The sequence below is a fragment of the Glycine soja genome, chromosome 6, assembly GCF_004193775.1.
Source record: "Glycine soja cultivar W05 chromosome 6, ASM419377v2, whole genome shotgun sequence".
Taxonomy (NCBI): Eukaryota; Viridiplantae; Streptophyta; class Magnoliopsida; order Fabales; family Fabaceae; genus Glycine; species Glycine soja.
The window spans coordinates 32240676-32312764 of record NC_041007.1 but is presented as its reverse complement, the minus strand read 5'-3'; the positions used below and the strand labels follow the sequence as shown (position 1 = coordinate 32312764).

The 72089-nt window shown below is 37.3% G+C and overlaps 1 protein-coding gene across 6 annotated transcripts; it reads left to right on the top strand.

Moving 5' to 3' along the window:
* Positions 1-16087: 16087 nt before the first annotated feature.
* LOC114416790 lies at positions 16088-40286 on the top strand. 6 transcript variants are annotated; one of them, XM_028381800.1, is made up of 4 exons: positions 16088-16389; positions 17922-18579; positions 19146-19231; positions 40080-40286. In XM_028381800.1, the coding sequence occupies exons 2-4, from the start codon at positions 18079-18081 to the stop codon at positions 40144-40146; spliced, it is 654 nt and encodes a 217-aa protein (XP_028237601.1). In that variant the 5' UTR covers positions 16088-16389; positions 17922-18078; the 3' UTR covers positions 40147-40286. The 6 variants fall into 6 exon arrangements, 3 of the variants coding, with proteins under 3 accessions (XP_028237601.1, XP_028237602.1, XP_028237603.1); XM_028381801.1 differs by lacking the exon at positions 40080-40286 and adding an exon at positions 32939-33085; XM_028381802.1 differs by lacking the exon at positions 40080-40286 and adding an exon at positions 31627-32254.
* The last annotated feature ends 31803 nt before the right edge of the window (positions 40287-72089 follow it).

The window sequence follows — 72089 nt, the reverse complement described above, 5'->3', positions numbered from 1 at the left end:
CCTCACAGAGAATTCAAGGGACTAACCGCCTAAGAATTCTTTGTCCTAACACATTGGAGGGTACATCCTTTGTGGTACAAGTAGAGGGTACATCTACTTGGGTTGTTATACTGAGAACAAGAGAGGGTACATATCTTGTGAATCAGTTCAAGTGGAGGGTACATCCACTTGGTTGTTCAAAGAGAACAAGGGAGGGTACATCCCTTGTGGATCTTTGGCTTGTAAAGGATTTTACAAGGTTGAAAGAAATCTCAAGAACCGTTGGTTGCTTGGGGACTGGATGTAGACATGGGTTGTTGCTGAACCAGTATAAATCTTGTGTTTGTCTTCTTCTTCCCTACACTCTTCACATTTTCGCTGTGTACTTTTAATTGCCGCTTTTACTTTTGGTTAAGTTATTGTTTCTGTTCTTTACTTTCTTAACTTAATAGTAAAAGCCTAGTTGAATCTAGTAACATTAAGAAGGATAAATTTTTTTAATTAGTCAAGACACATTAATAATTAATTCAACCCCTCCTTCTTAATTATTCTGAGGCCATTTGATCCAACAACTGGGAAGGTAGTAATACCTCACAAAAAATATATATGTATTTGTTTAGGTAGCAAAAATGCTTTGAATATGTATGTATATGTTTACGTAGCAAAGATGCCTCACACAAAATATGTATATGTTTAGGTAGCAAAAATACTTTGAATATGAATGGTAGCAAAATGCCTCACAAAAATATGCACATGTTTAGGTAGCAGAATGCCTCATGGAAAAAAATAAACAAAATAAAAAATAAAATTGGTTAGCTAAAAAGGCCAACACGCTTTCAAAAAGAAATAGACTCCAGCTTTTCTTTGGAAAGAGTCACCAATCAAAACACAAGGATTTTTGAGAAAAAAAATATGTCTACAACCTGAAGGGTGAATGCTGTGGAATTTTCTGAACACCCAAAATGGACTCGGACGAATGCATAAATTGATAACAGAGCACGTTTTGGAAACACTGGGTTAACTTAAATAGAAAAAGGAATCTTGAGCCCTAGTGTCACATGACCATAAAAACTTGATGCTTGAGTGTCCACATGGGTGCATGCATGACCAGTTTTGCATAAAATTTCCAAATCATCATTGTTGCATGTGTGTCATGGAAATAATATGGGACATCCCCCTGAGATGAGAATTTCAATCCCTGTCCTCGGAAGAAGGAACAATGGGGCCTCCCAAGAAAAAAGAGTCATTCACCATTGAGCTGCTAACATGCTTCCAAAATAAAACGAAGTTCCCGATCAAAGATCGGAAGAAAACAAAAGAAAAAAAAAGAAGTTCCCGATCAAAGATAAGAAGAAAACAAAAGAAAAAAAACAAAATTCCCTATCAAAGATCGGAAGAAAACAAAAGAAAATATATAGAAAGGTCTTTGGACCAGACAGTATGTGAACAAACATACAGAATTGTCACAAGCAAATAAGAAAAGAAAGGAAACCACGACTTGAAGTGGTCCTCTCCCTTTGATTACCAACAAAAATATTGTGCGCTGGTGACTTTCTCGCCCCGCACTCAACAAAAAAAGAAAAGGAAAAGGCCAACACTCAGAGCCAAATTTCCCACCAAAAACACTATTCCCAAAAAGTCCTATTGATCCATGATCACGCATGTAATCTTTGATTTGATAGGAAATGATTTGCAAAATCAAATCATGGCATATCTATGGTTCCGAATTAGGATGAAACACTTGCCTGTGTGAGGTTTATACACTCTGAGTGATTTTCTTCTCTTTTTAGTTGGACCTAGTGTTTCTTCTAAATGGTCGTTTAGAAACGAAACACAAACATCCAAAATCTCGTTTGTGGTTACGAGAAAATTTTATCAGCATACTCTCCTTCCCCAGTAGACACATTGTTTTTCTCCAAAAATTTATAAATTGCTTTGATCGGTTGGAGGTTTTGTTTCTTTACTAAAGCATGTTCGCATTTTAGTGAAAGAACACCGAGACTATTTTAGTCTCACAAAAAGCCAAGAACTATGTAGGCCTGAGTTCCTCGTCACAAATTGAGGATACGTATGAGCAAAAGTCCCACTTTTGTCGACCACCCCACCTTTTGTTATCGTGACCCATGAAGTCAGGTGGCAGGCAGAAATACCCAAGTGGTTATCCATACAAAGACAACATCTGCTAAAATTGACCCGTGAAGTCAGGTGGTAGGTGGAAATACCCAAGTGGTTATCCGGTCAAAGACAACATCTGCTCAAACTGACCCGTGAAGTCACGTGGTAGACGGAAATACCCAAGTGGTCATCCGTACAAAGACAACATCAGCTAAAACTGACCCGTGAAGTCAGGTGGCAGGCGAAAATACCCAAGTGGTTATTCGTACAAAGACAACATATGCTAAAACTGACCCGTGAAGTCAGGTGGCAGGCGAAAATACCCAAGTGGTAATCCGTACAAAGACAACATCTGCTCAAACTGACCCATGAAGTCAGGTGGCAGGCGGAAATACCCAAGTGGTTATCCGTACAAAGACAACATCTGCTAAAACTGACCCGTGAAGTCAGGTGGCAAGCAAAAATACCCAAGTGGTCATCCGTACAAAGACAACATTTGCTAAAACTGACCCGCGAAGTCAGGTGGCAGGCGGAAATACGCAAGTGGTTATCCGTACAAAGACAACATCTGCTCAAACTGACCCGTGAAGTCAAGTGGCAGGTGGAAATACCCAAGTGGTTATCCGTACAAAGACAACATCTGCTAAAACTAACCCGTGAAGTCAAGTGGCAGGCGAAAATACCCAAGTGGTCATTCGTACAAAGATAGCATCTGCTAAAACTAACCCGTGAAGTCAGGTGGCTCGCGGAAATACCCAAGTGGTTATCCATATACACACACAATTCTACTACCCAAACCTGTGAGAAGTCAGGTAGCATGCGGAGATACCCAAGTGGTTATCCATGTAAACATAATTCTGCTACCCCGACCTGTGAGAAGTCTGGTAGTTGTGGAGATACCCAGCGGTTATTCGTATACACCCACAATTCTGCTACCCAGACCTGTGAGAAGTTAGGTAGCATGCAGAGATACCCAGTTGTTATACGTACACACATTCATACTATCCTGACCTATGAGAAGTTCGATAGCATGCAGAGATACCTTTTGGTTATCCGCACACTTGCTTTCATTTTTCCGAAGCTATCAAAGTCCTTTTTATCATCTCAAGACAAGCCAGTTCGGCGATATCTCGGACGATGGTAGTCGTCTATTTCTAATCGTTTTTTGAGATTTTTTCTACAGATATCGTTGACGATCAAGTAAATTATGCATAAAAAGCCTATTCTAGCGTCCATGAACAATCAAGCCCAATAGCGTGCGAAACATCAAGGTCGCTGTTGGAACTATTTGGTTGGTCGGGTGAGGTTTGGCTCGAACCAAATTAATGTCTTATCTTTACTTCCCTTTTATCTCCAATAAAAGATAAGTAAAGAGGGGCAACTGTCATACCCTAATTTCATCCAGAGACATTGTTTGTCGGCATGAGACCTTTGTTTGACCACTTAAAAATGTTTAACACTCATCGCCGTGGAATCTGTAAAGTTCTGGGATGTTTATGAAAGAAACCGGCCAAAAATCCGAAAATGGGGGTGTATTTAGCAAAGTGGGGGACGTAAATAGATTGTAATTTCATCTGGGGACCATTGTTGATCACTCCAGAAAACTTAACACCCATCACCGTGGAACCCGTAGAGTTTCAGTAGGTTTCGAAAAGAAATCGGCAGAAAAACACAAAAGGGGGTGTATTTAGTAAAATTGGGGGTGTAAATAGAAATTTTCAAATCTGGGCCATTCCAAAACATTTTGGAAGTTGGGTTGCTTGATGTGGAAGCAACCTAGCTCACCTTGGCGAGTTGGGAAGCAACCACCTCCCCGATTTTGTTGAAAACTGACTTCTAGGGCTTTCGTAATGCTTCTATAAAATTTCTGAAAACCTTGGGTAAACATATTTCACTTAATATTGGTGATAAGGAAGAGAAAAAAAAGAGGAAAATCAAGTCCAAAATGCTTCCATAAGGCTTTTGTAACTTTTCCGTAAAGTACGAAAAATGGGGGTGAACTTAGTAATTTGGGGTGCATCAGGAAACTTCCTGAGTAAGCCAGGGCTCGCCTAGGCAAGCCAGAGCTCGCCGAGGCGAGCTAGGTGACAACCTCCTCCTCATTTTGGCTATAAATAAGGGAAGGAGGTTGTGTAAATTGATCCCGGACCCCTTGGCTATGCATTTCAGCTGTTTTGGGTGAAAAAATGTATTTCCGTGAAGTAAATCCAAGCTGAGGGGCTTCCGTAACGCTTTCAAGTCGTTTTCGTGAGGAATTTCATGAAGATTTTCCACCGTTCTTCGTTCTTTCTTCGATCTTCAACCGATAAGTGTTCGAATCCGACGCTTTCAATTCATTTCTTGTTTTGCTTGCTTTCATCTTCATCTTGTCACTTTCGGTTTTCTTTTCTTCTGCTTTTAACGAGCTTTTAACCGTATTTAAGCCGTTTTTTCACCTAATAAATGATCAAATGAATTATAACCGATCATTTATGTTGAAATCTCGTTTAATCACTGTCAAAGCAAAATCTAACTGATTGTTCACACTAAAAAGCAAAATAATAATAAAATAATCAAAATATCTTGAAAAAATAAAAAAAAATAATCAAAAAATTCAATTGGACGTTTTTCTTTGGAAGTTTCCTTGAATGAATTGACTAATAACCAAAGTGAAATTAAGGGTAAAATCAACTCACAAATCAAGCTTTGTCCGCAAAACTCAAAATGGTTTTAAGGTCCAACGCCTTAAACGGTCATCTTTGCTTTTATCGGTTAACATGGACTGTTCAAAATCATAAAATCAACACATAAATTTACCGCTTTTGCAAGAACTACGTAGGTCTAAGTTCCTCATCACAAATCGAGGATACGTAGGAGCAAAAGCCCCGCTTTTGTCGACCATCCCTTTTCAAAAACAACGAGATCGTTAAAGGTCCAACACCTTAACGTTTCTCTTCTTTTCAAAAAAATCAAAAGATTGTTTAAAGGTCCAATGCCTTAAATGACTTTTGCTCGGTTAAAATATATCTTGCGAAAAAAGATAAAAACAACTTAACCAACGTTTAGTTCTCAAAGAATTATGTAGCTATGATTTCCTCATCGCAATTGAGGGATACGTAGGAGCAAGGGAAGCACCCTTGTCGACCACAAAAAGATAAAAAAATACAAAAGGCCCATAAAAAGCTAAAAAACATAAAAAGGGAAAATAAAATAAATTGAAGACATGATATAGCACACTTGATTGAAGGTTGTCATCCCTTGTGACGGGCGCGTGGGGTGCTAATACCTTTTGTCTGCGTAAAAACAACTCCTGAACCTTTCACACTTAAAGTTTGTAGACCACATGTTCCGGTTTTTCCGACTTTTTTCTTGAATAAACGTTGGTGGTGTTGGATCGAGTGGCCTCGGAATAATTAAGAAGGGGGGGTTGAATTAATTATTCCTAAATCTTTACTAATTAAAAAATTACTCTTCTAAGGCTTTCACTTATGTTGTTAAGAGAATATGGATTAGAAGAGAAACTTAACAGAAAGTAAAAGCGAAAATTAAATGCACGGGGGAAAGTAAAAGAGTAGGGAAGAAGGAAACAAACACACAAGAGTTTTTATACTGGTTCGGTAACAACCCGTGCCTACCTCCAGTCCCCAAGCGACCTGCGGTCCTTGAGATTTCTTTCAACCTTGTAAAAATCCTTTTACAAGCAAAGATCCACAAGGGATGTACCTTCCCTTGTTCTCTTTGAAACCCTAGTGGATGTACCCTCCACTAGAACTGATCCACAAGAGATGTACCCTCTCTTGTTCTCAGTCAAACCCAAGTAGATGTACCCTCTACTTGTACCACAAAGGATGTACCTTCCAATGTGTTAAGACAAAGATCTCAGGCTGTTAAACCTTTAATACTTTGTGAATGGGGATACAAAAGAATTCTCAGGCGGTTAAACCTTTGAACGCTTTTGTATTAGGGAATGGGAAGAATCAAAAGAATTCTCAGACTGTGTCGTTTTGAATTCTTTGACAAGGGAGAAGGGAGACACAAAAGAATTCAGGCGGTTAGTCCTTTGTTCTTTTGGAAAAGGGAGAAGAGAGACACAAAAAGAATTCAGGCGGTTAGTCCTTGGCGAATTCTTTTTGGCAAAGGAAGAAGAGAATGGAAAGGATGAATAGCATAAGTTTTCAAGGTTTGGAAAACCAGAAAACTTCAGAAAGCTTTTGGTAGAAAGAAGAAGAAGAAGAAGTTCAAAGAGATTTCAAGGCTTGTAAAGGATTGATTGGAAAAGCAAAAGTATTCAAGATCTTTGTTAGAAAGATTGATTGAAAATGCAAAACAAAGCCTTGCTTTTATAGACTCTTCATGTCTGGTCAAGAAGGCCATTCAGAAGAGTTATAACTTTTAGAAAAACTTAAAACCCATTTGAAAAAGTCAAAACCTTTTTGAAGAGTTACATCTTTAGATTTTTCAGAAACAAACACTGGTAATCGATTACCAAATAAGTGTAATCGATTACACAAAGCTTTTGAGTGAAACAATGTGACTCTTCACATTTAAATTTGAATTTCAACGTTCAAGGACACTGGTAATCGATTACCAAAACATTGTAATCGATTACAGCCTTTTGAAAATATTTGGAACATTGTAAATTCAGTTTGAAAACTTTTTCAAACTCATTTTGCTACTGGTAATCGATTACAACAATATGGTAATCGATTACCAGAGAGTAAAAACTCTTTGGTAAAGGTTTTGTCAAAAACTCATGTGCTATTCAAAGTTTTGAAAAAAACTTTTTAATACTTATCTCGATTGAGTCTTTTCTTCATTCTTGAATCTTGAGTCTTGAATCTTGATCTTGATTCTTGAGATCTTGAATCTTGAATCTTGATTCTTGATTGTAGACTTTCTTCTTGAGTCTTGAATTCTTCTTGATTCTTGAACTCTTGACTTGTTCTTGATTCACTTGAGATGTTCTTTGATTCACTTGAGTTGTTCTTTGATTCACTTGAGTTGTTCTTTGATCTTTTGAGCTTTTTGTTCATCACCTTTGTCATCATCTTTTGTTGTCATCATTGTTATCATCAAAACACCTTTGAATCATTTTTGATTCATCATGAAGCTTTGCTTCCACAGGTGGCGACTTCGCGTGCCTTCCTCCCTTGGAAGACGCACCCATGAGCCTTCACATCGCCCTCCCGTCGAAGGGTAGATTGTGATAGCCATAAATGGACATCCCAAAATTAAGAGAATATCTACATCTTCCTCTATGTCCATTACAAAGAAGTCAACAGGAAAGATAAGAGGCTTGACTCGAACCAGAACATCCTCAATCACTTCATAGGATCTGGTGATGGAGTGATCTGCTAACTGTAAATTCATCCTAGTAGGGATTATCTCCAACTCTCCAAGTCTTTAGCACATGGAAAGCGACATCAAATTAATACTGGCTCCTAAATCAATAAGAGCCTTGCCAACAGAAACTTCACCTGTAGAACAAGGTATTGTGACGTTGCTTGGGTCTTTATGTTTTGGTGGAAGGATATGTAGAATCACGGAACTGCAGTTCCTTTCCGCAACTATGGTGTCACTATGGATGTACTTGTTCTTCCGAGTTAGCATATCTTTCAGAAATTTAGCATAGAGCGGAATCTGCTGTAGAGCTTCACCAAAGGGCATGGTAATTTCTAGCTTCTTGAAAATATCCAGAAATGTAGCTAGATGTCTTTCTTTGTCTTTCCTAAAAGGTACCAAAGGATATGGTACTTCTTTCCCTTCAGCTGGAGATGCTTCTCTCTTTTTTTTCTCTAGCACACTCACTCTTGCTTTTTCTCTTCTCTTCTTTTCTCTCTTTTTCTTTTTCAATTTTTTCATTTTCTTTTTCTTTTTCTTTTTCTTTTTCCTTTTCCTTTTCTTTTTCTTTTTCTTTATTTTTCTTCTCGCTTATTTCTTTCTCACCTACAATTATTGTTCTCTCCCTCTTCTTCCTCAAGCTCACAAACTTCATCCTCTGGTTCAAGTGCCAATTTAGTCACCAATTGTTGTTTTTCTTCCACCACTCTCTTTCAAACCTTCCTTTCATCCACCATGGTTGCCATTTTGCTTCTAGTCATAACATCCTTGCACTCCTCCTTAGGATTCTTCTCTGTGTTGGCTCCAAAGCTGCTTGACGGTCGGTCTGCCAGTTGTTTTGCCAATTGTCCCACCTAGACTTCTAGATTCTTGACGGTTGACTCGGTGCTCTTGTGATTAGACATGGATACTTGCATGAACTGAGCAAGAGTCTCTTCCAGCTTAGTCGTTCTGTCATAGAGACTTGGCCCTTGTTGTTGCGGCCTGTTAGATGGTCCACCCTGGTCTTTATTGAACTGATTACCAGGGTGATTTCTCCACTGTCCCTGCTGCGGATTATATTGCTGGCCATATTGAAATCTAGAATGCCCACCTGCATTAAAGTTTGGTCTTGGATGGTTCCCCATATAGTTCACTTCATGTGTTGTTTCTTCATTGGGAATGCAGCATCCAGATTCATGTGCTCCACCACATATAACACAACCTGCAACCTGCAAAACAGAAGAGGGTGAAGGTTGTCCAGAATGTAATTAGGTTGGCAAGTTACACAAAGTTTCTGTTAATGCTTCAAGTTGCTTGGACAACAGCTTATTTTGTGCCAACAATGTGTTCTATGATGTGAGCTCCAGCAAGCTTCTTTTGGTTGGGATGTGTGCTCTATCACGCAAAATTGCATGGTCACTAGTAGCCATATTCTCTATCAATTCCATGGCTTATTAAGGGGTTTTCAATTTTATTTTTCCCCCTGCTGAAGCATCTAAAAGCTGTTTGAATTGTGGCTGTAACAGCCATAATTGTTAATAAATAAATAATACAGTAATAAGTTAATGAATAAATAAATAAATAAATAAAATATAATTAGGTCATAAATCTCCACTATATAAACCAAATGTTAACCTAGAGCAACTTTTACAAAACACTTCTGTCCCTTTTTCTTTTCTGACGCACAAGAACCCTAACAAAGCAATTAGAGAAGGAGCTCTAGAGAGCACCAGAGACGCCACCATTGCTAACAGAGAACATTTAAGCGACTACCTCGAGGTAAGGGATGAGTTACTCACGCTTGGGGATTAGAATGAACATGTGTAGGGATCCCTAGAGGATCAATTTTTGGGTTATTTTGGGGTGTTTATGAATTTAATTATGTTTTCATGTTTAATCGCGGATTGAGTGTGTTTGATGAACCAATTGGTGTTCTGTTGCGAGTTTGTTGTAGAATTTATGTGTTCTGTTGCGAGTTTGTTGTAGGATTGATGTGTTCCTGTGTTAGGTGTGTACCTTAGGAATTAGAATTCTTTATAATTAGCATAAAAATTGTGTGGTGGTGATTTTGTTTATACCAGATATGTTGGCCTTTCAATCTTGTTCCTGTGCTAATGTATATTGTGTCTAGATAATTATTTTTTTACACCGCAGTGTATACGTGTACATATATATTGATACTATTTTTTTTACAAACTTTATATTTTATTTCACGTGGGTGATTTCTTGTCATGAAATTCATAGGTGTAGGGATTGTTGGATAATTGAATTGGCTAAAATCATTTAAAGAAATTAACTAAAGTTGTATTCACATTGTAATTAGGCATTTTCTTGATGTTGACAACTTAGTTGAAATATATTTAAAATATAGGTATACATGTTGTTCATAGAAATCAATATGAGTATATATTTTTATTGTTATATATAATTTGTATTTACTTAATAATATATTTGATATTATTGTGATTATTTTATATTAATATATATTTAATAATTTTTATATGTTATATATAATATGTACGTTTACGTTTACGTTAATATATATTTTGTTATATATTTTGAATATAATATACTTATATATATATTTTACGTGTATTTTATAGTTACTTGTTTGTAAGCCTTGAAGTTAAATATTGTGTTATTATTATTATGATACATTGTTATCTAATTGTTGAGTATATTTTGTAATTAGTTAGAGTGTGAAATGTTAAACTGTAGGCATGAAACATGGTTGTGAATGAGTGTGTGATTGATATTTGTAGTGATATTACTTGTCATGTGAGTTATGAGTTATACAGTAACCCGACCAGTGTGTACCTTGAGAGAACTTTTATGCGCAGTGTTAAAGAAAATTGTAGGATTCCTAATTAGGATCCTGAAGGGTTAAACTATAGCGCAATTTGTTAAATATGTTTGAAATATAAGAGTAAGGTCGTAGGTATTATATAACTCATAAACAGTGTCTGCGTGCAAATAAAAAAAAATATTTTAGGGGTTGGACCTGAATCAGGAAGGTGAGGCCCAAACGGATTCTTCGGAGTCTAGGCCTTGGGGGTAAAGATACTCGGTTTGAGTGCTCCTTTAAGCTCATATTGATCCCATGTGGTTGGGGCATTCTCGCAAAACAGAGTAACCCTGACTGGTCACCTTATGATGTTACTTAGTGAGAGTGACCGAGTATACCCATTGTGTGGTGTGCTTTGTCATGTACTCCTAAGCGCCCCAGTGTTGTTTTTCACTGACATGGTACCACATTGCATATAGGCTTGAGTCTTAGTATAATTGTTGCATAACGCTTGTGTTTGAATTTCATTGAGTTAACAATTGTGGTTGATGTTATTTTATGGAGTGTGTAAACTTGAATGGGTGTGAATAATGTGTGCGATTTTGTGCAGTAATTTTATTTATATAAATTCAGCTTTAAGTATTATATGTTTCACATGCTCTAATATTTTATTATATACGAATGTGATAACTCACTCCCGGTGTATGTTTGTGTTTGGGCTGATTGCCACTTTGTTTCAGGTGAGCCTTCATATGATGAGTCACATGCTAGAGATGGAGAGACTTAATCTGTGATAGGGATTATGATTTACTGAATGATATAATTGTGTTATACTTTTCTACTTTAGTTTCTTTTTATTATTTATTTAGAGTGGACGGCCTTGTTTTGAGCCGGGATAATCTTATCTTTTATTAAAAAAAATATTCTATTATGTTTTCACTAAGTGGATGTGAACCTTTACCCTTTTGAATTGATTTAAATTAAATGTGTTAAAAAAGAAAAATTATTAATTAATTTTGCATTTTTTTCTTCTTTTATTATTATGTGTTTATAATTTTTTAAATAAATTTTGTATGATTTATTTAATTAGTTAGTTATAATTGTAAGGGTAGAGGGTGTCACAGTGGCATCAACCCGTCAATGAAAATGTTGAGCTGAATTGGTTCTAAGAATCCATGAGTAGGCATCTTTCTTAGTAACCCACAAAATCTTTCCAAAGCCTCACTCAAGGACTCGTCTGGAAATTGATGGAAGCACGAGATGGCAACTTTTCCTTCAACAGTCTTAGACTTTGGGAAGTATTTCTTCAAAAAAAAATTCAACCACTTCATCCCAGGTCTTCAAGCTGTTGCCTTTAAATGAGTGGAGCCATCTTTTTGCTTCTCCAGACAAAGAAAATGAAAACAAGCTCAAAATTTTTCTAGACACTGATTTTTCTGCCAACTTGTATAATTTTTCTTATTTTTTCCTTTAATCCAAATCACTTGTTTCTTTTTAATTCCAAGTGTCTAGAAAATTCAGTAAAAGTTTCAGCTCAAAATTCGTAGTGACCAATTCCTAGTAATTTATACAATTTCATATGTTCAAGCTGCCAACACCAGCGATTTCAACCTAGAAATCAAGAATAATGTTTATGTTGCTTAAGGCTTGGATAGTTACAATTTGTGTTTGCTTATTGTTCGACTCCGGCAAGTGCACCGGATCGCGCAAGTAGTATAAAATGGTAAGAATCGAGTATCGAACTCTCGGGGAACTTGTGTTACTTGGTAAAGCTATTTCAGAGAATAGGCATCTGAAGTGAAAAGAGATGTGTTTATATGAACAGATGTGTAAACTAACTATTAAAAAGGGAAAATCACATGAGAAAATGACGTGTAAAGACAAGTAGGTGACACGTTGGTCTTCCTAGTAGGTGCCTGATGTTCAAAAGATATTATATACTTAACAATGCTTATGTGTTCTATGGTGTCTCCTAAATTGCTAAACCCCGATTCCTCGTGATAGTCTAGCCTAATCCTGATCAAGCATCGTCCGCAGATTCCTCTTGTTGAACTAAACTTGGTCAGGACCACATTAATACAAACATACAACAACTAGGTTATCATACCCCAATCCCTCGTGATAGTACGACAAACTAGCCCTGTCCTATCAAGTTCCAAGAATCGGACCAGTTTCCACTGTTGAATTACCCTAAAAACACATGCATCTACGTGATCAAGGTAAAGACATGGTAGAATGAAGTTCTGATAGCACAGTGAACACACAAAACATCATTAAATAGATATACATGTATTTACATCAAGTACCTAAAAGGAAGATCCAACAGAAGATTTAGTTTTCCATAACTGGGAAGCTTCCTTTACAACAAAGAGAAGAGAAAGATGAAAGATTTCATAAATACAAGTAGTGGGGATGTCTCCTCCACCTCTAGGACCTCACAATCACTCACAAACTCATCTCAAGCTCTCGGGACGGCTTCCTCTTCTATGGTGTCTCCTGAAATACTAAACCCTGATTCCTCATGATAGTCTAGCCTAATCCTGATCAAGCATCATCCTTAGATTCCTCTTGTTGGACTAAACTCGATCACGACTGCATTAAGACAAACATACACTAGGTTGTCGTATCCCAATTCCTCGTGAAAATACGACAAACTAGCCCCGTCCTATCAAGTTCTAAGAATCAGACCAGTTTCCACTGTTGAATGATTCTAAGGACACATGCATCTACGTGATCAAGGTAAAGTCATGGTAGAATGAATTTCTGATAGCACAGTGAACACAAAACATCATTAAATAGATAAAAAGATATTTACATCAAGTACCTAGCAGGAAGATCCAACAGAGGATTTAGCTTTCCATAACTAGGAAGCTTCCTTTACAACAAAGAGAAGAGAAAAATGAAAGATTGTAGAATTACAAGTGGTGGGGATGTCTCTTCCACCTCTAGGACCTCTCAATCACTCACTAACTTAGCTCAAGCTCTTAGGACGACTTCCTCTTCCAGCTCTGGTCTCTGCAGATCTTCACACAACAAAATCTCTCAAACTCTCTAGAATTTGGACCTCTCTCTCTAGAACTAAAGAAATGCAAAGCTCCTTCAAGAAAATGGCCAAACTCCTCCTGTAAATCTGATTTCAGGCTTAAATAGGTGGCTTTGTTCGTGCTCGTGCGCTTAGCGCAGCTCTGATCCAGTCAGCTCACATTAGTGAATTTAGGCTTAGCGCGTGCTTTTCTCGCTCAGCGGATGGACTGAAGCGATGTGCTTAGCGGGATGACCCTTCGCTCAGTGCAAATGCACAACTCATCCTTCTTCTAGATTCTTCCTCGCGCTCAGCGGATGGCTCGCTAAGCCGATAGGTTGGCTTAGCGAGAAGGTGACAATCAGCACTTCACAAACTCTCCTAATTAACTTGAAATTGAGAGAAAATGATTATTAAACACACAAAATAGAATTACGAAGTATATATTACCTATCTTTAACTAAAAGTACTTATAACACTACAAAATAACCATAAATTGAAGGAGTTTGATATAATTTACACAGGTTTTATGCATAAAAGTTAGTCGTATTCACCGACTAACACTTATGCTCAATTATCTTGAATAACACAATTCAAGAGAGCTTAAGACTTATTTGATTTAGAAATCCAGCCACAACTCAGCTCCACAACTCAACTTGATCATAGGCATCATATAGGAAACTTAGAAAAAAAAAGTTCAACAACAAAACTAGTTCTAGGAATTGATTTAGAACATGTTATGAACTAAATAACATGCATGAATTAGACTCAAAATTCAAAAGATAGGCTAAGAATGACAACAATACATGAACAAATGTATCTAGAATTCAATCAACAAAGTAAAAATTCAACACAAACTTAGAACATAATGTGACAATTATTATGACTAAACATGACTCTAAGACAACAAGGATTAAGTGATTTACACTTAGATTTTTGTGTTTTTTTTCTAATCAATATTTTGGAAGAAAATTTAGATCTAAAGGTTCAGCACAAGAAGATTATAACTGAAAAATGATAGAACCTAAAATCAACACAAAAACATGATTCAATAGTAGATCTATAAAATTTGAACCATAGAAATGCAAGAACAAGTGTAGATCTACGATTTAATTGGTTTATTTTTTTTAATATACTCTAAACAACACCCAACCACAAGACAATGGAGGATATACATGGAGAATAAGATGAATAACAAGGAATTAAAGTGAATTGATTGAACAAAAAGATAGAGGAAGCAAAAGAACATCACCTAGATGAAGATGCTCTTGATACCACATGATGTAGCTCCATGTGGAGCTTGTAGGCCTTAGATCTTCTTTATCAATGGAGTCCTTTGCTTCTTGAAGTTTGATGGCAGCGGAATAAAGAAGGAGAAGGATGATTAGAGACGCCACTTCAAGGAGAAGATGAGTCTAGAAGAAGCTCACCACCATAGGAAGCCATGGATAAGAGCTTGAAGGTAAGAGAAGATGAATGGAGGGAGAGGGAGAGAAGGAACACGAAATTTTGTGCCTCAAAAGAGGTATGAACTTTGAAGTTTAATTCTCAAATGATCAAAGTTGAAAAAATGCACACACATGACCTCTATTTATAGCCTAAGTGTCACACAAAATTGGAAGAAAATTTGAATTTCTATTCAAATTTGACTTAAATTTGAAATTGAATTTGTGGAGCCAAATTTTGGAGCCAAAATTTCACTAATTATGATTAGTGAATTTTAGTTATGGTTCAGCCCACTAATCCAAGATCAAGTCCAAGATTCTTTCCACTAAGTGTGCTTAGGTGTCATGAGGCATGTAAAACATGAAGGACATGCACAAAGTGTGACTATATGATATGGCAATGGGGTACAACAAGCAAATGCTCACCTCCCCTCTAAAATTTAATTGGATTGAGCTTCTCCCAATCCAATTAAATTTATTTCCCAACATTACATAAGATATTCACTTAATGCATGTAAAATTATAAAACTACCTCTAATACAAAAACTAGTCTAGGTGCCCTAAAATATAATGGCTGAAAAATCTTACATTTATAGAGTACCCTACCTACATTATGGAGTCCTAAATATAAGGACAAAAAATAATAAACAAGATTCATGAGAACCCTAGGACTTTCTCTTGCATCTCTGACTCAATATACTTAGAGTCTTCTATCCAATGCCCTTGAAGAGTAGGATTGCAAAAGGTATTCACAAATTTTATATTATTAATTAATGTAATTACATTAAAATGATAATTAATTTCCATAAATTAATGTAATTAATGCAATTTATTTATGTTACTTAATGTAATTAATGTATTAATATATAATATATAGGATTTGTAACTTAATCAAATCTCTACTAAACATCACATCATGATAAGTGTCATAGGGACTTCTATATAATCGACACATATACTTTGAATCGTGAAAGTTGACATCTAATTGTCGCATGGATACCATACCAAAGAGAATATTCATAAATTTTATATTATTTAAATACATTAGATTAAGCTTGTTAACAATTAAATAATTTTAAAAAAAATATTTGTCACATGGATAATAAACAAACCCGTGTCTATCAACGTTTACATAATATATAAATCTAACATTTAAAATTCATCACAAGAATGTAAATTATGATTTTTTAAAATTGAAAAACCAAATATCTCAATTAAAAAATAAAAAAAACTAAAAACACATGAAAAAAGAAACAAAAATTACATTTTGACCTATTTGATTTTTGGTATCCTTACATTTTTTAATTTTTTTTATTACTCACACTTTATTGTTTTAATAAAATAACAAAACATGATAATAAGTTGTTTTTATTTTCAAAATTTAATTAAGGAAAGATAATATTTTTGGTCCTTTCACGTTAATCCCTACTATCATCAGAATTCCTCTTCCCCTTAAATCTCTTCAAAGAAAATCTTATTTCCCTTAAACCTCTTCAAAGAAAAATTGACGGCGCGAAATCAAGTGCGTAAGCGTAAGCGACTTCACCTATCGTTTTTTTTTTTTTGGCCGAGTTACTTCACCTTTCGTTTTCACTTCCCAATTTCTTCTCTGCGAATTTTCGCGCCTAAAAAACACCCAATTCTGCATCCATTCCTTCCTTCATACTCGCTGTTCTTGCCTCTGATTTTGCACCTTCTCCAATTTTCTCAGCGGCCTCATTCTTGCAAAACTGATTTCAGTGGTTAGCTTTCTTTCTCTTTTCTCTCCCCCCGCCCCCCCTTTTGTCATTATTTTTTGAATGTGTAGTTTGGACATAATTCATTGGGTGTTTGTTTCCTGTGTGATACGATAATTTTTTAGAATCTTTTTTTTTTGTTCTTTTAATTTGTTTTAGCAAAATGCTTAGTTTTTGGGGTATATGGGTTGAGCGGAGTGAGATATTGAATGTAAGAACACAGGAAGAGAAGGAGAAATAGATGTGACAAATGAATTATAGGAGGAGAAATGATGTGAAAATGTGTTGAAAGAAGTGAATATATGATGATGATGATTACTCTTTGTTTTAATGGATTCTTGTGGTTGTTTTTCTTTTCTTTTTAATCAGAAAGAGCATGGATGGTCATTAAATAATGCATAAATGATCATGGAGTAGTAAAAGTGATAGTAGAACTTTTTGTTTTTCTTTCTTCTGCTTCTTGAGATTTTTATTTTGTTAAAATCCTGTTGTTATTTCGAAACTATGGAATGGACATCAATTTGATATATTTGTAGAATTAGCAGTGTGCTTTGTGATATATTATGGGTAATTTGTGTGTCTGTGGATATTGACAAAATTGTAGATTTTTATATCAGGCTAATGTTGCTAAGATGCACTGTTGTTAAATAGCAGTTATAGTGGAACTATAGTGCTATTGCATTGGGGAAATCCTTAGATCCATTATAGCGACTCTGTCCGCCAATGCACTGCTATGATATACAGTGCATTATTAGCTTTCTGCCATTTTTTGCATTCTGCAATTGACAGCACTGCTAAGATGCAAGGCGGGTTTGAAGATTTGTCTCATCTTGGGCTGGGTGGGCATAGCAGTAGCACTTTAGCACTTGTTTTTTGAGAGTATGAGATAAATAATGGTGGTTGAATACTTGTATTATTTTTAAAAAAACTTGACTAAGGAGGTCTGCACATGTGTTGATTGTTCCTGTCCTTGTAAAGGTGGCCCTTCTTAACCCTTACTCCGCTTTGTTTAAAGGAAAAGGATTACATGGGTGGGTATGGTGGAACTCATTAAGAGTTTCAGGTTGGTAGCAAATGTTCTATTTGCAACATTTTGAATTTGTCTCTTTGTGTTGTTAGGTTCGTTTGAAATATCGCAAAATCTGAATGGCATGTCAGCCTGTCATCTGTTTTTGTAAGTAGTTTTGGAAGTGTCAGTATTTGTGTTGGCACTCTAATTATGATGATAGTGATAATATGCCATCCTTTTTCTTATTAAACCTGAATGTTTTTCAAAAACGGGGTTAGGTTGAGGATTCAATATGGTTTGACTGATTTAGTCTGGTTTTGAGTTATTGGATTACTCAAATGGTTCAATGGGTTGATGCTGATTGCAAACTCATGGTGGTAGTGAGACTAGTGTGTTCCGTTTGGTTTCTAAATCAATGGAGGCCTAAGAATGTTTTTGTATCTCTTTTCCAATCCCTCCCTTAATCTCACATGAATGCTGTAGCCATATCAATTTATGAACTGCTTCATGTTCAAATGCTTATTCACAGATTAGGAGGTTTCAAAATAGAAATGACTGGAATGATAGATCGTTTAGAGCTTTCCGTCAGAGGCAGTTTAACTACCATGACCAAGTTCCTCATAAGATTGGTGGAGGCAAAACAGGTAATAAATATATGAAGACAAAATGATGGGTTAAGAAGACCCATGGAATCATCTAAACATTATATTAATTCTCCATGGCCAGCTGTGACATATGATATAATGGCACCATCACCTGTGGTGGGGTCTAGTTTCAAGCTTGTATATCAGCAAATCTTAGCCTCACAGGCACAATTATTGGAAGGCAAAGAATATCATAAGATTCAAAATCCTACTGTAGAAACAAATGATCATCCACATGCCCCTGCAGATTCTAATATTTACACCCAACCAGAAGATGTGAGTTCTGATTCTGCAGCAAGAGAACTAAGACCACCAAAAGTGGGATACTGTAAAATTTGTGAGGTTCATCTACCCTATTGCAAAACATTGGAAATGCATAACCAAGAAAATAGTCATCAAAGAATGTTGAAACTATATGAGGAAATACAGAGACTAAAAACTTCAGGTTCCAGTACTAACACCCAAACTACAGATGAATGTTCTAAAGCTGAACAAAGGATAGATATTCTCACCCATCAGTCAGGGACAACTCAGCTGTCTCAGGTGTTTCTCATTTGTTAATTTTCTGTGAAACTAACAAACAATATAGGGGCTGCTTAAGAGGTTTTCTGTACAAATTTGGCTATAATTTTATTGTTTGGTGTTAGTGAACTAAATTATCAGTATTACTATTAGCATAACAGGTATGATTCTGCTTAACATACCCTTGGTGATTAATTTAGACTTGTCAATTGAACAAATCTACAATTCTACTAGTTAATAATTGTTGATTTAACCATTTTATTTTTTTGGGTAGTGTCTTGTCTCCATAAAATGACAAGAACTTGAATTGATCAGAGGAAAGAATCGTTAATGATTTGCAACATCTTACACAAATCTATTTATCGCGATCTTTAGCAAGAATATTGATGCACTAAATGTAGCAAGTTTTATGACTTATATCCACATTTTGAAAAAAAATCTTTTTGTTACATCAAAAACCTACTAGTTTTTGCTGACATAGTCTGTTACGATGTTCTGTGGAAGAGTATGAGTTTCTTTTGAGTTATGCATCTGCTCTTATAAAATATGAATCACTGAAGTAAAACTCTGTACAATTGTTGTTGCAGGTAGCTGTTTGTCTTCAGTGTGGCAATGCAGGGTTTCCGGAGACACTTGTGTTTTGCAACAAGTGTCAGGTATATGCACTTCATAGGTATTTGTCTTTACTCTTTGTCTACTTGCTTTAATGTACTTTTAGCAATATTTCATCCTTCAGATGCTGCCTCTTCTAATGTGCCAAAGGGATATTCTTTAAATTTCCATTAATACTAATAGTAAGGTGGGAGTATTCCCAATTTTATTTGCCGAATCCAGTGAATGTTGAAATGATAGACGGGCCTGGTATTTGTACCTGAACCTGTGTCATGCACATAGCTTTCTATCTTTGCTTTTAATTATTTTCCTACCATATATAAGATAGGAATGATTTGACTTCAGTAAAACTGCTTGTGAAATTATGATTTTAGCAGATTTTCTTCACCACAATTAGCTGCATATGCATGTATTTTTATTGCCATATGGACATTATTTCAAGTTACTCTTAGTATAGAAGGTGGGCGGAATATTTGTTTGTATTCTAAAATAAAGTAATACGTATCTTAAATATGATTTAGATCTGTTGATTGCAGTTTTTATTATAAAAATTTATTTAATATGCATTCTGTAAATTATAGAAAATCATCCTTTAAATACCACCGAGTTGATGCAACAATACAAATGTATTAATACCATGAACTTCCTTTCCAGCCTCAGAAGCCTAGTGATTTTAGTATGTTAGTGCACAAGTAATAAATAGAATAGGACCTCACCACTCAACTTAGTGTTTCACTCAAGTTCACTCGTCTATCACTCTTTCAAGGCTTTTTTTGTTTTATAATATTCACTCTTGCCTTTTACCATTCAATGAGAAATATGTCAAAAATCAAAACTCAACTCAAGACACCAAGAACATAAATACTCTTAAGACAAAACTAAGGAACTTTGAAGACACGCAAAAATAATGAATGAATACTCAAAAGGAATGCCAAGGAAGACAGACTAGCAAACTCCAAAATTAAGAAAAGGATTGTCCCAGAATTGAAATAAACTAGACATAAATAACCAAAGAGACACAATTTTTTTTGAAGTATAGGTATGTGAAAAATAGAAGGGAAACAACCCTAAATGCTGAACCTTTTTTTCGCACTTGTTTTGTGTTTTGTTTGCTTCTTTTTATTTTATCTCTGTACCTTTTTTTTGGGCCTGAAATTCAAATTTGAATGCAAATATGTGATTTGGGCATATCCAAAACTGTAACAGAATTGTGGTTCCAAATTTGAAAATCAAATTCAGATCCTAACAACTTCAATTATCCAAATCTGGATTGTAACAGAATTTTGGCTCCAAATTTGAAAACAAATTCAGATCTTAAAAACTGCAATTATCCAAATCTAGATTTTAATAGAATTTTGGCTCCAAATTTGAAAACTAGATTTTTTATGCACAAATTTTTGATAATGTATATATAATAAGGAAGACGAAAAGATATTTATTGATACTAGATGGAATTCAAAAAAGAAAGAGAGACTCAAAGAAATAGAAAAAAACCCAATTCTGCATGCATTCCTTCATACTCGCTGTTCTTGCCTCGGATTTTGCACCTTCTCCAATTTTCTCAGCGTCCAAATTCTTGCAAATCTAATTCAATGTGGTTAGCTTTGTTTGTCTTTTCTCCCACACCCCCCCCCTTTCATACTAGCTGTTCTTGCCTCTGATTTTACACCTTCTCCAATTTTCTCAGCGTCCTCATTCTTGCAGAAGTGATTCAATGTGGTTAGGTTTCTTTCTCTTTTTCGATAATTCTTTAGAATCATTTTTTTTTTATTTTTTTATTTTAAATTGTTTTAGAAAAATGCTTAATTTTTGGGGTATATGTGTTGACGGGAGTGCGATATTGAATGGAAGAACACAAGAAGAGAGGGAGAAAGTGGATGATGTGAGAAATGAATTATAGGAAGAGAAATGATGCGAATATATGATGATGATGATTATTATTACTCTTTGCTTTGATGGATTCTTGTGGTTTTTTTTCTTTTCCTTTAAATCAAGAAAGCATGGATGATAATTAAATAACGCATGAATGATCATGGAGTAGGAAAAGTGATAGTAGAACTTTTTGTTTTTCTTTCTTTTGCTTCTTGAGATTTTTATTTTCTTAAAATCCTGTTGTTATTTCACAACTATGGAATGGACATCAATTTGATATATGTGTATCTTTTTTTTTTTTTTTTTGCTGAGTTACTTCACCATCCACGCATTTTCACTTCTGAATTTCTTCTCTGCTAATTTTTGCACCTATAAATAACCCAGTTCTGCATGCATTCCTTTGTACTCGCTGTTCTTGCCTTTGATTTTGCACCTTCTCCAATTTTCTCAGCGTCCTCATTCTTGCAAAACTAATTCAATGTGGTTAGCTTTGTTTCTCTTTTCTCCCGCACCCCCCCCTCCTTCGTACTAGCTGTTCTTGCCTCTGATTCTGCACCTTCTCCAAATTTCTCAGCGTCCTCATTCTTGCAAAAGTGATTCAATGTGGTTAGGTTTGTTTCTCTTTTACAATAATTCTTTCGAATCTTTTTTTTATCTTTTTGTTTGTTATATAAAAATGCTTAATTTTTGGGGTATATGTGTTGATGGGAGTGAGATATTGAATGGAAGAACACAAGAGGAGAGGGAGAAAGTGGTAGATGTGACAAATGAATTATAGGAAGAGAAATGATGTGAATATATGATGACGATGATTACTCTTTGCTTTCATGGATTCTTGTGGTTGTTTTTCTTTTCTTTTTAATCAAGAAAGAGCATGGATGGTAATTATATAATGCATGAATGATCATGGAGTAGGAAAAGTGATAGTAGAACTCTTTGTTTTTCTTTCTTCTGCTTCTTGAGATTTTTATTTTCTTAAATTCCTGTTGTTATTTCACAACTATGGAATTGACATCAATTTGATATATTTGTATCTTTTTCTTTTTTTTTGCTGAGTTACTTCACCTTCCGCGCATTTTCACTTCCGAATTTCTTCTCTGCTAATTTTTGCACCTATAAATAACCCTGTTCTGCATGCATTCCTTTGTACTCGCTGTTCTTGCCTTTGATTTTGCACCTTCTCCAATTTTCTCAGCGTCCTCATTCTTGCAAAACTAATTCAATGTGGTTAGCTTTGTTTCTCTTTTCTCCCGCACCCCCCCCCCCCTCCATCATACTAGCTGTTCTTGCCTCCTATTCTGCACCTTGTCGAATTTTCTCAGCGTCCTCATTCTTGCAAAAGTGATTCAATGTGGTTAGGTTTCTTTCTCTTTTACGATAGTTCTTTGGAATCTTTTTTTTTTCTTCTTGTTTGTTTTATAAAAATGCTTAATTTTTGGGGTAAATGTATTGATGGGAGTGAGATATTGAATGGTAGAACACAAGAGGAGAGGGAGAAAGTGGTAGATGTGACAAATGAATTATAGGAAGAGAAATGATGTGAATATATGATGATGATGATTACTCTTTGCTTTCATGGATTCTTGTGGTTGTTTTTCTTTTCTTTTAAATCAAGAAAGAGCATGGATGGTAATTATATAATACATGAATGATCATGGAGTAGGAAAAGTGATAGTAGAACTTTTTGTTTTTCTTTCTTCTGCTTCTTGAGATTTTTATTTTCTTAAATTCCTGTTGTTATTTCACAACTATGGAATGGACATCAATTTGATATATTTGTATCTATTTTTTTTTTTTTTGCTGAGTTACTTCACCTTCCGCGCATTTTCACTTCCGAATTTCTTCTCTGCTAATTTTTGCACCTATAAATAACCCTGTTCTGCATGCATTCCTTTGTACTCGCTGTTCTTGCCTTTGATTTTGCACCTTCTCCAATTTTCTCAGCGTCCTCATTCTTGCAAAACTAATTCAATATGGTTAGCTTTGCTTATCTTTTCTCCCACACCCCCCCCCCCCCCCTTTTCATTCTAGCTCTTGTTGCCTCCTATTCTGCACCTTCTCCAATTTTTTCAGCGTCCTATTCTTGCAAAAATGATTCGATGTGGTTAGGTTTCTTTCTCTTTTATGATAATTCTTTAGAATCCTTTTTTTTTCTTTTTGTTTGTTTTATAAAAATGCTTAATTTTTGGGGTATATGTGTTGATGGGAGTGAGATATTGAATGGAAGAACACAACAGGAGAGGGAGAAAGTGGTAGATGTGACAAATGAATTATAGGAAGAGAAATGATGTGAATATATGATGATGATGATTACTCTTTGCTTTCATGGATTGTTGTGGTTGTTTTTCTTTTCTTTTTAATCAAGAAAGAGCATGGATGGTAATTAAATAACGCATGAATGATCATGTAGTAGGAAAGGTGATAGTAGAACTTTTTGTTTTTCTTTCTTCTGCTTCTTGAGATTTTTATTTTCTTAAAATCCTGTTGTTATTTCACAACTATGGAATGGACATCAATTTGATATATGTGTATCTTTTTTTTTTTTTTTTTGCTGAGTTACTTCACCATCCACGCATTTTCACTTCTGAATTTCTTCTCTGCTAATTTTTGCACCTATAAATAACCCAGTTCTGCATGCATTCCTTTGTACTCGCTGTTCTTGCCTTTGATTTTGCACCTTCTCCAATTTTCTCAGCGTCCTCATTCTTGCAAAACTAATTCAATGTGGTTAGCTTTGTTTCTCTTTTCTCCCGCACCCCCCCCTCCTTCGTACTAGCTGTTCTTGCCTCTGATTCTGCACCTTCTCCAAATTTCTCAGCGTCCTCATTCTTGCAAAAGTGATTCAATGTGGTTAGGTTTGTTTCTCTTTTACAATAATTCTTTCGAATCTTTTTTTTATCTTTTTGTTTGTTATATAAAAATGCTTAATTTTTGGGGTATATGTGTTGATGGGAGTGAGATATTGAATGGAAGAACACAAGAGGAGAGGGAGAAAGTGGTAGATGTGACAAATGAATTATAGGAAGAGAAATGATGTGAATATATGATGACGATGATTACTCTTTGCTTTCATGGATTCTTGTGGTTGTTTTTCTTTTCTTTTTAATCAAGAAAGAGCATGGATGGTAATTATATAATGCATGAATGATCATGGAGTAGGAAAAGTGATAGTAGAACTCTTTGTTTTTCTTTCTTCTGCTTCTTGAGATTTTTATTTTCTTAAATTCCTGTTGTTATTTCACAACTATGGAATTGACATCAATTTGATATATTTGTATCTTTTTCTTTTTTTTTGCTGAGTTACTTCACCTTCCGCGCATTTTCACTTCCGAATTTCTTCTCTGCTAATTTTTGCACCTATAAATAACCCTGTTCTGCATGCATTCCTTTGTACTCGCTGTTCTTGCCTTTGATTTTGCACCTTCTCCAATTTTCTCAGCGTCCTCATTCTTGCAAAACTAATTCAATGTGGTTAGCTTTGTTTCTCTTTTCTCCCGCACCTCCCCCCCCCTCCATCATACTAGCTGTTCTTGCCTCCTATTCTGCACCTTGTCGAATTTTCTCAGCGTCCTCATTCTTGCAAAAGTGATTCAATGTGGTTAGGTTTCTTTCTCTTTTACGATAGTTCTTTGGAATCTTTTTTTTTTCTTCTTGTTTGTTTTATAAAAATGCTTAATTTTTGGGGTAAATGTATTGATGGGAGTGAGATATTGAATGGTAGAACACAAGAGGAGAGGGAGAAAGTGGTAGATGTGACAAATGAATTATAGGAAGAGAAATGATGTGAATATATGATGATGATGATTACTCTTTGCTTTCATGGATTCTTGTGGTTGTTTTTCTTTTCTTTTAAATCAAGAAAGAGCATGGATGGTAATTATATAATACATGAATGATCATGGAGTAGGAAAAGTGATAGTAGAACTTTTTGTTTTTCTTTCTTCTGCTTCTTGAGATTTTTATTTTCTTAAATTCCTGTTGTTATTTCACAACTATGGAATGGACATCAATTTGATATATTTGTATCTATTTTTTTTTTTTTTGCTGAGTTACTTCACCTTCCGCGCATTTTCACTTCCGAATTTCTTCTCTGCTAATTTTTGCACCTATAAATAACCCTGTTCTGCATGCATTCCTTTGTACTCGCTGTTCTTGCCTTTGATTTTGCACCTTCTCCAATTTTCTCAGCGTCCTCATTCTTGCAAAACTAATTCAATATGGTTAGCTTTGCTTATCTTTTCTCCCACACCCCCCCCCCCCTTTTCATTCTAGCTCTTGTTGCCTCCTATTCTGCACCTTCTCCAATTTTCTCAGCGTCCTATTCTTGCAAAAATGATTCGATGTGGTTAGGTTTCTTTCTCTTTTATGATAATTCTTTAGAATCCTTTTTTTTTCTTTTTGTTTGTTTTATAAAAATGCTTAATTTTTGGGGTATATGTGTTGATGGGAGTGAGATATTGAATGGAAGAACACAACAGGAGAGGGAGAAAGTGGTAGATGTGACAAATGAATTATAGGAAGAGAAATGATGTGAATATATGATGATGATGATTACTCTTTGCTTTCATGGATTGTTGTGGTTGTTTTTCTTTTCTTTTTAATCAAGAAAGAGCATGAATGGTAATTAAATAACGCATGAATGATCATGTAGTAGGAAAGGTGATAGTAGAACTTTTTGTTTTTCTTTCTTCTGCTTCTTGAGATTTTTATTTTCTTAAAATCCTGTTGTTATTTCACAACTATGGAATGGACATCAATTTGATATATGTGTATCTTTTTTTTTTTTTTTTTGCTGAGTTACTTCACCATCCACGCATTTTCACTTCGGAATTTCTTCTCTGCTAATTTTTGCACCTATAAATAACCCAGTTCTGCATGCATTCCTTTGTACTCGCTGTTCTTGCCTTTGATTTTGCACCTTCTCCAATTTTCTCAGCGTCCTCATTCTTGCAAAACTAATTCAATGTGGTTAGCTTTGTTTCTCTTTTCTCCCGCACCCCCCCCCCTCCATCATACTAGCTGTTCTTGCCTCGTATTCTGCACCTTGTCGAATTTTCTCAGCGTCCTCATTCTTGCAAAAGTGATTCAATGTGGTTAGGTTTCTTTCTCTTTTACGATAATTCTTTAGAATCTTTTTTTTATCTTTTTGTTTGTTATATAAAAATGCTTAATTTTTGGGGTATATGTGTTGATGGGAGTGAGATATTGAATGGAAGAACACAAGAGGAGAGGGAGAAAGTGGTAGATGTGACAAATGAATTATAGGAAGAGAAATGATGTGAATATATGAGGACGATGATTACTCTTTGCTTTCATGGATTATTGTGGTTGTTTTTCTTTTCTTTTTAATCAAGAAAGAGCATGGATGGTAATTATATAATGCATGAATGATCATGGAGTAGGAAAAGTGATAGTCGAACTTTTTGTTTTTCTTTCTTCTGCTTCTTGAGATTTTTATTTTCTTAAAATCCTGTTGTTATTTCACAACTATGGACTGGACATCAATTTGATATATGTGTATCTTTTTATTTTTTTGGCTGAGTTACTTCACCTTCCGCGCATTTTCACTTCCGAATTTCTTCTCTGCTAAATTTTGCACCTATAAATAACCCTGTTCTGCATGCATTCCTTTGTACTCGCTGTTCTTGCCTTTTGATTTTGCACCTTCTCCAATTTTCTCAGCGTCCTCATTCTTGCAAAACTAATTCAATGTGGTTAGCTTTGTTTCTCTTTTCTCCCGCACCCCGCCCCCCCTCCATCATACTAGCTGTTCTTGCCTCCTATTCTGCACCTTGTCGAATTTTCTCAGCGTCCTCATTCTTGCAAAAGTGATTCAATGTGGTTAGGTTTCTTTCTCTTTTACGATAATTCTTTAGAATCTTTTTTTTTTCTTTTTGTTTGTTTTTTAAAAATGCTTAATTTTTGGGGTATATGTGTTGATGGGAGTGAGATATTGAATGGAAGAACACGAGGAGAGGGAGAAAGTGGTAGATGTGACAAATGAATTATAGGAAGAGAAATGATGTGAATATATGATGATGGTGATTACTCTTTGCTTTCATGGATTCTTGTGGTTGTTTTTCTTTTCTTTTTAATCAAGAAAGAGCATGGATGGTAATTATATAATACATGAATGATCATGGAGTAGGAAAAGTGATAGTAGAACTTTTTGTTTTTCTTTCTTCTGCTTCTTGAGATTTTTATTTTCTTAAATTCCTGTTGTTATTTCACAACTATGGAATGGACATCAATTTGATATATTTGTATCTTTTTTTTTTCTTTTTGCTGAGTTACTTCACCTTCCGCTCATTTTCACTTCCGAATTTCTTCTCTGCTAATTTTTGCACCTATAAATAACCCTGTTCTGCATGCATTCCTTTGTACTCGCTGTTCATGCCTTTGAATTTGCACCTTCTCCAATTTTCTCAGCGTCCTCATTCTTGCAAAACTAATTCAATGTGGTTAGCTTTGTTTCTCTTTTCTCCCGCACCCCCCCCCCCTCCATCATACTAGCTGTTCTTGCCTCGTATTCTGCACCTTGTCGAATTTTCTCAGCGTCCTCATTCTTGCAAAAGTGATTCAATGTGGTTAGGTTTCTTTCTCTTTTACGATAATTCTTTAGAATCTTTTTTTTTTCTTCTTGTTTGTTTTATAAAAATGCTTAATTTTTGGGGTATATGTATTGATGGGAGTGAGATATTGAATGGAAGAACACAAGAGGTGAGGGAGAAAGTGGTAGATGTGACAAATGAATTATAGGAAGAGAAATGATGTGAATATATGATGATGATGATTACTCTTTGCTTTCATGGATTCTTGTGGTTGTTTTTCTTTTCTTTTTAATCAAGAAAGAGCATGGATGGTAATTATATAATGCATGAATGATCATGGAGTAGGAAAAGTGATAGTTGAACTTTTTGTTTTTCTTTCTTCTGCTTCTTGAGATTTTTATTTTCTTAAATTCCTGTTGTTATTTCACAACTATGGAATTGACATCAATTTGATATATTTGTATCTTTTTATTTTTTTGGCTGAGTTACTTCACCTTCCGCGCATTTTCACTTCCGAATTTCTTCTCTGCTAAATTTTGCACCTATAAATAACCCTGTTCTGCATGCATTCCTTTGTACTCGCTGTTCTTGCCTTTTGATTTTGCACCTTCTCCAATTTTCTCAGCGTCCTCATTCTTGCAAAACTAATTCAATGTGGTTAGCTTTGTTTCTCTTTTCTCCCGCACCCCGCCCCCCCTCCATCATACTAGCTGTTCTTGCCTCCTATTCTGCACCTTGTCGAATTTTCTCAGCGTCCTCATTCTTGCAAAAGTGATTCAATGTGGTTAGGTTTCTTTCTCTTTTACGATAATTCTTTAGAATCTTTTTTTTTTCTTTTTGTTTGTTTTTTAAAAATGCTTAATTTTTGGGGTATATGTGTTGATGGGAGTGAGATATTGAATGGAAGAACACAAGAGGAGAGGGAGAAAGTGGTAGATGTGACAAATGAATTATAGGAAGAGAAATGATGTGAATATATGATGATGGTGATTACTCTTTGCTTTCATGGATTCTTGTGGTTGTTTTTCTTTTCTTTTTAATCAAGAAAGAGCATGGATGGTAATTATATAATGCATGAATGATCATGGAGTAGGAAAAGTGATAGTAGAACTTTTTGTTTTTCTTTCTTCTGCTTCTTGAGATTTTTATTTTCTTAAATTCCTGTTGTTATTTCACAACTATGGAATGGACATCAATTTGATATATTTGTATCTTTTTTTTTTCTTTTTGCTGAGTTACTTCACCTTCCGCTCATTTTCACTTCCGAATTTCTTCTCTGCTAATTTTTGCACCTATAAATAACCCTGTTCTGCATGCATTCCTTTGTACTCGCTGTTCATGCCTTTGAATTTGCACCTTCTCCAATTTTCTCAGCGTCCTCATTCTTGCAAAACTAATTCAATGTGGTTAGCTTTGTTTGTCTTTTCTCCCGCACCCCCCCCCCCTCCATCATACTAGCTGTTCTTGCCTCGTATTCTGCACCTTGTCGAATTTTCTCAGCGTCCTCATTCTTGCAAAAGTGATTCAATGTGGTTAGGTTTCTTTCTCTTTTACGATAATTCTTTAGAATCTTTTTTTTTTCTTCTTGTTTGTTTTATAAAAATGCTTAATTTTTGGGGTATATGTATTGATGGGAGTGAGATATTGAATGGAAGAACACAAGAGGTGAGGGAGAAAGTGGTAGATGTGACAAATGAATTATAGGAAGAGAAATGATGTGAATATATGATGATGATGATTACTCTTTGCTTTCATGGATTCTTGTGGTTGTTTTTCTTTTCTTTTTAATCAAGAAAGAGCATGGATGGTAATTATATAATGCATGAATGATCATGGAGTAGGAAAAGTGATAGTTGAACTTTTTGTTTTTCTTTCTTCTGCTTCTTGAGATTTTTATTTTCTTAAATTCCTGTTTTTATTTCACAACTATGGAATGGACATCAATTTGATATATTTGTATCTTTTTTTTTTTTTTTTTGCTGAGTTACTTCACCTTCCGCGCATTTTCACTTCCGAATTTCTTCTCTGCTAATTTTTGCACCTATAAATAACCCTGTTCTGCATGCATTCCTTTGTACTCGCTGTTATTGCCTTTGATTTTGCACCTTCTCCAATTTTCTCAGCGTCCTCATTCTTGCAAAACTAATTCAATGTGGTTAGCTTTGTTTCTCTTTTCTCCCGCACCCCGCCCCCCCTCCATCATACTAGCTGTTCGTGCCTCCTATTCTGCACCTTGTCGAATTTTCTCTGCATCCTCATTCTTGCAAAAGTGATTCAATGTGGTTAGGTTTCTTTCTCTTTTACGATAATTCTTTAGAATCTTTTTTTTTCTTTTTGTTTGTTTTTTAAAAATGCTTAATTTTTGGGGTATATGTGTTGATGGGAGTGAGATATTGAATGGAAGAACACAAGAGGAGAGGGAGAAAGTGGTAGATGTGACAAATGAATTATAGGAAGAGAAATGATGTGAATATATGATGATGGTGATTACTCTTTGCTTTCATGGATTCTTGTGGTTGTTTTTCTTTTCTTTTTAATCAAGAAAGAGCATGGATGGTAATTATATAATGCATGAATGATCATGGAGTAGGAAAAGTGATAGTCGAACTTTTTGTTTTTCTTTCTTCTGCTTCTTGAGATTTTTATTTTCTTAAATTCCTGTTGTTATTTCACAACTATGGACTGGACATCAATTTGATATATGTGTATCTTTTTATTTTTTTGGCTGAGTTACTTCACCTTCCGCGCATTTTCACTTCCGAATTTCTTCTCTGCTAAATTTTGCACCTATAAATAACCCTGTTCTGCATGCATTCCTTTGTACTCGCTGTTCTTGCCTTTTGATTTTGCACCTTCTCCAATTTTCTGAGCGTCCTCATTCTTGCAAAACTAATTCAATGTGGTTAGCTTTGTTTCTCTTTTCTCCCGCACCCCGCCCCCCCTCCATCATACTAGCTGTTCTTGCCTCCTATTCTGCACCTTGTCGAATTTTCTCAGCGTCCTCATTCTTGCAAAAGTGATTCAATGTGGTTAGGTTTCTTTCTCTTTTACGATAATTCTTTAGGATCTTTTTTTTTCTTTTTGTTTGTTTTTTAAAAATGCTTAATTTTTGGGGTATATGTGTTGATGGGAGTGAGATATTGAATGGAAGAACACAAGAGGAGAGGGAGAAAGTGGTAGATGTGACAAATGAATTATAGGAAGAGAAATGATGTGAATATATGATGATGATGATTACTCTTTGCTTTCATGGATTCTTGTGGTTGTTTTTCTTTTCTTTTTAATCAAGAAAGAGCATGGATGGTAATTAAATAACGCATGAATGATCATGTAGTAGGAAAAGTGATAGTAGAACTTTTTGTTTTTCTTTCTTCTGCTTCTTGAGATTTTTATTTTCTTAAAATCCTGTTGTTATTTCACAACTATGGACTGGACATCAATTTGATATATGTGTATCTTTTTATTTTTTTGGCTGAGTTACTTCACCTTCCGCGCATTTTCACTTCCGAATTTGTTGTTTGCTAATTTTTGCACTTATAAATAACCCAATTCTGCATGTATTTCTTCGTACTCGCTGTTCTTGCCTTTGAGTTTGCACCTTCTCCTATTTTCTCAGCGTCCTCATTCTTGCAAAACTAATTCAATGTGGTTAGCTTTGCTTATCTTTTCTCCCGCACCCCCCCCCCCCCCTTTCATTCTAGCTCTTGTTGCCTCTGATTCTGCACCTTCTCCAATTTTCTCAGCGTCCTATTCTTGCAAAAGTGATTCGATGTGGTTAGGTTTCTTTCTCTTTTATGATAATTCTTTAGAATCTTTTTTTTTTCTTTTAGTTTGTTTTATAAAAATGCTTAATTTTTGGGGTATATGTGTTGATGGGAGTGAGATATTGAATGGAAGAACACAAGAGGAGAGGGAGAAAGTGGCAGATGTGACAAATGAATTATAGGAAGTGAAATGATGTTAATATATGATGATGATAATTACCATCAAAACTGACATTGTTTTCTGGGTATTCATTTTTCCCAAATTTCAGAACTGTCTTTGGTTGAACTTCTCTAAATTTTCTTGAGAATTTGGAATCTGTCCTTCTCTAATTAGTAATTCTTTATGTAGACTCAACTTTTTTCGATGGTTCTTCCCATTATGATGTGCTTCCACATTGTTTTGACTACCCACAGTAACCTCACAAATTTTACAATATACCCCTGGTTGTGGCTATTCCTACCATAGGACCTATTGTAAAATTTGTGAGGAATAGCCACAACTTGGGGTATATTGTAAAATTTGTCAAGTTAGTGTTGGTAGTTAAAACAACATGGAAGCACATAATAATGGGAAGAACCATCGAATAAAGTTGAGGCTACATGAGGAATTAAGTGAGACCAATAATTGAGATGGACAGATCCCAAATTCTCAAGAGAATTTTTAGAAGCAAATATGCTATGAAGTTTTGATGATGCCAAAGAAACGCGCTTCTCATGTTTGATCCAAGACTCCAAGAAATCCAAGATAAATGATGAAAGAGAGAATCGCGAGTGATCTTCAATTGTAATATCTTTCTTTGAAAGAGAGAATTCTTCTTCTTCCTCTTCTTATTCAAAGAGATTGGTTAAGAGACCGAGAGTTGTAAGGAATTCTGAACACAAGGGAAGGGTTGTCCCTGTGTGGTTCAGACTTTGTAAAAAACATTTTACAAGATAGTGGAACTCTCAAGCGGGTTGCTTGGGGACTGGACGTAGGCACAGGGCGTGGCCGAACCAGTATAAAAACTGAGTTTTCAATCTCTTTTCCCTTAAACCTCTTTTATTTATTGTCATTTATCTTTTGCTTTAAAGAAGTTTACCTTAAATTGTCTTGAGTAATCTATATTAAGGGTAACTTATTAATCCAAGAAGAGAGTTAACATTTAATTGGGGATTAGTTTTTGATATATATCTTAATTCAACCACACTAAAAGAAGTAAGAATAATGAATGCATTTTTATAATATATATATATATATATATATATATATATATATATATATATATATATATATATGAAACAAATATTATCAATATATGCAAAATGTTATCCATGAAGTCAAGAAGTCTTATCATTAATATCGAATTATTAAAAAAAAAAAAGATTTAAAAGATATAGGACAACGAGACAACTGAAATAAAACCTAAACCAGCTCTGAACATTCTGAGTCTAATTTCTAAAACCAAACATGTCAAATTAGTTTGGTGCAGGCTGAGTTAATTGGATTGTATAGGTTATAAACACCCTTAATAGTCATAGAACTCTATATTACCTAGTTTTATATGACTAAATGTCTAATCAAACTGTTTGAAACACTTGCAGTGAAAAAAGAATTTGGGTAGGACTTTGAAGAAATTTTCTATGCGTAGGCATTTGGTGCTTTGGTTAGAGTGGAATGCTTAAGCTTTGAACTGGCAATTTATATCATCAGAACCTTTTTTTAGCACAAGGATTGTGAATTGGATTTTTTTTGGTTAAAAATACAAGGTAAAATGAGATTTAGGTTTTGGTATTACTGCCCTTTGATTCTTTTCTTTTCTGATTTTCCCTTCTCTGAATTTTTTTAAACTCCACTCCCCTGCCAAAAAAACTACAAGCAAAAGATTGCAAGAGTTATCTAGTTTCTAGCACTTTTTTTCTCTCCAAGATCCAAAGAGTCCCATTATCTTCATGAACATGAGAAAAAAATGAAATAAAATAAAATTTATATAATTAAAAATATATGCTCCAGGAAAGAAAGCTGAATACCTGTCTTTGTTCAAAATCTGACAACTGCAGAGCCTTGGCCCCAAAAACTAAAACCAAACAGTATTTACCATCTTGCGTGACCTAAGATGTAACCACATCACCAGAGAGGGTTAATATAGGAATGACCAGAGTCTAATTAATAAACATAATTCTCTAACTAACATGCTAGGTAGCCTCTCAGATCAACAGAGATTGTTGCATGAAGAATAATAATAGGTTACCATTTCAAAAGTATTATTTCCCTTGTATATACAGAATATTAGACTAGGCTAGAAGGTTTTCGTAATAATGACAAAATCCTGAGAAACCAAAATCGGTTAGGTAGGCCAATTCTATTTAAATAAAAAAACAATGTTGAGGTGATCTAATCATAAGACAAAGAATAGATGCTGCAGACTAGAGCTTGCCTATTAGCAGCATTGATTCAAGGAAAGGCTTCAATAGAGATTTCATGGAAAACTTTCAATGTTATTTATAATTATTATGAGGCATAACATGATGAAATTGAAAGCAAAACTAAATTTAACTAAATTTAAGTTCCTTCCCATCAATTTTTTTTATCTAGTTTGATCTCATATACATAAAAGATGTTTTGAATGATATGGCTGCAAACTAGCAAAGCATACGAATTAAATTTTTGTAAACTATTTGTAGAAGTAAAAGGCATACTGAAGCTGTTATTCCACACAAGGACATAGATAAGAAAATTTGGAGTAGGCCTCCAAGAATAGCCACTGCCTGAACAACTCGAAGCTGCAAGCATGAAAGAAAGATATACATTATATATGACTGAGCAAAAAATACGCAAGTTTAAGATAAAAGGAATGAATTAGTATGCAAGCAACCTTTCTTGTTGAAAGCTCTAAGCCCAATGCAAAGAGCAAAAAAATGACACCAAATTGAGCAACTGTCTCAACCTGCAAGGAATGGACACAATAAGTGAGATTACTAGGAGATAGGAACAGTAAGTAAACCTCAAGTCTAATTGAAGAACTGGATACTTTGACTTGGGATTGGAAATGATAAAGACATTGTCCTGAAGTTGAAACAATTAGAAAAATGTAACAGGGCAGAGAGCTTAACTAGGTAAACAAAAATTGGCTTAACTACTTAGCATAAACAAAAATTGTGTAAGGCTCAAATTAAGTAAGCATAAGCTAATTCGAGCTTAACTAGGTTAAAGCATAATCATCAAGAATGATGGAAAGAGAAATCTTGAGCACTCTGCACTTGAGCAAACACAAACTATGTTTAATCATTTTGACAAAACAAAAAACCATAGCAAATAATTAAGCTTAACCAAATTTGGAAAATGAGCACGCAGACATGTGCTAGAACCAACTTTGAACAAGTTAATTACCTAACTGAATCAACAATGATAGATAAATCCAACAAATCTCATTTGAAAAGAAAAGGACACTTTCTAAAGCATATATGAGGCCCCCAAACACAAAACTGAAGCAACTAGCAAAACTTAATTATGACTTATTCTCTGTATTGAAATAACAGGGTTAGTCTTCAAAATATCCTGAGAAGACGACATTGATATTGCAGCAATAGTTTAATAGACAGTATTTTCAGAGAACATAAGATCATCACATACTAGTTTGCAAAAGGATTGGAGATAAGAAAAGCACTGACTCTACTTGGTTGTTGGTTGATGTGATGTAACAATTATGCAGTGGTCATGACTCGTGATGCAATTGAAGAAATCAGGAAATCATTATTTTCTTTTATTTTTCATATCTAATGATAAAAGAAAACTGAAACTTGCACTGAACAATACCATGGTTATATCATTAAAAAATCTAAAGCATGGAGAATCATTTTATAATACTAGAGTAAACAAAATATTCAATTGAGCCATTGATTGGGAAAGAGTAACAAATATGATACTGGAGCAATGGTAAGCAAAATATAAAAAAGATGGGTCAGAACAATACCTTTGTAGCAAAGTTTTGTCAATGTCAGAAACACGTAATTCTGGATACTTTCTGATAACCCCAGGAAGGAAAGTTTTAGAAACACCCAGTAAAAAATTAACAACTCAATCTTCCTTTGTAGAGTTTTATTAATGCTGGCAGCAAAAATTTCAGGGCAGCGAGCAAGTATTGTTCCAATGGTTTCTTTATCAAAACCCATATTTTCAAACATCTATGTGACATATCACACACTTGATTAAAGCTAAAAATAAATACCTGTAGAAAGTCTTTGGGCTTCCGCAATAGTAGTTGAGGACTTTTGGCAATAAACTGATTTAACTTTTTGTTTCGAACTCCTAGTTCAGCAAACTGATCCACCATCGACTTCAGCTTAGTTCTTTCTATCTCAAGGTATAGACAAGTCTGTTCAATTTCACAATAGAATATGTTTTCAAGAAAAAACTAAAAATTCAAAAAATTAATCTCCTTAGTTTGCTTTAGCGATGATAACTCTAGTTACATATGCATCCAAAATGAAATGGACACATGCAACCATGACAAAACCTTGATAGAATATGAAAAGGCAAGGAGCTTCGTTAGTTCTCTTGAATACTGGTAGATAGAAGCCAAGGATTTTAGCAACAGCTTAGCATAATCTTTATCAGGCAGGTCAATCTGCAAAATCATATAATAAAATTTTATTAAATGAAGGTGGAAATTGAGAGTAAAATGATGAGTGGAAAGTACCTACCTCCTTGAAGACGAGGAGCTTGCTGCATAAATTCAGCCTTCCAAAAAAGGGGCTAATAGTAAAACAATACAGTATATGCCATAAACCGTGATAATACCAAAAAACTTAAGAGTCACATTAAAAACTTGATGATTAGAAAAACAAAGGTAGCAAGAATAATATCCTTACCGGACATCGATATGCTTCAAATACTTCGACGCCAGTAAATCCACCAAAAATGTAGGGGGACTAGTAGAGTAAACCTGATAGCATCAATCCAAAATCAACCAAATCATATCGAAAAAATGACAATGAGAATTATCAACAAAATTGGCATAATGTACAATACTATGAAGAAGCTTGTGGTACAGAGAAGAGTGAAAGGTGCCGCCATTGGCGACCTTTACGAATTGCATGAGCGTGTCCAACACGAGTTCCTTGAGCGTCTTATCTCCCTACGGCGAAGCGAGGACGTTGAGGAGGGACTTGAGGAACTCATAGAACTTGGAACGGAGCCATGAGAGGTAGATGAACTCGGATTGGTCGCCGACGACGGAGGGAGCGGTGGCGGCGGCGGCGGAGGCGTAGGAGGAAGGGAGCTTGGGGAGGAGAGGGAGGAGGAAGGAGTGGTGCGAGAGGAGGGATTCGAGGACGTGGTGAGGAGGGGAAACGAAGGTGAGGAGAAGCTGGTTCCCTAGGGTTTTCAGCTCTACGACGTCGTATCGTCCTTTTTCCTTCTTCCTTGAAGGATCCATGGTACGACACAATACGCACAGGTCGCTGCCTTCTCTTTTGCGGCGTCATACGAAGCTAGGGTCTGGAGGAGAAAGTTTGGATGAGTGACTGAGAAAGCTTGGAGGGGAGGGTTTGGAGGAGAAGAGTGGGGTGCGGCGTCATACGAAGCTAGGGTTAAGTGGGGTGTGGCACAATACAAATGCGGTTATTTCTTAAAACCCGTCTTTGTTTAAGTTTTCAATAATTACGGAAATTCCACAGTGTCACATTCTAAGGCGGTTTTTTGAGTGAATTGGCAATTTAGTCCCTGAGATTGCACTCATTTTGCATATTAGTCTCTAACTTAATATTAAATTCAAAATAGTCCCTATCTTTGCATAAGTGTTGCAAAATAGTCCTTCCGTTAAATTTTAAAGTAACGTCGTTAGTGAGGTCAATTTTAGTGCCACGTGGACTATCCAACGTGACACTAAAGAATGACGTGGCATGACACGTGGACGTGTCTCTTAAAAGATACCACGTCATTTGATGATAACAAAACGAGTAAATAGGCAATTTAGTCCCTGACTTTGTACCCCTGTTGCATATTAGTTCCTAACTTAATGAAAAATTCAAAATAGTCTCTATCTTTTGCATAAGTATTGCAAAATAGTTCTTCCGTTAAATTTTAAAGTAACACTGTTAGTGAGGTCAATTTTAGTGCCATGTCATTTGATGATGATAGAATGAGTGGCTTCTTTAATTTTGATGGTTCTGAACCAATTGAGGCATATATACGAAAAAGAACCCACACACACTTGCACAAATAAAAAGAACCAAAAATCCACAACAACAACCTTATCTGTGTAGCCGTCAACACCAATGGGTGAGGTTTGTATAACCATTCTCTTTTCCTCTTTTTTTTTTCTTCAATTACCATCAATGTATCATTCCGGGTTTTGATTTTTTTTTTTGTGTTTTGAATAGGAAGAGAAAAAACCAGAGGCAAACAAAGTGGAGGAGAAAAAAGCAGAGGAAGAAGAAAAAAAAGAAGAGAAAAAATCAGAGGAATCAAAAGATGACAAGGAATCCAAGGAGGAATCTGCATCGCCAGAAATCATGCAAGGCACAACCTTTGCAATGCATGGATACGTTAAGCACGATTTTTGGCATCTTTTAAGTTAGGGACTATTTTGCAACACTTAGGCAAAAGATAAGGACTATTTTGAATTTTTCATTAAGTTAGGGACTAATATGCAACAGGGGTACAAAGTTAGGGACTAAATTGCCTATTTACTGTTTTGTTATCATCAAATGACGTGGCATCTTTTAGGAGGCACGTCCACGTGTCATGCCACGTCATCCTTTAGTGCCACGTTGGATAGTCCATGTGGCACTAAAATTGACCTCACTAACGGCGTTACTTTAAAATTTAACGGAAGGACTATTTTGCAACACCTATGTAAAGATAGAGACTATTTTGAATTTAACATTAAGTTAGAGACTAATATGCAAAATGGGTAAAATCTCAGGGACTAAATTGCCTATTCACTCGCGGTTTTTTATAACCATCTTAGAATGTGTGTCATAAAAATAAAATATAGTGATCTTAATTACAAAAATGTCACTGCATCACATTCTAGAACGGTTTTCGTATGTTGAGAAAAAAATCCTCAGAAGAGCTAATTACCTCATAAATTTACAATAGCCAAATTAGCACCATAAGTCGATATTTTAAAAACTTCCATTTCAGAAAATTCATACCATGAGTTTCATATACCACAAAGTTGTTTCAACTGCAAGCATTTCCAAGAATCACATTCAAATATTATTGATTATTTTAAAACAATTCTTATATGCTAATTTACGCGTAGTATATATATAACTAAATTTGTGACAGACACCTAGTTTTTGACTTAAATTTGTTGAGTTATTAAATTGAATCCCCTAGCCCATGACTATTTTTACAAAACGTGCTTGTGTTGATTTTCTGGAAAAAAATCAGTTAAATCATACATAAAAGGTAACCACAATCATTACTCAAAAAATATGACAAAAGGAATCATATGATGTATCCTCCCACATAGTACCAACACAAGTTCTAAAATGTGAGACCATATAAAACTTGCCACGTTCAAAATAAAACCAACACGCCACAATAACACACTTGTCTAAAATGTAAATGGGGGGTGGGGGGAGGGGATATTAGAATTGGATCCAAAACTGAAAAAGTATTAAAGAAACTAAGAGCAGAACCACTCAGACAAACCCGGTACCCATGGTTTCAGAAACATTTACTCCAACTAGAAGCTGGTAAACAATACAGGTTACACTAGAGCAAGGATAGTTATGATTGGATGCACCTGTAGTTTGCACCCGTAGTTCCCTCAACAATACGTCCCTCCCAGTATAATATAGCAGTCCAATTTTCTTAATAATTAATGTAATTAGTTATTTTTACTTATATATGAGTTTAGAGGAAGTAATACAAACTAATTAGTACTGGCAGACATTCCCAAGGCCATTGAAAATAAAATTTCATACTTCCAAATATGAGCCTTCTCCATGAATCAGACATAAATTCCAAAAACACCAGTTTATACTGCATGGGAAACAATTTTGAGTTTACAATTTGGAAGCATCATCCCTTACGGCATTAATTTCAGATATACTCATCATTGAATCAAGAATTATTGGTATTTTGGCACCATTGATGTGAGTCTAGGAGAGAACCTTCTCTTTATGGTCGAACTCTGAATTGCCGATGTTTAGCAATTACTAGGAAGATGCACTTTTTTCTTAATACTTAGACCACGACAGGCACAAAACATAGTAGTGCTTTCATGTTGTTTGGTACGATCAAACTTCCAAACTTTTGAATAGAACTGTTTGATTTATACCAGCAGGCTAATAGAGAGCACAAGCCGGACTGCAGCAGCATATAGTCACTAAAATACTAATACTAGCACATAACTTGAATGTCAACTTGATCTCTCAAGATACATAAAAATTGGCCATTAGAACTCTGAAAGTAATGGCTGCTTTTATTAATAGCTAGTAATAACCTGCAACAATTCTTCAATCCTGCAGAGAAAAAGATAATAGACACAAGTTATGGCACAACAAAATATAACTTATACAAGAAGACAAAGAAAATAGATTGACCTGCTCAGTCATATTACTAAGAGTTAGTTTAGGGAAGCACATCAACGACTTCAGATAAAAACTTTCTTGCATATATATAAAAAATTTAAGACATGAAATTGTTCACTAAATCTATTGTCAGCTTTCCAACTAAGTGGAGATTAAGTTTTACAATACTTGATTCTGAAGCATTTCTATTATATAGAAAATATGCAAGACATTGGCAATGGTCATATATGTTAATTCAAAGCAACCTCCCCAAAGCAATGTAACAACACTCATAATGAAGAAAGTGCGTAATTTGGTGAAGGGTGAAGAAAGTGCATCCAAACTACTACTAAATTTTCAGCGTATAAACTTTTCATAATGATTGATTGAGCAATTATTTTAACTTGTTGATTAGCATCGTTTTTAGCACACAAATAAAAGCACTGGTTACATGACAAATCAAGAGCTATTAAGGAGGGATTAGGGAACGTGTTGGGTGAACTAGTAGGGCAATGGAATAAGCTGGTAATCTTCATAATTAAGATCATTTTCGTTTACAGTGTAATGTGGCCTACATGTACTATGCTTGTTTTCTTTTTCTTATCTGGTGCTAGATGCTGGCCCTTGTGTTAGGGAGACACGACTGCACGTATGGCTTCAACCGTGTAAACTCCTTTTCATAGGAATGCCGTTTTTCATTTTATATCTTCCTTGATCATCTGTTTAATATAAAGTGAACATTGATATTTATATGTATTTTCCATGAATGGGAAAAATTGAGCCTAATCATGAATTAATTGCCAATTTAATTGATCATAAAGGGCAAGCAGAACCCCTCTTGAGTAGTTTGCGTGTAAGTAATTTCATGTATACTCATGATTAACAGATTTACGTACAATATATTTCTTGGTTCAATTGATGGCTAATAAGTGATTAAAACTCTAAAACTACTGTATATTTAGTTAAAACATTCCACACTGGTTCATATTATAGTATTATGTTTTTTTTTCTTTTCTTAATTAGTCAATACTTTGAAGGGGACAGAGGAAAAGGTAGGGGCATAAGGCAATGAGTCAGGACTGCCTGAGCAAAGACTCACATGCAAATACATTGGCCCTACAATTGTAATAGACAGGTCAAGGATTATTGCCAATTATCTTTTAAGTCACAAACCTACTTATACAAAATCCACAACAACAGAAAAAAAATAAAATTTAACCACTCCGAGCTCTAAATAGTTTTGTCTCGAGTGTGTCACAGGCTCAATAATGCAAGGCATCATCGGGTGGGCCACTTGTAATTTGTGCTCATCACATGCAATTCATACCATGCATGGGCTGAGCAAAAAAAAAAAAATTCATACCATGCATGGTGTACCTTGTACATCCCCATGGTTGTTCTATGAAAAATATGAGAGAAGGCTAGGTTAGCCCCCACTGGAGGCTCTTTATTGCTATCCCAGCATTATAAAGTTAATGATTCCACGTAAACTGCAAAGTGATGAGAAGAACCATGTAGTAATAATTGTGGCCAAGAACCAGGTCCATGAACATCCAACATTTTACAATCTGCAAACCCACTAGACATCAAACCTTGTCTTGTTATGATAATAAAAAAAATATTCTGATTCCAATCCATTATGAAATCTAAATATGGTAGATCCATTTCCTCTCTTTAACCTTTTTGGCTTAAATTTCCCCCCTGTCCCTCTCTTCTTTTCATCTGATATCAAGTGGATGCTATGGACCTCATTCCCCTATTATATGTATTGTACTACTGTATGAATTTCTTTGGTGCAGACTATGGTAGTAGGACAAAAAAATATTGTTCTGAACAAACACATGGAATATGCTGACTAATGCATGTCCCTTTAACCAAGCTGATTGTTCTTTTTTACTTTTGCACTAAATCTTGGCTGCATTAATTCGTGTCGCGTGATTGTTTGGCCGCCCCATAAAAGCTACTATTCATGTTTTGCAGTTTTAACTTTTAATAAATTACTTAATTCAGCCTTAACGTAAATTAGATTTCGTACTTTCTCGATGTTGGTTAAAGCCTTAATTAAGGATAGCCTCCCGGGAGCAATTAAAGTGAAAAAGTATGCCTTTTATTGGTCACCTTCCTTTATAGGTCATTAGATAAAAAAAACCATACGAATGCTACTTTATTTTAAGGAGCCATCTTAATCCACCCAACTAGCCAATTTACAAGGAGCTAGACTGCATTTATTATGTATAAGAATGTAGATGATATCAAAAAGTTTATAACTCTCATTCACACATCCTATTTAGCCATCTGAGTTAGGTTTCTTTTGTAGCTAGAGTGTACTTTAATATCTAAATACATTTTCCTTGTTATTAGAACAAATTAAATAAGCAGCACATCTGTGGCATCCCCCTCCATGGGATTTCTAAAACGAAAAAATTACTAGGCTTTCAATTTCAGTATATCAATAAGAGGACCAACTCCATTTGGAATCGAACAAGACCAACCCAACTTCATTTTGAATTTAGAAACCGTTTGGACCTCTTGTTTATTTCCTTTATTTGAATGACCCAAAATTTAACAAAATATTATTGCACGTGCCTTTTTTAATTTTAGATTATATCCCTTGAGACTAGTATCTGCCCCCTTATCATCAGCAACCTGAAGTTCATGGTCCTCTTTGCTAGCTTGGTAGGGTATTAAGGACTATGCCAAATGTATTTTTTTTTCATATTATTTTTCCATCAATGAAGGGTATTTCCCTTGCTCTTCTTATTTTGCACTTGTGTTGATAACACATGGAAGTTAAAAACCTACTTTGGTGCGTTGTGCCTAAGTGTGTATTGTTTATAAAGTCCTTAATAACATACATTAATGAAATTCAGTAAGTGTTATTGTTTTACTGCATGTTTTAATTATTTCCCCTATTGACCTTACAAATTATATATGCTCTTGACAAGCAGTTAACTCTTGTCATGGAATAAGTTTAATCAAGTTGACATTTTTTTATACTATAGCACTACATCACCACACTCCTTCTGCTTGTTCATGATCATCTTCTGAGGTATGTATTTTATTTTTACACTACTGTGCTTATTACATGGTTGTTGATACATAAGTATTGTTTTATATGTGTAGCGTAGTCCATGGTGAGTGAACCTTAGTTTCCTGTTCGAGATTCAATACATCGATTAATACGGATAGTTTGGATTAATGATGTATTGAGTCTTGAATTGTCCGTTTGGATAGTTTGGGAAAACATATTTTTTATAGTTAATTCATAGATATAGATAAATTCTCTTTTCTAAGGTTTGAACAAATTTCGGAATAGTGCATTTCACTTTGTTCTTCGGGTGCATACTTGACTGCAGTGGATGTGATACATGTCACCGCTTTCATGTTGTGTTCCTGGAGATCAATGCGAAATGTTGCCGAAATTTTATCAAATCTTAAAAAAAAAGAGTAAACCTATATGTATGAATCTACTATAAAAATGTCTTCCTGAATGGGATAGGGTCACACCTTTAAAGAAAAAAATGTAAGGTTCTCAAGCATGATAGATAACTTAATGAAGTATGACAGCAAAGGGGAAACATGGATTGAAGTTGGATGAAAGCATCACACGTCAGTGACGAATATCACCATGAGGTGGAACGAATAATGATGAGGACATGACCAAGAGCAAGGGCAAGGATCCACTTGAAGGACTTGGAGGACCTATGACAAGGGCTAGAGCAAGGAAAGCCAAGGAAGCTCTTCAACAAGTGTTGTCCTTACTATTTGAATACAAGCCCAAGTTTCAAGGAGAAAAGTCCAAGGTTGTGAGTTGTATCATGGCCCAAATGGAGGAGGACTAAATGACACCACTTTGTCTCAATTTTTAGAGTGTTTAGTTTGTCTAAATAATGGCCAAATCCTTGTAAAGTTGGCTGACCAAAAATATGTTTTGGGTTAATCAATTAAAAGGGCTTTAGTTAGGTTTAGTTCAAGTTGTAATAAGGGCCCAATTGGCAACCTAGGCATCAGCCTTTTAATGGTGGCTGATTTGTTGGCTGTTGGGGGTGACTTTTGGTTGCCACAATTTCAGTTACACTCAGCCATTAAGTTTTTTTTAATTCCCTAGGTTAATGACATTAAGTTATTTTAATTCTAGGTTAGTGGGTCATTACTAAAATCTGCTGTAAAGCTTCTATATAAGCTGAACCATTTTATCAATAAACACAAGTTGAGTTTTATTCAGAAAATTAGAGTTTATCTCTTTTATCTTAGTGAGAGTGATTCTCCTAAATTCTTGAGTGATTCAAGAACACCCTGGCTGTATCAAAGGACTTTCACAACCTTTGTGTGTTGCCCTCGCTGGAAAGAGTGATTCTTTCCTTCCTTTCATCTTCACCCTTGTTCTTTCAAACCACGATTCCAGAAAATCCACCTCTGCCCAGAATTATCTCATGGCCATAACTCCCATTTTACGCACTCAAATTAAGTGATTCTTGAGCCTAAATTGACTTTCAAAATGAGACCTTTCACCTCGTTTTGGAATCACCTCATTTGGAGCCCTGTAGCTTCAGTTATTGTCATTTCTATATTTCTGTCCAGTCACCACTTAACCTACATTTTACCATCCCATTCATCCATTTTATGCCAAGAACCACCTTATTAAGACCCACGAAATTAACCACCTTATTTTCCATCCTTTCCTTAATCAATTTCCGCATTTTCCATCAAGGTTTAATCCTAGACGATCCTAAGTCAGCCCTTGTGCCAGGAGGGTTCATATCAAATTCTTACAATTTACTGAACAAAATGCACAAAGTCTAGAGGGGGGGGGTATTTTTTTGTCCATGTGTTTAATGTGTGAACAGGAGACGCCACTCAATAAACGAGATAAGATCACATCTTATATGTGATGGGATCATTCCCAACTACACAAAACGAATATGGCATGGGGAATTGCTAGACATGCCAACAGTTTGTCCCATCGAGCCTGCTGATGAAGACATCAAAGATCATATAGAATACATGATTTGTGATCTTGGACAAGATTGTTTTCAGCAAGCACATGCACCTTTGTATGAGAAATTAGAAAGTGATTCGAGAAATCCATTGTATGAGGGATGCACAACTTTTACAAGTTTGTCAGCGGTGTTAGCTTTGGTGAACTTGAAGGCAAGATTTGGGTGGAGTGACAAAAGTTTCACTGAATTGCTTGTGCTATTGAAGAAGATGCTTCCTGAAAACAACACATTGTCGAAAAATCACTATGAGGCAAATAAGATTTTATGTCCTGTGGGAATGGAGTACCAAAAAATTAATGCTTGCCCTAATGATTGCATATTGTACAGAAATTAGTTTGCAGAACTATGTAAGTGCCCCACATGTGGGGTATCACGATACAAAGTAAAGGATGACAACTGCATTGATGATGCGACCACGAACAACAGTCATCTAGTGAAGGTGTGCTGGTATCTTCCAATAATACTAAGGTTTAAGCGATTGTTTGCCAATCAAAATGATGCAAAAAACCTTACATGGCATGTAGATGGCAGAAAAACTGATGGTTTTCCCCGACATTTGGCCGATTCTCCGTAATGGAAGACAATTGATCGTTTGTATCCACATTTTGGGGAGGAACCAAGAAACCTAAGGTTTGGTCTTACTTCGGATGGAATGAATCCTTTTGGTAACTTAAGCACAAACCATAATTCATGGCTTGTTTTGATGATGATTTACAATCTCCCTCCTTGGTTGTGCATCAAGCAAAAATACATTGTGCTTTGTCTGATGATAGCGGGTCCAAGGTAGCCTGGCAATGATATTGATGTGTATCTTAGTTCGTTGATTGAAGACTTGACAAAATTGTGGGAAGATGGAGTTGATGTGTGGGATGCCAATCTGCAACAGACATTCAAGTTACGCTCAATGGTGTTTTGTACTATTAATGACTTTCTCGCATATGGAAATTTAAGTGGATATAGTGTGAAAGGACATTATGCATGCCCTGTATATGAGACAAACACCAGATTCATCCAAAGATTTCTGAAAGTGTGTCGCAACCATTAACTGGAAGTGAAGTTTATGATCGGTTGAAAGACATCATTACTATCTTTGGGAAGACCCAAAAGAAGACATCATCTGAGACAAACATATGGAAGAAAAGGTCAGTATTCTTTCATCTTCCATATGGGTCCAATCTACATGTGCGTCACTGTCTAGATGTAATGCATGTAGAGAGAAATGTTTGTGATAGTTTAATTGGCACCTGTTAGTCGTCTTATACGACTAACTTTTGTATAGAAAACTTTTGAAAAATTTGTATAGTTTTCCCCAATTTATAGTTCTTTTGTAGGAATTGTAAATAAATTTTGCTATGTTGTGATTTCTATTCATTAGGATCTCTTTATTGGAATTAATCTTGAAATCCATGCAATTTCAGGCCAAAGGGAGCTTAATTCTTGAAGTGCTAAAGTGACTATTGCGCTAAGCGGACCCATTGGGCTGAGCATGCATCCATCACTAAGCATGGCTTCAGCGCGCTTAGCGTGAAGAAGGAATCTGGCAGAGCATCTGAATCAAAGCAGCGTGCTAAGCGTGAGATCAACTCGCTAAGTGAGTCGTTCGTCTCTTGCCAGACTCAGCTCAACATTGGCGCTAAGCCCAAATCCACTTACTCACGCTAAGTGTGACAACGCGAATTCAGAGCCTATTTAAAGCCTGAATTGTCAGAATTAGGGTAACAACAAGGAGAACGAAATTATTACATTTTTACACAGATAACATTGGCACACACTCAAAGGAGGAAGCAACAACAATGAGCCGTTTGAGAGTGATTTGAGAGTGTTTAAGTGATTGTGAGGTGCCAAGAAGAGGAGGAGGGATCCCTCTTCCTATGTAAGCAGCAATTGCTCTTCATTTTCTGTTTGATTTGTAATTTAGGTCTCTTTGTTATGGCTTGCTAAAACCCTAGTTGGGGATTTCTAATGAACAGTTGATGTAAACATTTTTCATATCTAATTATGTGTGTTTTATGTGTTCATTGCTTCTATCGATGCTTGATTGTTGCATGCTTTTGGTCTGATCACCCATTGGTGTGTGCTGTTAGGAATTTTAGCATTGAAAGATGTATTGTTTCCTTAGAACTTGATAGGTTAAGATTAAGTTACCGTATGCCTGGACATGAAGTGCGGTAATTTAGTTTTTTTATTATGCTTTGATTATAATGTTGTTCTGATTTTTCTAAGTTCAACAAGAGACATTTGCGAACGAAGTTTAATTGGAATTAGGCTAAACTCATGAGACGTCTGTGTTTAGTACTTGAGTCTTCGGCATAGAACACAGAAACATTCTTAATTAGAGAAACATCTTTATATGCATCAACTCGTTTATTAGAAAGATCCAACGCTTTTAAACCACTGTTGTCACTTTTAATTACTTGCGTTATTTTTTTTCTAATTAGGATACATATTTTTACTTCAATTCACAATTATTAATTTCTGTTTACAAAATGCCTGATTATTGAACAAAACTTTGTTAAATAAACAAGTTCCCTGTGTTCGATACTCGGATAATTCCGTTTTAATTTAAAATACTTGACGATCTGGTGCGCTTGTCGGTATATCACTTCCCCTTGGATATAAGTGTTCGTAAATTTAAGAAAAAGGAACTGTGTGGGGAAGCGAACAAGTATTTTTGACGTCGTTGCCGGAGAACTTAGTTCATTCGAAGAGTTTAGTTCAGTTTTAAGGCATTGATTCATTTTTTCTTTGATTCATTGATTCTTTTTGCGCATATTTAGTTACTGCAGATTTTTTGTTCTTTGGAATTGGATAATTGTTGTTCTGCTTGTTTTGTATGCAAAGGAGATCTACTGCAGGTGATTTAATTTCCATTCATTTGGAGATTAACGCTACTTGCAGGAGAAGAATTGCAGAAAGAAATAGAAAATTTTTGCAGGACATAGAAGCAACAACAGCTCTAGGAGAATAACCTAGATCTTGTAAGGCACCTAATTTTCCTACTCAAGGGAAATCTCATACAGGAGTTAGAGGAGACACTATCATGGCTGAGCAGCCAAGGAGAGTGACCCTTGAAGGCTATTCAAGTTCAAGTGTACCATAATTTTTCACTAGCATTGCACAACCGGAGGTTCAAGCCTAGACCATTACATACCCTCCATCATTGATTCAATTAATTCAAAATAATTTGTTTCATGGGTTGCCAAATGAAGACCCATATGCGCACCTAGCCACATACATTGAAATATGCAACACTATTCGATTGGCTGGTGTGCCTGAAGATGTAATTCGATTAAGCTTGTTTTCGTTCTCATTGTCTGGAGAAGCTAAGACGTGGCTTCACTCGTTCAAAGGCAACAGTCTTAAGACCTGGGATGAAGTTGTTGAAATTTTTTTGAAGAAATATTTCCTTGAGTCTAAGACTACGGAAGGCAAAGCCGCCATCTCTTCTTTTCACCAATTTCCAAATGAATCCCTGAGTGTGGCCTTAGAAAGATTTCATGGTCTATTGAGAAAGACACCCACTCACAGATTCTCAGAACCGATTCAACTCAACATTTTTATAGATGGGTTAAGGTCGCAGTCCAAGCAGCTGTTAGACGCTTCTATTGGGGGGGGGAATAAAGTTAAAGACCCCTGAAGAAGCCATGGAACTCATTGAAAATGTGGCTGCAAGTGACATTGCTATTTTGAGAGATAGAGCCCACATTCCAACGAAGAGAAGTCTGCTGGAACTCACATCACAAGATGCTCTGTTGGCACTGAACAAGCTGTTGTCTTAGCAACTTGAGGCATTGACAGAAACATTAAGTAAGTTGCCAACTCAAATACATTCTGCACATTGTTCACCATCTACTATTTTGCAGGTTACAGGGTGTGTCATCTGTGGTGGAGCTCACGATTCTGGCTACCGTATCCCCAATGAAGAACCAGCTCATGAAGTCAATTATATGAGAAACCAGCCAAGAAACAATTTTAATGAGGTGGATTTTCTAGATTCCAGCATGGCCAACAATATAACCAACAACAGGGACAATAGAGGAATCACCTTGGAAATCAATTCAATAGAGACCAGGGTGAACCATCCACAAGGCCACAACAACAAGGGCCTAGTCTCTATGATTGGACAACGAAGCTGGAAGAGACTCTGGCTCAATTTATGAAAGTATCTATGTCAAATCAGAAGAGTACTGAGTCTGCCATAAAGAATCTGGAAGTCCAAGTGGGACAACTGGCTAAACAGTCGGTGGATCGACCGTCAAGCAGCTTTAGTGCTAACACTGAGAAAAATCCAAAAGCGAAGTGCAAAGCTGTCATGACCAGGAGCAGATTGGCAACCAATGTGGATGAGAAGAAAGCTGAAAAAAGGTGGTGGATGACAAACAACAGCCGGTGATTGAGCCGACACTTGAACCAGTTACTAAGTTTGTTGAACTTGAGGATGTTGTGGAGGCTGATGATGACCAACCAGAGAAAGAGGGAAACAATAAATGAAAGTGAAAAGGAAATAAATGAGAAGGAAGAAAAAGAAAAAGAAAAAGAAAAAGATGAAAAAAAAGGAAAAGAAAAAGAGAAGGTAGAAGAGAGAAAGAAAAGCAAGAGTGAGATTTCAAGGGAGAAGAAGAAAGAACTCTCTCCAGTTGAAGGCAAGGAAGTACTATATCATTTGGTACCTTCCAGGAAGGATAAGGAGAGACGTCTAACCAGATTTCTTGACATCTTCGAGAAGCTAGATATCACAATGCCTTTCGGAGAGGCTCTCCAACAAATGCCACTCTATGCTAAGTTTTTGAAAGGCATGCTGACTAGGAAGAACATGTATATCCATAATGACACTATAGTTGTGGAAGGAAATTGTAGCGATGTTATTCAACGTATCCTACCACCGAAGCTTTCAGATCCAGGAAGTGTCATAATACCATGTTCTGTTGGTGAGGTTGCAGTAGGCAAAGCTCTCATTGACTTAGGAGCCAGTATTAATTTGATGTCGCTCTCTATGTGCTGGATACTTGGGGAGCTGGAGATAATGCCTACTCGGATGACCTTGTAGTTAGCTGATCGCTCCGTCACCAGACCCTATGGAGTGATTGAAGACGTGCTGGTCCGGGTCAAGCATCTCATCTTTCCTGCTGATTTTGTTGTAATGGACATTGAGGAAGATGCATATATTCCCTTAATTTTGGGACGTCCATTTATGTCTACTACAAGTTGTGTAGTGGACATGGGGAAGAAAAAGCTACAAATGGGTATTGAAGACCAACAAATCAGCTTTGATATGTTTCATGAAGAAAGAGATTTGTCGGACAAAAATGTATGCTTACTGGTGAATGTGATGGATGAGAAAATATTGGAGAAGAAGGTTCTGGAGGTGGGAACCTTGGTTGATCTAGGATAACAGGAACGATGTGTTAAGCTAATGACGTTAAACGAGCGCCTGCTCGGAGGCAACCTAGTCATTTTTAATTTTGTTTTGCTTACATATAGAGTAGTTGTTTGCTTGTGATTGTGTGTGATTTCAACTTGTTTAATATTGAAAAGAAGGGGTTTAAGCTTTGGTGAAGAGGTGAGCAGAAAAATAACTAAGAAAATTTTTCAGTTGTTCACTCGCTAAGCGCCAAGTCTTCACGCGCTAAGCGCTTTGACTCCTAATTAATTGGTTGGATGGTTCAGCTAAGCGCACATCACTACGCTAAGCCCATTTATTTCTCTGGACTTGAACTTTCATGACTTGGGCTTAGTGGAGCTGATGCGCTAAGCGCAATTCCTTCTTTGTTGAAATTTTTTTGCAATAGCGCTAAGCGCGCTTCCCTATGCTAAGCTCAATTTCCTCTCTGGAATTGAACTTTCTTGATTTGGGCTTAGCGAGAGGATACGCTAAGCGCAAATTCTTCACTATTTTGAAAATATGAGGAATAACGCTTAGCGTGAGCGCTGAGCTAAGCCTTATCCATCACTGTAAGTTAGAGCTTGATTTAACGCTAAGCCTAGTAAGCTAGGCTAAGCGTAAATTGCAGGACCAATCAGAGTTGCAGACAGCGCTAAGCGCGTGTCCTCGCACTAAGCCTAAATACCTCTATGGAATTTGAAATTAGTGAATTGGGCTTAGCGCAAGAGGTAGCGAAAAGTGCTTGGGCCTTAAACCCGAACGTCATGTTGTCATGCTAAAATGAAATAGAACTGCCATAGGCAGTTACCATTTACACTACAGAGCATTTTCTTCATTTCTTGCATTGTGCCCATTTCTGCTGTGTTGTGCTGTGCATCAAGTTCCTGCATTTCCTCTGCATTGTTGCTCTTCTTTGCATCCACATACCGCAATCCAAGTAAGTTTTGCTTTATTTCCATTTTTCATTTCAAGTTAAAACCATAGGATAGAATATTTAATTTTTAGGATCGTATTGCTGTTAGGCAGTACTATTAGGGTTAGGGTTCCATTGTAGAACAATGTAGTTACTTAGGTTAGGATTTTATGCCCTATTAGGAGCCTTTGCTGGAAATAAAAGGGGCGAAAACCCCTGTGTATTTCTGGAAATCGCGATGAACGTGCTAAGCGCGCCTGTTGCGCTTAGCCAGTTCATTGCATCTGAAGAAAATTTTTGATTTCAAGATGATCGCGCTAAGCCTGACCCTGTCGCGCTAAGCGCGTTCATCCCTTCTGTTAAGTTTCAACGATGAACTCGCTAAGCGCGATTGTGCACTAAGCGAGAGTAGTGCTTCAGACACTTAGGAATTTTTCAATTTTTTTCAGCGCTAAGCCTGGCTATTAGGCTAAGCGCAATTCTGTCTCTGTTTTCATATTTGTTGGAATAAGGCTAAGCACGCCTTCTACGCTAAGCCTGAACTATGCTTTTGTGAGGTTGAGCTAAGCGCGCCTTGTTGCGCTAAGCTCAATTCTCCCTCTGCTTTTAAAAATTGTGGATTTAGGCTAAGCGCGCTTGCTGCGCTAAGCCTATTCTGTAGAAAAAGATTTTCCTGAGTACTCACGCTAAGCATGTGGTTGTCGCGCTTAGCCCACGAGTAAATTTTCATAAGGTGCGCTAAGCTCAGCTTCTGCGCTAAGCGCCCAAACTTATTTTTAGTTTTATTTTTCTGTTTTTCAATTGTGAATAAATCCCATTTAATCCTGTTTTGATGATCATTTCTTTTCAGATGGCTTCCCAGAAGAGAAAGGCACCTGCCTCAGTATCCCAGGCCCGCTATGACTGCCCTAGATTCACATCTCAGGAGGCTTAGGATCGTTACTCTGACATTGTGATTGGCAAGAAGATCCTGCCTGAGAGAAATGTCATGATTTACCACACAGAATTTGATGAATTCAATTATGAGATCGAGAGAAGGAATTGGCACAAGGAGATGACCAATTTCATGGATTGGAGCATCGATGTTGCCATTGTTAAGGAGTTCTACGCTAACCCTTATGATCCTGAGGATAAATCACCTTAGCAGGTGAGGGTGACAGGCCACTTAATTAAGTTTGATGAAGATGCCCTCAACACCTTCCTGAAGACACCAGTGATCATTGAGGAGGGGGAGAGCCTATCTGCCTATTCCAGGTTTACCCAGCTAAGGCCAAATCCACAGGAACTGGCAGCCCGATTATGCATCCCTGGGAGGGGATTTGAGCTAAATTCAGATGGGCTGCCTTTGAAGATCCTGAGGAAGAATTTAACCACTCTCGCTTAGACCTGGAGCGTCCTTTCATTCTCCAACTTGGCACCTACCTCTCATACATCAGACATCACACTGGATAAGGCCAAGTTGATCTACGACATCATCCAGAAGATGGACATGAACTTGGGATACCTCATCTCGAGTTAGATTTCTTTGATTGCTCGCATGACTCCTCACGGCTTGGGTTTCCTGCCTTCATCACTGCCATGTGCAAGGCCAGAGGAGTCACTTCTGATTCACTATCCTTCGAGAGTCTCAGCCCAGCCATTAACTTGGCTTATGTGAAGAAAAACTGTTGGAACCTTGATGACCCCTCGGTCACTTTTCGGGGACCCCGAAAGACAAGGGGCAAGAGGTCTGAGGCTCCTTCATCTTATGCTCTCCCAATCTATGCTCCTTCCACATCTACACTAGCTTCATTGACTCCCGCACTAGCTTCAGCTCCCACTCCTTCAGGACCTTCCACAGTCAGCTCCGATACTTTACTTGCCATGCTGTAGAGCCTTCATAAAGGTCAGATCATCATTATGCAGAGCCTACAGAGCTCAGGTCTGCAGCCTATCATGAGCATGGACGAGTTCATTAGTCAGGTGGCTTGGCCAGGAGTTCAGCCTTCTCCTTTGGGAGGGAGTGAGGCCTTCGCAGCCCAAGAGCCTGTGCCAGAGGAGGATGAGCCCATCCCTCCTGAGTGATTTGTTGATGAGACTATCGAACTAGTGCTCAGGAGGAGGTAGCATCACCAGAGCCCGTTCCTTAGTCATCTCCAGCTCCAGTTCTTAATGATCCACAACCATCTGCACCAGCATCGGTGCCTGATCAGCCCATTGTTTAGGATCCACCATCTGCACTGGTGTTGGACCTGAATGAGCATGCAAAGGATCACCCACAGGATGATTGATAGGATTTTTATCTTCTTGCATTATGAACAGTTTATTATTATTCTATTTTAGTTATTTTATGTATATATTTCTATCCTTTAATTTCAGTTATTTTATTTGTAATTAGCTTGTGCAAAAGTATAATTGAACAGTGACTTGAATGATATTCAGTGGTTGATTTTGATGTGAACTACAATGTTTGTGATTGAACTAAATGAAGCAATTGTATGATTGAGTGAATTGAAATGTATAAATCTTTTGTCTTGATCAAGCGTGTAGTCATTAGAAGAGAAAGAACATGTAATTAGGATCATGACTGAAAATGCTAGTTGATTTGTCAGATTGATTGTGAAGGAATGCTTTAACCATAACCTGGTGAGAGTGTGATTCTTACTTTTGAGAGAAGGGACTAACATTAAGTATTGACCTTTGCATGAATCTTTGAATTATGGAACGAATGCATGAATTTGAGGATTATGAAGGCCATGTTTGATTATAAATAGCCACTTAGCCAAAAAGCTGACCATGTGCATGAATGATTTATCCCTTGCACCCAGTTTGAGCTGAATGAATGTTTGATTGATTGAACCTTGCACAGTTTATCACCTGCTACCTTGTCTTAGGTTGTAGGAGAGCATCACTCATAGAAAGACTTGGTTCAAGGCAAAATTTGCCCCAAATTTGGGGGAGTAACATCTCAAAGCAAGTTTTCCCCAAATTTGGGGGAGCTACTGGGTAAAAAGGAATGGAATGGTAAGAGCAGAGCAGGACACACAGTCAAATGTATTAAAAAAAAACAACAACAACTGTAAATATAAAATAAAAAGTGTGTGTGTGCTGCTATTGATTGAAAAGAAAGCTAAGTGCCAAAGTGCAAGTAATATGATTGGGAATAAAAGAAAAAGTTGATCTATGGATGAATGCTCTCTCAGAATCTAAGCTTTTGCATCCTAGAAAAACCAGATTTTTTTGACAGCCCGACCTCATTACAAGCCTAGTAAAACTCCTTCGGATTCAATTTGTGTGTTTATAACTGTATGGCATGAGATGACTTGCAAAGATTGAGACTTATGTTGCTTGTTGATTGATGGATAAGCCTAAACACTTGTGCTTGAGTGAAACAGTGATCGTGAGGCTTTGGTTAATGATCCTTCTTTGATATTTGTCATTCCTACTAGCTTCTTTCAGTTGTGAATCCTAATATATATGTTCCTATCTTTGAAAAGCTGCATGTTTTGTGAAGGGCTGTAGATTGAAGCATTTAATGACATTCATTTCATGTGATTGAATTTTTCATTGGAAACAAACACAATTTTGAATAACCACAGTAGATTTTGTCACTTAAGGACAAGTGATTTGTTCCTTCTTTGCTTGAGGACAAGCAAAATTGTAAATTTGGGGGAGTTTGTTAGTCGTCTTATACGACTAACTTTTGTATATAAAACTTTTGAAAAATTTGTATAGTTTCCCCCAATTTATAGTCCTTTTGTAGGAATTGTAAATAAATTTTGCTATTTTGTGATTTCTGTTCATTAGGATCTCTTTACTAGAATTAATCTTGAAATTTGTGCAATTTCAGGCCAAAAGGAGCTCAATTCTTGAAGTGCTAAAGTGACTGTAGCGCTAAGCGTACCCATTGGGCTGAGCGCACATCCATCGCCAAGCACAGCTTCAGCACGCTTAGCATGAAGAAGGAATCTGGCAGAGCATCTGAATTGAGGCAGCGCGCTAAGCGTGAGATTAGCTCGCTAAGCAAGTCATTCGTCTCTTGCCAGGCTCAGCACAACATTGGCGTTAAGCCCAAATCCACTTACTCGCGTTAAGCGTGACAACGCGAATTCAGAGCCTATTTAAAGCCTAAATTGTCAGAATTAGGGTAACAACAAGGAGAACAAAATTATTACATTTTTACACAGACAACATTGACACACACTCAGAGGAGGAAGCAACAACAATGATGATGGATCGAGTGGCCTCAGAATAATTAAGAAGGGGGGGGGGGTTGAATTAATTATTCCTAAACCTTTACTAATTAAAAAATTACTCTTCTAAGGATTTTACTTATGTTGTTAAGAGAATATGGAGTAGAAGAGAAACTTAACAGAAAGTAAAAGCGAAAATTAAATGCACATCAAAAAGTAAAAGAGTTGGGAAGAAGAAAACAAACACACAAAAGTTTTTATACTGGTTCGGCAACAACCCGTGCCTACCTCCAGTCCCCAAGCGACCTGTGGTCCTTGAGATTTCTTTCAACCTTGTAAAAATCCTTTTACAAGCAAAGATCCACAAGGGATGTACCCTCCCTTGTTCTCTTTGAAACCCTAGTGGATGTACCCTCCACTAGAACTGATCCACAAGAGATGTACCCTCTCTTGTTCTCAGTCAAACCCAAGTAGATGTACCCTCTACTTGTACCACAAAGGATGTACCCTCCAATGTGTTGAGACAAAGATCTCAGGCTGTTAAACCTTTGATACTTTGTGAATGGGGATACAAAAGAATTCTCAGGCGGTTAGTCCTTTGAACACTTTTGTATTAGGGAAAGGGAAGAATCAAAAGAATTCTCAGACTGTGTCGTTTTGAATTCTTTGACAAGGGAGAAGGGAGACACAAAAGAATTCAGACGGTTAGTCCTTTGTTCTTTTGGAAAAGGGAGAAGAGAGGCACAAAAAGAATTCAGGCGGTTAGTCCTTGGCGAATTCTTTTTGGCAAAGGGAGAAGAGAATGAAAAGATGAATAGCACAAGTTTTCAAGGTTTGGAAAACCAGAAAACTTCAGAAAGATTTTGGTACAAAGAAGAAGAAGAAGTTCAAAGAGATTCAAGGCTTGTAAAGGATTGTATGAATAATTGTTCAAGATTGTTGTTAGAAAGATTGATTGAAAATGCAAAACAAAGCCTTGCTTTTTATAGACTCTTCATGTATGGTCAAGAAGGCCATTCAGAAGAGTTATAACTTTTAGAAAAACTTAAAACCCATTTGAAAAAGTCAAAACCTTTTTGAAGAGTTACATCTTTAGATTTTTCAGAAACAAACACTGGTAATCGATTACCAAATAAGTGTAATCGATTACACAAAGCTTTTGAGTGAAACAATGTGACTCTTCACATTTAAATTTGAATTTCAACGTTCAAGGACACTGGTAATCGATTACCAAAACATTGTAATCGATTACAGCCTTTTGAAAATATTTGGAACGTTGTAAATTCAGTTTGAAAACTTTTTCAAACTCATTTTGCTACTGGTAATTGATTACAACAATATGGTAATCGATTACCAGAGAGTAAAAACTCTTTGGTAAAGGTTTTGTCAAAAACTCATGTGCTATTCAAAGTTTTGAAAAAAACTTTTTAATACTTATCTTGATTGAGTCTTTTCTTCATTCTTGAATCTTGAGTCTTGAATCTTGATCTTGATTCTTGAGATCTTGAATCTTGAATCTTGATTCTTGATTGTAGACTTTCTTCTTGAGTCTTGAATTCTTCCTGATTCTTGAACTCTTGACTTGTTCTTGATTCACTTGAGATGTTCTTTGATTCACTTGAGTTGTTCTTTGATCTTTTGAGCTTTTTGTTCATCACCTTTGTCATCATCTTTTGTTGTCATCATTGTTATCATCAAAATACCTTTGAATCATTTTTGATTCATCATGAAGCTTTGCTTCCACAAATGAGCCATTTGAGAGTGATTGTGAGGTGCCAAGAAGAGGAGGAGGGATCCCCCTTCCTGTGTAAGCAGCAATTGCTCTTCATTTTCTGTTCGATTTGTAATTTAGGTCTCTTTGTTATGGCTTGCTAAAACTATAGTTGGGGATTTCTAATGAACAGTTGATGTAAACACTTTTTATATCTAATTAAGTGTGTTTTATGTGTTCATTGCTTCTATCGATGCTTGATTGTTGCATGCTTTTGGTTTGATCACCCATTGGTATGTGCTGTTAGGAACTTTAGCATTGAAAGATGTATTGTTTCCTTAGAAATTGATAGGGCGAGATTAAGTTACCGTATATCTGGACACGGAGTGCGGTAATATATTTTTTTATTATGCTGTGATTATAATGCTATTCTGATTTTTCTAAGTTCAATAAGAGACATCTACGAACGAAGTTTATTTAGAATTAGGCTAAACTCACGAGACATCGGTGTTTAGTACTTGAGTCTTCAGCATAGAACACATAAACATTCTTAATTAGAGAAACATCTTTATATGCATCAACTCGTTTATTAGAAAGACCCAACACTTTTAAACCTTTGCTGTCACTTTTAATTACTTGCATTTATTGTTTTTCTAATTGGGATACATCATATTTTTACTTCAATTCACAATTATTAATTTCTGTTTACAAAATGGCTTATTATTGAACAAAACTTTGCTAAATAAACAAGTTCCATGTGTTCGATACTCGGATCATTCCATTTTAATTTAAAATACTTGACGATCCAGTGCGCTTGCTGGTATATCACCTCCCCTTGGATATAAGTGTTCGTAAATTTAAGAAAAAGGAACTGCATGGGGAAGCGAACAACACCCTTCTTAACATTAAAGGAAAGACAATGGATGGTTTGAAATGTCGTCAAGACCTGGTTGACATGGGAATACGAGAGTAGTTGCGTCCAATATCACAAGATCGACGAACGTATTTGCCCCCAACATGTCGCACAATGTCAATAATAGAGAAGAGAAGTTTGTGTCAATGTCTGCGGAGTGTAAAAGTCCCATAAGGATACTCTTCAAATATCAAGACTCTTGTAGCCCTCAATGATCTAAAGTTGGTTGGCTTGAAGTCTCATTATTGTCACATGTTAATGCAACAACTACTAGCTGTAGCGATTTGGGTATCCTGCCTAACAAAGTCAGGCTTGCCATAACTCGTTTGTGCTTTCTTTTTAATGCTATCTATAGCAAATTCATTGACCCTCGACAATTAGATGATTTGGAGAATGAGGTTGCCATTGTCCTTTGTCAATTGGAGATGTATTTTCCTCCATCATTGTTTGGCATAATGATTCACTTAATTGTTCATCTCGTGAGGGAGATCCGGTTATGTGGTCATGTTTTATTATGATGGATGTATCCAGTTGAGCGATACATGAAGGTGCTAAAGGGTTTCACCAAGAATCAATACCGACCAAAAGCTTCCATTGTTGAAAGCTATGTTGCTGAAGAAGCTATTGAGTTTTGTACCCAGTACATTGATAGCCTGGAATCTGTTGGGCTTCCTAAAAGTTGTCATGACCGGATAGGGGTAGGTAAGGGTATACGAGGATACAATGTTGTAACAATGTCTCGACGACATGTCTCACAAGTGCATCTGTACATTTTGAATAACGCGCAAGAGTTTATGCCTTACATACATACTCACAAAGAATATCTGACAACTATGCACCCAAAGATGAACATGATGAAGGTGTTGTAAGAACATAATAGAACTTTTATAAACTGATTTAAAGAAACAATCTTCACTGATGAGAGTGCTTCCAAAACATTAAGACTGTCGGCTGTTGGCCCAAATCCTAATGTCCCTACTTGGAAGGGATATGATATCAACAATTATTCATTCTATACAAAGTCATAAGATGATAAAAGTAGTGTCCAGAATAGTGGGGTGAGTGTTGAGGTTCATTCTGAACACTTGGTATCAGTGACCATAATGATGAATCAACACTTGACATTTGTGAGATGCCTACTTTTACCACAAAAATGCCTTCTATAATTAAAGAAAATGAGGTGGATGACATACATGCAAATCGTAATGATCATGATGAAAGTCTATGGGAGAACATTCCCACGTAATTACGTTGAGTCAATGTAATATTTATCATATCATGTTATGTGTAACCACTTTCTTTTATGTGCATTTTTATAATTTCTTACGTTTATGCTATATGTAAACTACGTACATTAACGAATTTGTTTTATTTGCATAGGGTCATGGGAACACTGCCAAGGTCCCCTCTGCATTCAGAAGGTGGTCATTCTGAGCTGATGTCTAGGAAGAGTAGACAATCGACACGGTTAAGAAGGTTGACTTTAAGAACCTAACATCAGCCAAGGTCGGTAGTTCATGTCGACCCTGCAACTAGGAGAGGATCAGGCTCAAAAAAATAGAAGTTCCATAGCTATCTAGGGGTTATAGCTCGAGAAAAGATTCCTATTGTACATGACAATTGGAAACATGTTCTTGAATCTCTAAAGGATCTAGTATGGGATGACATTTTGGTAAGTCTATTTAACAGGGAGGTGTATTTAATGTTCTTCTATTAAACACTTGTTAATGTTGACATGTAGTAAATGTTACACTGCAATATGTTTTGCATGCCAAATTTAATATCCCAGAAGCTAAGAGTGCCAAGAAGAAGGTGATGTCCATGGTGGGTTGTAGATGGAGGCAATTTCAGTCTACACCGACCACTAAATTTGTGTATGGTGACATTGCGGGTCAGGATAAAGAAGATTCTTCTGTAAAATATGGTCTGGATCAACAAACTTGGGAGGAAACTGGAAGGTTAGGTGTCCATGTGGTTGACTTTAAATTTGAATTAAAATATATGCAAATGATTTGAATTAAGTGCATTCAACTATTATCTTGCATATGACAAGAAATTAGGAAAAAGGAACAAGATATTCAAAAATACGATGACTGGCCCCACATATTGTCTTGTGGGGGTTATGATTTGCTTGAAAAAAATCTATTAGACAAGAAAAGGAAGAAAAGACAACAGGAGGCAATGATGATTGGCAATAGACCATTGATTGAGGACCCTCCATCTCCCATTGAAAGGCATGTGAAATGGAGGACAATCATTGTGCTTTCTATGTTAAAACTGTTGTGAATCCGTCTAGGGAAGAACATGTTGGTCATATCCTGCTAACTATGAGGTTGTATGTGCAACGTGAAAATTGTACACACCTGGTGGCGTTGGGAGAAGTATATGAGGGGGGTCAACGATACACAATGTGGCTTATGCAAATGATGTGGTAAGGGCCAATGTTGAAAAAGTTGTTGACGATGAAGCTCAAGTCTTGTTTCCGACTTCAGAAATCCAGTATGTCAGGCAGGCCCTTCACACATTCATTGCATGGCCAATAAATCTTGTCAAAATTGTATCACATGAAGTAGTTTTTATTTTGTTTAACATGTATTAAGACAATCATAGATTGACATTAATTACATACTAACATTAATTTAATTCTTCTTTTCATTAACCATATAAGATTCAAGTATTACTCCAAAAAGATGGATGAACCTATTCAGAGATCGAATAAGGAATCTACAGATGATCCATTGCGTTAGCTGATTAGGTCCCTGTATGACATTTATGAGAAACCTGTTGAGTTATTGTGGGATGGGAAAAAATTTGGCCTACCAAATGCAGATGCATCCTTCTTCTTGACATATTTTGATGTAAATGAAATAATATCAGGTGATAAATGTCTGAACATAGCTACACTACAATTGTGGATGATGTAAGTAAATTTCATATCATTGAGTAATAAGAAAAATGTCTTTTGATATACATGACTACCAATTGGCCTTTGAAATGTTCAAAATAAGTTTATGGATGAGTGAAGTTCAAGCTTTGGTCATGCTTCAGTGTATAGATTCCTTGAGCCTCAATTCGTACACAATGCAAAGGATAGACGTGCTGAATGTCGACAATATATTGAAACATGGGTGAAGGAATCCCAAGAAGAGGTCTACCTAGGAGCCTAATTGAATTAGTAAGTAAAATTTATGCAAATGGTTGTACGAGATATATGTGCACCATACGAACCTAATTATTGTCGAATGCAGGGCCTATTGGTAGTTGGTTGTTCTATGTCCCATGAATGTCGTTGTTGTCTAGTTTTGTTCGTTAGGTAAGAAGCCAGGAATTCATATCAAAGTTGCAATTAACAAGTTAAGTTTTATATTATAACTCATTTAATGTCCTGTAAAGTTAGGGTGTTGAATAGTTTTTTGGTGTATATATGTTGATGTTTTTTTCTAACCAATGCAATGAAGACTTTAAAGACTACCGTGGATGGTAAAACTGATCAAGCTGCACCTCAATGGATTGAAGTAAAGGTTAGTCATTTAATGCATCCTTATTTTAGACTAGTGATGTTTTCTAAGTTTGTTATTTTCACATCATATTATTTTTCATATTGAATGTAGAGCCATGTTCAAAGTGGAGGCTATGAGTATGGCTATTATGTCATGCATTGGATGTGTAACATAGTAAGCGGGAGTTTGAAGAATGATTAGGCCATGGTATATTTATTTTCACAAGTTGAACTTATTACTTGACTATCACTTTTTATTTGTTTTACATGTATGTGACTAATTTGTGTATTTCATATTTCATAGCAGTTTGGTGATGACAAACCATTAGACAAGGAGACCATAACAACAATTCAAAACAAATGGGCAGCTTATTTTGTAAAAGTTAAAGACAAACGATTTAGGAAGATTTAGATTATATTAGGCAAACCACTATGGTGTATTTCATGATTACTGTAAAGATAACTTCCAATTTGATACAATTGTTGACAATTATTTGAGATGAAATATACATATTTCATTATGCCGTTTTGTCTGGACCAAAGCCTTTGGACAATGCATTATATTCGTAGTAGATAGTTGCGTTGATAGGATAAATGTATTTTGTGCGACCAAGCCTTACATTTTGCAGGTCATTCTGAAGCTAAGGATTTGGATTGTAATGATTTTGCAGGTCAACAAATTTGAGGTTCAACAACTACACTCATGTATGTTGATCTAATGATATTGATTTTTCTGTTTTATTCATAGACAATGCAAAAAGTTAGTAACACTATTCATTATGTCTTAACATGTAAATGTTGCATCAAATTTACAAATGTCAATGGGAGGAGTTGATGTGGAACCATGTTTGAGTGCCTCTAAGTTTAAAAACTGGTTTTGGAGATAAACTGGTATGAATTTCTGTAAGTTTCTTTCCTTTGCCACTCACAAATTCTGAAAGACCAAGAGTAATTCTATCTATTATCCTGCAAAACTATAATACTTTGTTACTCTCCCATTAATGAAAATTTCATTTCATGTCTAAGGTTTACATATAATACTATGATAAATTTAAATTGGAAATTGGAATGGGTAATTACTGAGACTTGGATGTGGTGCAAATTCTATTAGTGTAGCATGTGGCATGCATGTAACTTGTAGTATGTGGAATGGGTAAATACTATCCTCAGATTTTCAACATACACTCGTGGTTTATTCAAAAATTTCTTTATATACACTCATTACTCACACACAAGAATTTCTTTTCACACCTTATTTACACACACACACAAAATCTTTCCATATATTTTATATATATATAAAAAAAACTTTTTTCTTTTCTTTATATATAGACACAACATTTGTTCACAACGCCTCTTTCTTTTTTATATTCTTGGCGTTATCATGATTTTTGTTCGTTTTATTTTTAGGACGACGTTCCTAAAGGAAAAATCTACAAGGTTCCGGAATTTCAACAAACATTATCGACAATAACGAAGTAAGCACTAACGCAACAGTCCAAACAAAATGTATGCCCAAAACAAAAGACAATCGAAAAAACAAAACAAACGTTAGTCCCTCAAGTTATAAAAATAAAATAATATGTAACAGATAAAAGAGGAAACATAAAAGAGAATATGAATCTGGGGATCTCCCGTGTTGGACCTTGTGGCCTCAATAATCTTAAGAGAGATAGGCTTAGAATGCAGAAGAAGCAACAACAATCAATTTAACAATGTTCTTTAAACATGCAAGACACAATTGATTGCACCAAAATAAATAAGATAAGGGAAGAGAGAATGAAAACATAATTTTATAATGGTTCGGCCACTTCCCGTGCCTACGTCCAGTACTCAAGCAACCCACTTGAGATTTCCACTATCTTTGTAAATTCCTTACAAAGTCTGAACCACACAGGGACAACCCATCCCTTGTGTTCAGGAATCCTTTACAACAAGAGACTCACAGTCTCTTAACCAATCTCATTGAATAAGAAGAATGGAAGAAGAATTCTCTCTTCAAGAGAAGAATATTACAATGAAGATCATGTAAGAATCCTTATTGATTTTACAAGTGTTTGGTCAAGGATTTCTTTTGAGAGAGCATTTGACAATGAAGTTCTTTTGGAATCTCTCTCATTGTCTTTTGAGAGGATAAGACATTTTGGACCAGGAAAACTCTCTCTTCAATTTCGTCCCAAGTCACACATATATATAGGCCTTTGATGGCCATTCAAAATCCAAATGATAAGATGTGATTGTTGGCGATATTCCTTGAAAATCCTCTCTGGTAATCGATTACAGAATTAGTGTAATCGATTACACAGTTGTTTTTCTTGAACAGTTGTGACCCTTCATTTAAAATTTGAATTCCCAACGTTCAGAGTCTCTGGTAATCGATTACATATGATGTGTAATCGATTACACACTTTCAAACCATTGGTAATCGATTACATGTATTGGTAATCGATTACATGTGCCTTGAATGACTTGAAACCTTTCATTGTGAGGCAAGGCTTGATCTTGAAGAAATCTTGAATCAAGGCTTTGTTTGTTGAAACAATCTTGTATTAATCTTGAAGCAAAATGAGCCTTGTTTGATTCTTCTTTTGACATCATCAAAATCATGTATACATACATTCACATCCCGGTCTTGTGGCTCCACTCCCTCCCAAGAAACCGAATAAATATGTCATCTCCTCATCCATGCGGGCCTCCTCTGCATCGCCGGGAGCCTCTGCGGGTGCCTCCCTTGCTTGGGCCTCAGGCCAATCTTTGGGCCATGCAACCTCAGCCCTGAACTGATTTGGAGTAGGGCACACAAAAGGAGCGAAACCCTGGCTCTGCTGATTGAGGTTGAGCTGGTAGAGACACTCATGTATCTGCACCTGCCCCCTGTGGTTGGCCGCCTGCTGGCGAACCAAGTGTTGTAAATACCGCTCCATGCCAAATGACCCAGCTGGATCAGCCTAATGAGGTGGTGGTGGTGCGTCTGCGGCCTGCGGTGCATCACCTTACGCCTGTCTAGGCGTGCAATATTTCTCAATGAAGGCCCGGGTGATCGGCGGTCGAATCACCTTACTAGGTGTGACGGGAACCCCGAATGACTGGCAGAGACCCGTGATCAATGCTGGAAACCCCAGGGCCCTGTTAGACTTATCTGGGTCTAGAGGGTGCCTGGTAGGTGGCATACCTGCAAATAAATAAATGGCGTTAGCGATCAATTGAGCCACATGGACACTCATCCGTGTCAGGATGGCATACACCAGCTGACACTTCGGCAGAGGGAGGTCGGAGTTCTGATCGCTGGGCAAGACGTTGTTGAGCAGCAACGTCATCCACATCTGGGTCAAGGTGGTCATGCTGGTGCACATGATCCGCACCTGCCTCCCGGCAGCGGTCCGGGCAAAATCCTGATTCGGTATGCATAACAGCTGGGCAATGGCCTCCTCGTCAAACCCATCGGCCCGGTTCCTTCTCTGACTAAACTCGCACTCCTGGCCCTCCTCTAACACTAGCGGGTCACCCAGGAACTGGCTGAGGGCGTCCGCATTGAAATGAATCCACTGGCCCCTTATCCATGACCGCATGTCCCGCACGCCCTCCTCCGTGGGCCAAGCATTAGCGTAAAACTCTAGGACTATATCTGGGTCAAACTTAGCCATGGGAGTGACCAGCAACGTCCAACGCCGGTGAGCTATCTCTTCCTGAAAATCTGTGTACTCATCGTCCCTGAGCTGGACACATCTCTCTCGGTGGAACGACCATCCTTTGATGGCCTCGAAACGCTGCTGGTGCTCGGCGCTCCTGAAACGATGGCTGTCAAACTCGGGAACAACATTGGTTCCATCGGCTGCGGCGTCCCTCCTAGATCTCTTTGCGGAAAGCTTTCTCGGAGCCATTTCCTGCGAGGACAAACATTTGGAAAGTTAGTTTACAATAAATATACCAAGCATTACAAGCAAGAGCCAAACAACACTTCATATGGCGCGAGTGTCAACATGCACTTTATAAAATAATCATATTAGGGTCGTGCTATTTTATGACACATAGGCATTTGCACACATAAACATTTGGTGAAAGGCACTTTACGACACACATCCATGTACATATTTTTTGACAAACCTTTTCATGCTACATCCTATATATATACACACACATGTTTTTTGGAAGGCTTCTTTTGCTACCTACTCACAAATGCACATATTTTGAAAAACACTTTTACGCTACCCATCCAAACACTTTGTAAGGCACTTCATGCTATATATATTCATATTATGCAAGGCATTTTTATACTATATATATTCATATTTTGCAAGGCATTTTATTCAACATTTTGCAAGGTATACATATTATCGAAGGGTTTTTTCATGCTATCTAAGCGCAAGGCATTCCTTATGAGGCAGCAAGCTTTGAATTCTTGTAAAAAAACTCCTCAAACATATTCTAATACTCATGCATCTTTTACATTCAAAATCGGAAACTTAGATTCCTAGGCCCGAGTCATCCTTTTGGCACTTTACTCTAGCTTCTACAAACTACCCACACACTCACAATGCGCACAATTTATTTCGCAAGCTAAGTTCCACAAAATCATGCGCAAATGCCATTGAGGCATTTCACCGAACACTTGGTGGGCGCATGTTCAAGCATGAAAATCAAGGGAATGGGGGCAATGTGGCATGCCCCATTATCTCAGAACGCACCCTAGGCCTAAGGCCATCCCCTATAACCCCTCAATTCAACAAAAACAAGCAATAATTCAAGGATAACTCCCTCACGTTTTGAGCAAATACATGCAACTTAGAGCACCAAAATATATCAATGGAAAGCCAAAGAGCCCAAGAATGAGGTACTTACTTGTTGGAGATGAATAATAGAGCAAAATGGAATCAAAAACGCGAAAAATGGTGACCTAGGGGCTGCAAAATTGGTGATTCCCGTAGCTTTCTTTTTTAATGAGGGGGGGGGGGGGGAAGAGTTTTTGGTGCAGAAACCATCCCCTTTCCCCCTTTTTAACCCATTTCGTGTAGGGGTTGCTCGCCCAGGCGAGCTAACCTGCAAATGTTTTTTTTTTGGGGGGGAAATAAGTAAGACTCCTAAGGGTCAACATTCGCTTACTTGAAACCCCTCTTGGTAGATTAGGCATCTAATACTTATTTTATAGAAACAACAACAATAATTACTGGAGATTTTAAAGGATACTAGGCTGCTTTGCAGCGGCGCTTTCCGTTTGTCCCGGGCTAGGCAAAGGATGATGACCTATTGGTCGTGACTCTAGCCTCAACTTGCGTCCGTCCCTAAGTACCTGAAAGTAGGAGACAACAATGCGTGGCAAATCGTGACCACGTCGTCGTCTTATCTTGATTGGTTTTTGCTTTTAACCATGTCTTGACCTCTGATCATTGCCTAAGACGATTCTGCCCCTGTTATCACAAAATATGCACGCGTATGCGTATGCATGAATGTTTTCAAATGCAATAATCTTCTTAGTGAAAGCTGGTTAGGTTCAGTTTTAATTAAGCGCTTGGGGCACCCCATGAATTGAGCGAAAGGGCTCAGGTTATCACAAACTACACATGGTTTAAAACCAAAGTGAGGACTGAAGCCTTAGACCCATGTTCTCTTCTTTTAAAGAACTGTGACGAGACAATTACAACAGACAGGAATCCCTGGAGGAAACCAAGAAGAACACACAAACACAAAAAATAAAAAGAACATGCATCGGTTTCCTCAATTGCCCCAGATTTCAAGCGTAATATCGCTTAACGACCTCGGAGTTCATGGGCGAGGGTAGCTCCTCGCCATCCATGTTGGTGAGCACCAGAGCCCCACCAAAAAAAGCCCTTTTCACAACGAAAGGCCCTTCGTAATTCGGGGCCCACTTTCCTCGATTATCTTTAACAGCGTGGGATATCTTTTTCAGGACAAGGTCCCCCTGATTGAACTTGCGCGGGCGTACCTTCTTGTCGAACGCGTTCTTTATCCTTTTTTGATACAGGCGCCCATGGCTCATGCCCGTCAAACGCTTACCTTCAATAAGGTTGAGTTGGTCGTAGCGTGTTTGAGCCCACTCTGATTCTTCTAGGCCCGATTCCGCTAGTATCTTCTGGGAGGGATCTCTACTTTCCATCCCATAAACCAAGGAATACGGTGTTGCCCTAGTAGAAGTTCGTACCGAGGTTCGATATCCATGCAGAGCAAAAGGAAACATCTCATGCCAATCTTTGTATGACACCGTCATCTTCTGAATAATCTTCTTAATATTTTTATTTGCAGCCTCCACAGCCCCGTTCATCTTTGGCCGATAGGGGGTGGAGTTATGATGCTGGATCTTGAAATCCCCGCGCATTTCCTGCATCATTTTGTTATTCAGATTGGCGCCATTGTCAGTAATGATCTTCCTAGGGTGCCCGTATCAACAAATCAGTTCCTTCTTTATGAATCTGACCACCACACTCCTCGTGACATTTGTATAAGAAGCCGCTTCAACCCATTTGGTGAAATAATCTATTGCCACGAGAATGAAGCGATGACCGTTCGAAGCTTTAGGTTCGATGGCCCCAATGACATCTATCCCCCACATGGAAAAAGGCCAAGGGGCGGACATGACATTCAGAGGATGTGGCGGAACATTGACATTGTCCACGTACACTTGACATTTATGGCATTTCCTTACATGGGCGCAGCAATCGCTTTCCATAGTGAGCCAGTAATAACCTGCTCTAAGGATCTTCCTGGCCATAGCATGCCCATTGGTATGTGTCCCAAATGAACCCTCGTGGATTTCCTCAATCATGTAGTTCGCCTCTTTGGCATTTACGCATCGCAGGAGGGTCATGTCGTGGTTTCATTTGTACAGGATGGTACCACTCACAAAGAAACCAGTAGCCAATCTCCTTAACGTTCTTTTGTCATTGTCGGAAATCCCTGGTGGATATTCTTTGTTCTCGACATATTGCTTGATGTCGAAATACCACGGTTTCCCATCTTGCTCTTCCTCTATCGCACAACAATGTGCCGGCTTGCCCCGAGATCTGAATTCAATGTACGGCAGATCCCCGTATGGGGCAAGTTGGAACATGGATGCCAAGGTGGCCAATGCATCGGCCATTTGGTTCTCTTCCCGAGGTATGTGGTGGAAAGAAATGTTGTCAAAGAATTCGACTAACTTCAAGATATGAGTTTGATAGAGTATCAACTTTTGATCCCTAGTTTCCCATTCTTCTCTTAACTGGCGTATTACTAAAGCTGAGTCTCCATACACTTTGAGTAGCTTTACGTCAAAATCAATGGCCGCTTGAATCCCAAGGGCGCACGCTTCATATTCGGCCATATTGTTGGTACAATCGAAACCTAGCCTGGCCGTGAAAGGAATACATTGATCATTTGGGGATACAAGGACTGCCCCTACTCCATGGCCCAAAGCATTAGATGCCCCATCGAAACAAACAATCCATTTGTCTATATCCTCCTGCGTATGCTTCTCTTTGAATAGGGCCATGATGTCTTCATCCGGGAACTCGGGGTGCATCGGCCGATAATCTTGGAGGGGTTGTTGGGCCAAATAATCTGCCAAGGTGCTCCCCTTTATCGCCTTTTGGGTGACGTACACAATATTGAATTCAGATAGTAGTACCTGCCACCTAGCGATTCGTCCTGTGAGGGCCGGCTTCTCAAAGATGTATTTCACGGGATCCATTTTGGAAATAAGCCACGTGGTATGACTGAGCATGTATTGCCTAAGACGATGTGACGCCCATACCAAGGCACAACACGTCCTTTCCAACATTGAGTAATTCATCTCACAGGCGGTAAACTTCTTGCTTAAATAGTAAATGGCTTGTTCCTTTTTCCCAGAGTCATCGTGCTGACCCAACACACACCCCATAGACTCGTCTAACATAGTCATGTACAGGAAAAGAGGTCTTCTTGTTACAGGTGGCATGAGCACCGGGGGATTCGCGAGGCTCTGTTTGATTTTTTTTGAAGGCCTCTTGGCAGTCGCTGTTCCACAGGACCGCCCGGTTCTTACGCAATAGTTTGAAGATGGGCTCGCAGGTAGGGGTGAGTTGCGAGATAAATCTCGCGATGTAATTCAACCTGCCCAGGAAACCTCAAACCTGCTTCTCCGTGCGTGGCTCTGGCATTTCAAGAATGGCCTTCACTTTCTCGGGATCTATCTCTATCCCTTTATGGCTCACGATAAATCCCAATAACTTCCCCGATTTCACCCTGAAGGTGCACTTGGCGGGGTTTAGTTTCAGTTGGTATTTCCGTAGCCTTCCAAACAGCTTACTCAGATTGACGAGGTGTTCGTCCTCGGTCCGAGATTTGGCAATCATGTCATCTGCATAGACTTCTATCTCTTTATGCATCATGTCGTGGAACAATGCTACCATGGCACGCTGATAGGTTGCCCCAGCATTTTTCAGCCCGAAGGCCATCACTTTGTAGCAGAATGTTCCCCATAGGGTGAAGAAAGTAGTCTTCTCCACATCTTCGGGTGCCATCTTTATCTGATTATACCCTGAGAAACCATCCATAAAGGAGAAAAGGGCGAACTTGGCTGTATTATCTACCAGTATATCAATGTGTGGCAAGGGAAAATTGTCTTTAGGACTGGCTCGGTTTAAGTCCCGATAGTCTACGCACATTTGCACTTTGCCGTCCTTTTTCGGGACCGGGACAATGTTGCTACCCACTCCGGGTATCAAGCTACAGCCAAGAAACCCACATCGAACTGCTTTCTCACTTCTTCTTTAATTTTCAAAGACATTTCGAGTCTCATCCTCCGTAGTTTTTGCTTAACCGGGGAAGACCCAGGATTCAATGGCAACTTATGCTGCACAATGTCGAGGTCCAGACCTGGCATGTCTTGGTACAACCACGCAAAGATGTCTTGATATTCTTCAAGATGGGTTATCAAACCTTGGCGGATAGGTGCGGTCATACCAGTTCCTACTTTCACTTCTTTCTTTCCCTCTCCGGTCTCTAAGTCTATTAGTTCGGTTTCCTCTTGGAGAGGCTTCATCTCGCGTTCTTCCTGAGCGATCAATCTCTCCAACTCTGGTGAAAGGACGTCCTCTTCCTCTTCTTCGTTTATTGTCTGACTTACTTCTCGGTCAAAATCGATTATCAAACCCTCGTTGTTAGGATCCTCAAAGAATCGACCCTCACATCTATACCATTCAAGACAAACACAAAAACATGCAAAATGATATGAGAAAAGGTGGAATCACAAGAACAGATGAAACAAGATCTCTTTGTTTATTTAATAAGGTAGGTTTCACAAAACAAAAGAGAAAGGAATCTATAGCCTCTAATTACATTGAATCAGCGGTATAGACTTCCGACTAGCTCATCACGCGCCAGTTCCCCACTTGGGAATTGTGATGGCACGGTCGTACGAAACTTGGTAGATCTTATGGAGACTCCTCTCCTATTGCCACCACCTCTTCCTCAAACATTATCCCGGCACTTATGAAACACTGGCTAACATGGTTGGGCCATGTCCTATCTGCCCGGAGTCTTGACGGCGCATTCCTTCTTCCTGGTTTCTCGGGTTCATACCCCAACCCATATTTGTACGGGTTCCCCCTAATGTCGACCACATCGGCATTCCCGTGGTTGTCCTTGCCCAAACTCATTCTGGGCTCATAACCGTGCCTGAGCATTACCCGTGCCACCATTAGGGCCGCATTAGAGAGACAAGGTAGCAACAGACTCGTTTCCACAGAGGTACAACTCACCACCTCGAAGGATTGGAAAGTCGTTTCCAATGATTCCTCCGCTGCTTCTACATATGGTGCGGAGGAGGGGCAGCTCACCAACATATCTTCTTCGCCTAACACTATCACCAAGAGTCCACCAACCGCGAATTTCAATTTCTGGTGAAGTGTCGAAGGGACCACTCCTAGTGCGTGAATCCAGGGTCTCCCCAAAAGGCAGCTGTAGGCGGGATTTATGTCCATCACTTGGAAAACCACATTGCAAGTGTGGTGGCCTATCTGAATGGGGATGTCGATTTCCCCCATCACCTCCCGCCGACAACCGTCAACGGTTCGTACTACCATCGAACTTGGTTTTAGACATGACGCATTAAAAGAAAGTTTCTCCAAGGTGGTCTTTGGCATCACATTTAAACTTGAACCATTGTCGATGAGCACTTTAGCGACGACATGGTCCATGCATCTGATAGACACATGTAGAGCTTTGTTGTGCCCTCTCCCTTCAACGGGAATCTCTTCTTCCGCGAACGCGATATAGTTATTGGTAGTTATATGATTAACAATGTCTTCAAAACCCTCGACTGAGATGTCGTGTGCTACGTGGGCTTCATTGAGGACCTTTACCAATAGTGCACGATGAGGCTCGAAGTTTATGAGCAGTTCGAGCAAAAAGATCCATGTCGGAGTTTTATTCAGTTGCTCAACTACTTTAAACTCACTTTGTTGGATGAGACGAAGGAACTCATGAGCCTCTTCCAAGGTTACCGCCTTTCCTTGAAGACCTTCTATCTTTTCAGCTTTTTTTACCACCGGGGGATCTACTTCTTTTGAGGGGGTGGCCGTGTCTGCGGGCTCTTGGATCATGGGTGCCTTCCCCTTGGAGGGCAATTCACTGAGTGAGGGGGACCGAACACCCGGCCACTGCG

Excerpts from the sequence above, each read along its gene's own strand:
- LOC114416790 (XM_028381800.1), top strand. The coding sequence starts at position 18,079 with ATGGAATCATCTAAACATTATATTAATTCTCCATGGCCAGCTGTGACA. Across the intron at positions 18,580-19,145 it reads GGACAACTCAGCTGTCTCAG|GTAGCTGTTTGTCTTCAGTG; the intron begins GTGTTTCTCATT and ends TTGTTGTTGCAG. Across the intron at positions 19,232-40,079 it reads CAGGTATATGCACTTCATAG|AAAATATGCAAGACATTGGC; the intron begins GTATTTGTCTTT and ends TCTATTATATAG.